The following is a 72,089-nucleotide window of genomic DNA, read 5'->3' on the forward strand; positions in this document are numbered from 1 at the left end:
TTGCCAGTAGACAAATGGCAAGAAAGGAGACGGGACCTACTCAAGATGACCCACCAGGTCAGTGGCAGTACAGGACTCTGAGCTGTCAGCACTAAGCTGGTGGCAGTGGGGCCCATCCACCCACCTTGCATGGAAGCAGCCCAGGGAATTAGCGCTGATGCCAACGCCCCATTCTGGAGCTCCTGACACTTCTTGGACCTAGGCCCTTTCGAAAGGAGCATTTCAAATAGGAGCCATCAACACTTACAGAGGGTGGGTCTTAATCCATAGAGGATCACTAGCTTCACCCAAGTGATGGGATATCCATCGGCACCTCCCATTCTTCTACCAATTATCTATCTGCTAATTATCTGGGATTAAGACTTGACACGGAGCAACATGGTCATTAAACACATATTTGCACGGCTTATTCATGTTAGTGGGGCTGCTCAGTCTAACTGGACACGCCCACAATGCTGCACAACACATTTACATTTGGTTGGCTGTCAACAGCCAATAAAGGACTGCAGGATGTGTTTCCTTCCAAAGTGACTTGGCTCTCAGCAAAAGCTTTCTGCAGGCAAGCTGGGTGTCTTGGCTTTTTGGCAGTACTGACTGAGGCTTAACTCAGAGCATGCATTCAATCACTTGTCAGATATTCATTAGCTCTCGAGCACTATAGCAGCCACAACACTGGCTCCAGGAGATTTTACAAAGGTGAATGAGACACTGTTCCTGCCACCGCAGAGTTTACCACCAATCAAGGAAACACGTGTAAGCAGAGAGAGCTAAGGGCCCTGAGAGAGGGGAAAACAGCATGCCATGTGAACACAGCCCAGGAGAGATCTGTTTGGCCTAAAAAATAAAGGGAGGCTTCATAGAGGAGGTGGCATTTTCAGCACAGAAACAGATTGAGAGAGGAACTAGAAAAGCAAGGGCCCAGAGATGTGCCAGCAGAACAGGTGTGACTCAGTGTGGATGGCACATGTGCCATAGGTGGGAGGGAGATGCCCTGGGTCGTATCACAGAGGGCACTGAGTGTACTGCTAGGGTTTGGAAATGTTTCTGCTGGTTATGAGGAACATGGAAGGAATTTTGCTTTGGTGTGTGGGTGGGTGTTGGTAAACTTTTAATTGAAGTATAGCACACATACAGAGAAGTGCAAACATTTTCACCAACTGACCACACCTCTGTAAACAGCATCCAGCTAAAGAAAGAAATCATTACTAAAAACCCAATAGCACTCTTTCAGGAACTACCCAATCACAAGAGAAAACAGTATCCTGATCTTAACACCATAAAATAGTTTTCCGTATTTTATTGTATTTGGCTTCTTTCACCGAACACAATGTTTTCAAGACTCATCCATGTTGCCATATATAAAAGTAGTTTGTTTTTCATCTTTATGTTAATATCCCATTGTATGAAGATATGACAATTACTAATATTAATGAGCATCACCTGGTTTCCAGTTTGGGGCTATAAAACTTCTTGCATCTGACTTCTGGTACTTTCATGGATGTCCATCTGTTTGGTACATATCTAGGAGTGGAATTGCTGGGTCATGGGGTATGCATGGGCTTCCCAGGTAGCTCAGCTGGAAAAGAATCCGCCTGCAATGCAGGAGGTCCCAGTTTGATCCCTGGGTTGGGAAGATCCCCTGGAGGAGGGCATGGCAACCCACTCCAGTATTCTTGCCTGGAGAATCCCCATGGACAGAGGAGCCTGGCAGGGTAGACAGTCCATAGGGTCACAAAGAGTCGGACAGGACTGAAGTAACTAAGCACGGAACAGGGTATACATATGTCTACTTGAATAGATACTACTAGTCTTCTACAGTTGTTTTGTCCATTTACACACCCACCTAACACAGAGTGTAGTGCTTAGAAAAGGGGGAGCTGGCACACAGGAACCAGCCAGGAGGCCAAGCAATACAGCCCTGGGGAGGCATAATGAAATCAGTTGCAACAGAACTGGAATTTAAAAAGGCTGATAAAAAGGCACTATAGGGTGGAACACGTCGGATGAGGAGGCAAGGGAGAAGTGTACTTGAGAGAGAGAGAGAGAGAAAGGTTCCTGTATGGGGTGGCTGGTTGGGTGAGGGGTGTTAGGTTGAAGGCAGGAGAAAAACATCTTAGTTTGGGACACATTGTGTTGAGATGCAGGGCTGATGAGATGATGATGTCCAATAAACTGCTGGCTACCTGGTCTGTTTGCTAAAGGATGAGGTCAAGGCTGGAGACACAACGTTAGAATTTATCATCACAGAGACAGGAATTGAAGCCAGGGGTGTGGCTGAGGTTTCCCAGGAGGTGCTGTGTGGAATGCAGAGGAGGCTGAAGACCAGCCGCCCACCTTGAGGGGATGAGCGGAGGAAGAGGAACAAGAGACAACATCGCTTCCCTCTGAAACGCTGGCAGGGGCTGTGAGGCGTGAGTCAGGCCCTCCGAGCCCCAGCAGCATCCAGGGGTCCGACTCACCAGCCACAGTTTACTCCTGAATGAACTTGCATCACTAACCTCAAGGCTGAGTTGCGAAATCCGCATCAGATTGCGTACCTCTGGCGGCGTCATAGGGACAACGGGCACCAAAGACTCATAGCATCTCGGGGCAGCGAGTTCTCTTCCCACCACCACAACGGCTCCGCCAAGATGGTATCCAGCACCCCAGGCAGGAAACTCAAATTTCCCACGGCAGCCCATTCCACAGTTGAGCAAGTGAGACAAGAAAAACCTTCCCTTATAAATGCCATCTCATGACACTGGAAGTCAAAAGAAGAGAAAACAGCAACCCTTCAATGGTGAGGACCCTGGATAGAGTAAGATGCAAGGGGCTTTGTAGTCCGGAAAATCTACTAACGTGTCCCTGACCACCTTCCCGTTGGGGTCATGGAGCTCCACTCCTCACCGGAAGCTGCAGTGATTTCACTACCGCTCGCACCTGGGCTGGGTATGTGCTCATCCGCTGCAGGCATTCCTCTGGCTTCATCAAGCAGTGAGTCCTGTCCTGGATGGTGGCCAGGCTCTCAGGACTGAGGCGGTGCATGCCACGGCACAGATCCACCGGGCTGGACACGCGGAGAGAACGAGCGGCGGCTGGCAGAGAGCGAGCCCACTGCGAGCACAGCGGGCACCATGCCATGCGGTTCAACTTTTTTTTTTCTAAATATTTACCTGCACCCGCTCTGCGTGGGTCTCTGGAGAAGAAGGAAGTCAGATAGGATTAAGAAATGACTTCCCCCATTCCCCGTCTTGGGGAGAGCCGTACAAGAAATGGGTGTAAGAGACGAGACGGTGGCTGGAAAAAACAAAAAAAAAATTTTTTTTGGTCTTGCTTTTAGAAATTTTCAAACTACCCACCTAAGCAACCTCTGCTGCTGCTGCTAAGTCGCTTCAGTCGTGTCCAACTCTGTGCGACCCCATAGAGGGCAGCTCACTAGGCTCCTCTGTCCCTGGGATTCTCCAGGCAAGAACACTGGAGTGGGTTGCCATTTCCTTCTCCAATGCATGAAAGTGAAAAGTGAAAGTGAAGTTGCTCAGTCGTGCCCGACTCTTAGCGACCCCACGGACTGCAGCCTACCAGGCTTCTCCATCCATGGGATTTTCCAGGCAAGAGTAATGAAGTGGGGTGCCATTGCCTTCTCCAAGCAACCTCTGCATGATCTGAAATATGGAGATTTGGTTTCTGGAAAAGACATCAAAGGAAAACTGCCCTTGAGCCTTGAAAGAGAGGGTCTCATCAGCCACTTTAAACTGACAGCATGAACCTCCAATGTGTTATCCTTGGATACACGTCTGCCAGCTGAAAAGACGCCTTACTTTCTCCCGACTATCAACCATCCAGTCCTTCAGACCACAGACAAGATTCTTAGGAATTTTCCAAAACTGGCAGACTTTGAAAGTGGCTAGCTTCTATCCAAGTTGACAGAACAGGGTTAACTTTCTGGTTCTACAGAATCCTTTTTCCTTCCCTTCGCTTTATATAGATGCTCATCTTGCCTATTATTATACACGACACCCGCTGTTTTCTCAATACGCTTCCCATTATCTTCATCCTATTACTTTGAGCCCCTATGGGCATGCTGCTGCTGCTAAGTCGCTTCAGTCGTGTCCAACTCTGTGCGACCCCATAGACGGCAGCCCACCAGGCTCCCCCGTCCCTGGGATTCTCCAGGCAAGAACACTGGAGTGGGTTGCCATTTCCTTCTCCAATGCGTGAAAGTGAAAAGTGAAAGTGAAGTTGCTCAGTCGTGCCCGACTCTTAGCGACCCCACGGACTGCAGCCTACCAGGCTTCTCCATCCATGGGATTTTCCAGGCAAGAGTAAAGGAGTGGGGTGCCATTGCCTTCTCCACCTATGGGCATAAGAATTGCCTAATCCACAGGCATGGAATTCCACCCAGCATAGCATATGACCTGTGCTGGGCCATACGTGTAAAAGTGGTATGGGGATGGCCAGTGGTCATGGGATGAATAGCTTGATAATCACCTAATGAAGTTGGAGGCAGCCAGCCTCACAGAATACTGAAATGCCCTTCTAAAGGCACAACTGATATACCAGGCAACACACTGAAAGAACAGAGTGCCATTCTTCAGGATGCAGTGCATTTATTAAATCAGAGACCTCTATAGTGTGTGCACCCCAGCAGGAAGGACAGATGGCCTGGGAGGCAGCGGTGGCTCCACCATTAGTCCCAGTGTCCTACTATATGCATCTTTGTGCTTCCCAGCCCAACACCTCTGGGCTCTGCAGGGTCATGCCTGCTCAATCTCATATGAAGCTACCAGTATGGGAATATATATTACAGTTTATCAGTTGGACTTCTTGATAGGAACTTGTTTTACTAATTAGTTTTACTAATTATCTCATCTTCTTGATTGTGGTGGTGGTTTCACTGGTATATGCCTATGTCAAAACTCATCAAATTGTATATTTTAAACAATTGTGCCTCATAAATCTGTTAAAAAAGAAAATTTGACAATGTGAAATGCATGATCTCAAAAGAAAAAAATGTTGAGATTATTTCAATAGAGAAGGTGGTAAAAATATAAAAAATAGATGATAAAAATAAAGAAATCCTTCATGGAAGAAATAACCTTAGGCATGATTCAAAATGGAAAGAAAGTGGAAGTGCTCAGTTGTGTCCAACTCTTTGCAACCCCATGGACTACATAGTCCATGGAATTCTCTAGGCCAGAATACTGGAGTGGGCAGCCTTTCTCTTCTTCAGGGGATCTTCCCAACCCAGGAATCATACCCAGGTCTCCCGCATTACAGGCGAATTCTTTACCAGCTAAGCCACAAGGGAAGCCTGACTCAAAATTACTGAAGTATATTTTCATGTGTAACTCCAACTACTGCCTTTAAAAGTTGAAATGCTTAAAGAGAAGGCCTCACCTAGTCTTCAAATCAGGATGGGTTTGCATGTGCAGGTTTGGGCAGGGCTTTAGGAGAGGGGAACTGCTCTTTGTAGTAAGGGAGAAGCATTATAATGCTGGGAAAAGGGGAGGCACCTGGGAGAGAGGAGGGAGGGGCCAGCAAGGTGGACACTGCAGGGGTGAGGGAGGGAGAGCCGAGAGCCCTCGGAAGTACACTAACGCAAAGGGATTTTGAAAGAAAGGGAATTCATCAGAGAGGATTTTTAAGTTGTTTACTATGGTGTATGTTTATGGGCCTGTCTCCCTCTGGTCACTCCCACACCGTCTTTTAAAAAGGGCTGCATTGCTAATTCTTTTATGTGTAAGTGGATTTTTCTGAGAATAATGAAGGGAGCAAAGCATGAGTTGTGCGTCTGTGTTGATGCAAGGCAAAAACAGATTACGTGGAGATGCTGGAGTTAAAGACTTCAGTGTAAATCCCTGGAAATGAGCAAAAAATTCCAGAACTGAAAGAGCTTCAAAGTCTATGGAAGTGATGAAGTTCAAGTTGAGATTTCCCAGGGGTAAAGAAGGATCCGGTTAATATCTAGTTCTAGGTGGAAGAAATAGGAAATAGCATAAGATAAACGATATCATGAAAATATGGAGTGGAGAGTAAAAAAGACCCAGAGAAGAGTGGAAGAATTTAGAAAAGCTTGAGGGACTACTAGGCTGAGAGGCTATCCCCCACTCCCCAACCACCACCCTAGAGAAACTGAGAATGAGCCCCCAGCAGAAATCGAGGGTTTTTCTTTCCTGTCCCTCTTCCCAGTTTTCTAAATTAACTATGTTGGCCCAAAGAAACAACTGAGATGAGAACTCTCATGAAAGAAGACACTATCATCTTTGTGGGAGAGAGAGAGGCTAGAATAGAGACTAGTGGGGCCTTTGTCCAATACCCCAGACCATCTGTTTGGTGTTGTAACTGGCTCTGGGAAAAAACCCAACCATGCAATTCAGGGGCCATGGATTGGATTATTAAGAGAGTTCAGAAAAACTGAAGAACAGTCCTCAACACTGGTTCATCAGTCATATCCCACCCCAACCCTGCATCCAGGTGTCTGGGCCAAGCCTTTCCTTTGTGTTAGAGCTGATCTAAACAGCAATGCTGAGCCTCTAATCAGACGCTGGAGCCACAGTGCTGTCATGGCACAGAACCTCACCTTCTGGAGTAAATCCTGTCTGAGAGTTTGTCCCTTTGTTCAGGAGAGGTCTACCAATGGAAGAAAATCAACTGGGAACCCCACGCAGTCAACTTTTGAGATTTCAAAATATATATGTGTATATATATCCATTTTATAAATGAATGAAATAGAAACATAGAGCTCTGTTAATGCAATGTAGAAAGATTTATCTGTGAATAATAATTTGTCTAAAGAGGGGAGAATAAGAATTGAGTCCAAGCCCCTCATTCTCTTCTTGTTTTTCAGCATCAGTGTGGCGGGAGGAAGAGGAACAAAGAGGGAGCATGTGGTAGGTAAGGTTCTGACTACTCAGTCCATAGTACTCCAGGGTTAACCTTAATCTCTCCTTTTCCTGAGACCCAGGTAGACATCCACAGTCTGCTAGAGCTCACCCTCTTAGAAAGCAAAGCCCTCATCGGAGAGAGTCACAGGAAGGAGTTACAACCTACCGCACTTTGCTGGTTCCCTGCTAGGTCCGTCCTAGGCGTGGAAGAAAGGTGGAGCTGGCCGGTGGGTCTTGCCCAGCAGGTGGCAGTGTGAGACACAGTGTAATGGATATCCGGAGGCAGACCTTCGGGGTCCTGATTTGGAACAGATTGTTTTAACTTTTCTAAGGCTCAGATTCCTCCGAGATACACTTGGCCTTCATCCCTCACAGCTATCCCATACTTGAGCCTGTCTATTGTCACTGTTTGACCTTGCATGCTAATGCGTGGGGCTCTTGAAGTCTAGTCTCCCAAGAGCCTCCCTCAGAGGGCAGTTTCCCCCCCCCCCAATCATTTATTCATCTATTCTTTGTTCCTTTGTTCATTTACACAAAATTTTCCCTTTAACAAAAACACCGAGTATCTGCGATACATAAGCCACTGAGCACAGAGCTGTGCTAGATTCAAAGATGCATCAAAAGCTTCCCCAATTATCTAGAAGACTGGTTCATTTGGTTTTGCTCAGTCTCCTATAAGATTCTTTGCTCCTTCCTTCCCTACATGTGACCAAGTCTTCTGATTTCCTAGGAGAATTTTCCAGAAAGGAGTGCGCATGACATGGGACCTGCTTGCTCTTTGGGAAAGCAGGTATTGACGAATCTCTTATCTTGTCCCCCTCTTCCTAGCATGGATTCTGTGATTGCAGGGCCCCCGTGCAACCATGGTTGACATGGGAGGGTAATTCTACAGGGAAGGGAATGTGAGAGGAACCCTCAAGGAATAAAAGTAGCATCTTCGAGTCAGTGATATGGAGAAGGTGGCTCCTGCCCAGCCTGCTGAGCCCTCACATCCCCGTCCTGCTCCCAGCCATAGTTTATACATCCTGTTTGTGCAGCCATCTGGGCAGGCTTCTTGATGAGGACAGTTTGTGGAAGATCCCTGCTGGGAGCATCATGATAGGGTGATTGTAGCAGTCACCTTCCAATGTCTGGGAGGTTGGGAAGTTGCAGTGGCCTCCACATTCCTTTGCCTTCCACAGTTCAGAGCCCTCCCCTCCCTCAGAGGTTCCTTGTCGCTGGGGAACTCAGCCAGCAGGTGTGCTGAGCTGGTAGCCTATCTTCCTCAGCCCTGACCTCCAGGGGCTCCTGGAGACACAAGTCACAAAAAGAGCTCATTTCCAAATTATGGAGGACAGAGAAAAGGAGGAAGCAACTTACCAAGCAACTGAGGCAGACTACCAAGGAAATCTTCCAGGACTACTTCAGAGTCTCTTGTGGACACACAGGACACCCACAGACTCCCAAGCCCTGTAGAGCATCATAGACAAACCACAGGGGCGGCAGGCCAGGGCAGTTCCCAAGTCCCGAAGTTCAAAGGGACTGTTTGCAGCAGAAATGGAGCCAGCTCTTTCAGGGTCTCCCCTCTCAGCACAGTGAGTCCCTGGGGCTACTGTCCTGGCCTTGGGTGGCTGGTCCCCACTAGGGTCTCCTTTTGTCTTATTCAGTACATTCCCAGTCCATATTCAGGCTAAAGAATCCCCACTGTAGCCCCAGTCCACTCTGATCTTGAATCCCACCCCTAACTCAGGCCTACATTCAACCTCTCTCCTACTCTGTCATCCCAGACAGGGCCTGCGTAGTGTCCTTCTCTGAACCCCGGGATGAAGTACAGTCTCTCAGGCCTAACTCCCAGAGCAGCACTTACAGCATAAGCAGCTGGAACTCTTGGTCCAAAGATCTCAGGAAAACTTTCATCCTCTCACTCCCAATATTCCTCAGTGTAACGTGGCCTCTTTGTCCCCAAGTACCAGGCTCCATACTGGCTGGAGAATCTCCTACTAGCATTGAGATCTGCTGGTAGCTTGAGCACCACCTTTCAAAGAGTTTCATCCAACACTGGGCCCGCCTGGTACAGAGACAGCCTTGGGGCAAACTGGCAGGGAATTACGAACCTTCAGAGCCCTCTGTGGGGGGCCAAAGCAGCAAGGGAGAATCTTGGCCACAGGACACTGAGGGAACCAGGGAATTTCCATGTGAAAGTGCTGGCAAAGTGACCCACAAGAACCCTGGCATGTTGCCTGAGAAAGAGCTCTCAAACAACCTAGGTTTTTAGAAAGCCACCCTGTGAGGAGTACGGGGTCTGACTCTGAGGAGACAGGAAGTGACTTTGTATGTCACCTGGGGATTCAAGGGAGAAATTAGATCAGAGGCAACTGGAAAACACCCTGAAGATTCACCTGGACAAGAAGTTGAGTAGATGACTCTGGCAGGAGCCCTATAGGTGAGTGTAGTTCATGGCGTGTGGCCACCCGTACACTGCCTCCTCCTGGGAGTCAGGAGCACCATCTGAATACCTCTTGGAAACTTAAAAAAAAAAATGATTTCTTTATTGTTGTTTGTGCTGGGTCTTCATTGTTGTGTGGGGGCTTTAGCTGTGGTGAGCAGGGGCTGCTCTTTGCTGCAGTGCATGGGCTTCTCATTGTGGTGGCTTCTCTTGTTGCAGAGCACAGGCTCTAGGCAGATGGGCTTCAGGAGTTGCAGCTTGAAGACTCTAAAGCTTGGCTCATTAGTTGTGCAGTACAGGCTTAGTTGCTCTGCAGCACATGGAATGTTTCTGGACCAGGGATCAAACCCATGTCCCCTGTATAGGCCGGTGGATTCTTATCCACTGTACCATCAGGGAATTACCCTCTTGGAAGTTTTCCTGCCTGATCCAGATGGTAGACAAGCACCAGAAGCCCAGATTATATGGTTTGGGGTACAGCAAAGTCAGGGCTTACCTCTCAAGCTCCTTGAATCCATAAACCATTTAGTTAATAGAGACTCAATCATGGCCTCTTCCTCAGCCCATCTTTCTCTCTCAGCCACCCATGGGATGAGGGATGGCTAAGCTGAGGGAGAAACCCTTGGCAGGTCAGGAGACAAGCTGATCACAAAAGTTCAGCCCCCATCTTGGACAGTCCTCTCCCAGTTGCTCAGCTGTGAACAAGGAAGCTCAGATGGTCCTGAGATGTTGGCCATGGTCCACACAGGACCTTAAGTCTGAGGAGAAGAGCAAACAAACTTTTTAGCTTCTCACACCCATCATCATGGACAAATTGTGGCAGAGTGGGAATGTACGGGGGATGGGAGAAGCAGTCTGGAGTCACTCCAAGTCAAATAATGGCAGGACATGACCCAGAAATGAGAGTGAAGTCATGTCCCAACAGATTCCAGTCACGGAGGAGCAGAGACCCAGAGGCAGAGAAAAGAGAGGAAGAGGTCTGGAGGGGAGCATCGTCTTCCTACTTTAGGAAAAGGATGCTGGAGATTAATTTAGGAATTCCTTTGAAGGCCAAAATGTCCAGGGAAGAAGTCCAAGAAGACTGCAGCTCCTGAGCCACAATTGAAGGATGTCCTGAGGGCCAGTGAGCTGGGAGGCGCACAGAAACTGAATGGACGTCTGAGTGGTCAGTGGGGTCCAGTGACCAGGGAACTGTCCTCCCCCTGAAGAGTGCTGGTTGCCCAAGATTGGGAACAGCCAAGCCTTAAAGAGTAGCTTGCTGATGGACTGAGGCTGATACTGGAGATAGAGATGCGAGCCAGTCTCAGGATTTTCCCATTGAAGTTCTCCTTGGCTCAGAGAGTCTGCCTGCTCCATTTCCTTCCATCCATAAATCAATTTGAGGAGAGCTGATATTTTATTTTAATGATACCATGTTCTCTAATTCACAAACACTGTAGATCTCTCAATGTATTTAGGCCTTCTTCAATTTCCCTTGGTAAAGTTCTGTAATTTTCTGTGTACAAATATTACACATATCTTGATAAATTTTATCTCTATTTCATATTTTTACATAAATGCTATTTTGAGTTTCCAATTGTTCACTGCTAATATAGAGAAATAAAATTGATTTTTGTTTGAAATTCCTGGTGGTCCAGTGGTTAGGACTTTCACTGCCATGGGCCTGAGTTCAATCCCTGCTTGGGGAACTAAGATCCTTGCAAGCCATGTGGTGCAGCAAAAAAAAAAATTTTTTTAATTTTTTAATTTAAAATTTTTTGGTTTTTTGACCTTATATTCCTTATAACTTTTGTTAAACTCACTTATTAGTCCTGTGGCTTTTTCTGTTGACTATTTAGGACTTTCTACATAGATGTATCACCTGTAAATAGGGAAAATTGTATTTCCCCCTTTCTAATCTGTGTGCTTTTTCTTTTTCTTGCCTTAACTGCATTAGCTAGTACCTGCAGTACAATACTGGATAGAAGTGGTATGTATAGACATCTTTGTCTTCTTGATCTTAGTCTGGAAAGCAATCAGTCTTTCACACTAAGTATGATGTTGGCTGTAGATTTTTTTGTAGATGCCCTTTATGAGACTGAGGAGTTCCATTCTATTCCTGGTTTTCTGACAGTTGTTACCAGATTGGCTATTTGGTCAAATGTTTTTTCAGCATCTATCAAAACGAGCATAGAGTTTTTCTTTTACAGATTGTAAATGTGGTGAATTATGTTGATTTATTTAATGTTAAAACCAACTAGACATTCCTGGGGTAAGCCCTACTTGGTCATGATATATTATTCTCTAATATGTTGTTGTATTAAATTTCCTAAAATTTTGTTTAGAATTTTTGCAAATGAGACATAGTGGTCTATAGTTTTCTTTCTTGTAATATTTTTGTCTGGTTTTGGCATCATGGTAATGTTGGGGTCATAGAATGAGTTGGAAAGTATTCCCTCATTTTCAGGATTTTAAGAGCTTATTTAGAATTTTTTTCTTCCTTAAATATTTGATAGAATTCACCAGGGAAGTCATCTGCACCTGAGGTTTTCTGTGAGGAAAGGTTTTTAACTACAATTTTGATTCCTTTAATAGATATAAAGGCGCTTCAAGTTATTTATTTCTTTAATCAGTGTTTGTAATTTGTATATTCATAGTTTTTATTCATTTCATCTATGTTTTTAAAATTGGCACAAAGTTGTTCATAACATTCCCTTTAAATATCAGCACGATCTATAGATGTGTCACCTCTAATTCCTAATACTGTTAATTGATGTTTTCTTTTTTTCTGATCAGTCTAGAAAGAAGTTTATCAAATTGACCCAAAATAACCAGCTTTTGGTTTTACTGGTTTCTACTTTTAATCTCCTGTTTCCTTGATTTCTGCTTTGGGTTTAGTTTTCCCTTTTTGCTGCAATTTACTGGGATTTTAGCAGGGAGCAGAAACAACTGCATGAGTTCACTAAATGTTTATCCAGAAATTAGAGATGTGATCTGAGGGAGACAGGTGGTGGACTTGGTTTTAGCTTCACTTTATGGCTCTCCCTCTGGAGTTTATGGAACCACCATTTATAGATTCCTCTAGGCTGGAAGGGCTTCCCAGGTGGCACAGTGGTAAAGAAACTGCCTATCAATTCAGGAGACACAAGTTTGATCCCTGAGTTGGGAAGATCTCCTGAAGAAGGAAATGGCAACCCACTCCAGCATTCTTGCCTGGGAAATCCCACAGACAGAGGAGCCTTGGGTGGGGGGGTTGGGGGGGGTGGGCGGGAGTGTGTGGCTACAGTCCATGGGGTCACAAAGAGTTGGATACAACTTAGTGACTAAACAACAATAAAAATGTTTCTGGGCTGGAAAGCTTGGAGTTATTAGTGTTTAAAATGTTGTTTGTGCAGTCTGATAGACTCAGGATTTCTGTCCTAAATTTTCCCGCTTTCTAACCATGAAACCTTGTAATTTAATGCTCTTGAGCCTCAGCTTCTCATCTGTACATCAGAAATAACAGTATTTTTCCTTATAATGAGATAATCCATACTGATACTCTTAACTCCAGTACCTAGCATGTTAGCTACTATTACTTTTTCATGACTTTCATCACAAAAATCTATCCTGCCTTAAAAACCCCTGTTTCATTTAAGCATTTTGTCATGTTAACCCTCCTGCTAAATAAATTCCCGTCTTCCACTGCTCCTCTCAAGGGTGTGGTAATTAAATGCATAAGCTAGCTTTTGTTTTATAGCAAATCATCCCAAAAACAGGGACATAAAAAAATGAACAAGTTTCCCCTTCATGATTCTGTGTGTTGGCTGGGCCATCTAGGCCAGCTCAAGAGTTGGATGATGTAGGATAGCTTCACTTATATGTCTGGTGACCAGTTTGGTGTCTGCTGAGACTCAGCCATGTATCCCTAACCATCTAGTAGGCTAACCCAGGCTTGTCTGTGTGGTAGGACGCCAAGAGGAAGAGAGGGCAAGCTCTGATGACCAAGCTCCTCCCACCATAGGACCCAGCACATAGTCTGTGCATGGCTTCACTAATCAGTCCACTTTATGTTGCTTGTTTTCCCCCTTGCCTGTTTCCAAGCACTTCTTACTCGTGTTGTCCTTCTATATGTAAGGTAACTTTGAATGTGATCTTTTATCTTGGCAAATATAGGATGCTGGGCAAAGAACTAAGGAATAAAAATCTCCAGCTCCGATATGAGGGGGTCCCTGACTTCCTGTCCCTGAAGTCCCTAGATAACCCACCTAATCCCTCTGGGACTCCGTCCTGCCTTGGCTCTGTCAGTTCTCTCAGACCTCGATTCCTTCCCAACCCAGGTAGAGCCTGAGCCTCCAATCTGTCAACAGCCCTACTCCACCACCACCAACAGACTCTGCCACCTGCCACTGTGCCAGCTTGCCCTTCCTCCTAGTCTGCCCCACTTCCATCTCCCCTTGACCTAAGGGAACAGCTAATTCCCAGTTCTTAGCCTCTCCTTTCCTGCTGACTGAGCTCAGAGTTCCCATTCCGACAGTGGGTAAGGGCTGGCCCTGGGGACCCAGGGAGAGCAACCCCCATCTGTCACATGGCCTGTGCTAAATGCAAGTAGACAGAGAGCTAGTGGGTGTAGCTAACACCCACTAATGCATCCTGCAAGCAGAGACCCATTCCTTCTTCCAGATTGGATGAACTGCACAGGTTTGGCAAGTATGGGTCTAAGGTGCTCTCAGCGGCTCAGCCCTCTGCCAGAAATACCATCCATATAGGCGCCTGTCTTCCGCCTGGAGGCACAATGCCTTATCCAAAACCTTGTCTCTGGGAGAAGAGAAAAGATCAGTGCATACTCGGGTGTGTGACCTGAGTGGTTTCTGGTTCTCTGATCCACACGTGATGCTCTAGGAGAAAAAAATGTCTCTAACTATATTTACCAGATCTTTTTGGGGAAGAGGACAAAGATACATAGTTTAATATTTATATAATTGAACTTATTTAAGTTAGGACATTTTATTCTCCTTATGCTCCACATATCGGAGAAGGCAATGGCACCCCACTCCAGTACTCTTGCCTGGAAAATCCCATGGATGGAGGAGCCTGGTAGGCTGCAGTCCATGGGGTCGCTAAGAGTCGGACATGACTGAGCGACTTCACTTTCACTTTTCATTTTCATGCATTGGAGAAGGAAATGGCAACCCACTCCAGTGTTCTTGCCTGGAGAATCCCAGGGACGGGGGAGCCTGGTGGGCTGCCGTCTATGGGGTCACAAAGAATCGGACACAACTGAAGCGACTTAGCAGCAGCAGCAGCATGCTCCACATATAAAAACAACACATGCAAGACTTCCCTAAGTGGTCCAGCAGTTGAGTCCACCCACCAATGCAGGGGACAGAGGCTTGATCCCTGGTCCAGGAAGACTGCACATGCCATGAAGCAACAAACCCGTGTGCCACAACTGCTAAGACCAAGTGCTGCAACTACTGAAGCCCACTCACCCCAGAGCCCATTTTCTGCACCGAGAAGCCACCACAGTGAGAAGCCCATGCACCACAAACAGAGAGCAGCCTATGCTCGCTGCAACTAGAGAAAGCCCATGTGCAGCAACAAAGACCCAGCGCAGCCAAAAAATAAATAAATAAAAAACTTAAAAATAAATAAAAATAACATTCTCATGATTAGAAAAAAATCTACAGTATACTGCAGAGAAGAAAGTGAAAAGTTCCCTTAGCTGCCAAAGAACATGCCTCCCCACCAAGCAACCATTGTTAGCATACCTGTATTTATCCTTCTAGAAGTTTCTACATATGTGTAAACATGGATTTGTTATAATCCTGTTTTACATGTATGAATAGAACACTGTAACAGTTTACTATTTATGTTGTATTGGTAAATTTTCTCATGTGGCTATATGACAAAATCTTTCCAAAATGTACAGTTCATGATTTAGAAGCACGTGATAACTCAAAAACCTACTTCATAAATAACTTTTCTAGAACTCAAAACACCCTCTCAGAGAAATAATGTTCTAAGTCGGGGTCCATAAACTTCTGTAAAGGGCCAGATGGCAAGTATTTTCAGCTTTGCAGGCCATAATCTCTGTCACTGGTTCTGTTTGGGGGGCTGTTTGTTTTTGTTCACAATCTTTTTAAAAAGTAAAGACCAATCTTGTCTCTTAAGCTGCACAAAAACAGGCTGTGGGCTAAATTGGGCCTTCAGAGTATAGTCTGCTGTGCCCTGTTTGAAATACCAGTTAGGCTCCCAGCTTAGCACCCAGAAGCAAAATCCACCCAAAATGCTAAGATACCAAATGAGTCAATATATTTTAAATGGCTTTGCAAACCATAACATCTACACCACTGTGAAGAATTATGACACTTCTTCAGTGTTTAGCATGTGGGTAATTTTTTAAAAAATAAAATTTGTTAACATTGAATTAAAAAGTTCTATATATCTTGAATTGCATGAAGAATTAGTGAAGAATCTGAATAGAATTTTCCAGTTATCTACAAGGTAGAAGAGGTGGGGAACTGTGTTATATCCAATCCTACTGTTTTTGTCAACACAATGTAAATATGCTGCTGCTGCTGAGTCACTTTAGTCGTGTCCGACTCTGTGCGACCCCATAGATGGCAGCCCACCAGGCTCCCCCGTCCCTGGGATTCTCCAGGCAAGAACACTGGAGTGGGTTGCCATTTCCTTCTCCAATGCATGAAAGTAAAAAGTGAAAGTGAAGTCGCTCAGTCGTGCCCAACCCTCAGCGACCCCATGGACTGCAGCCTACCAGGCTCCTCTGTCCATGGGATTTTCCAGGCAAGAGTACTGGAGTGGGGTGCCATTGCCTTCTCCTCAATGTAAATATACGTGGGCCCAAACTTGACTGGTTTGTGTGGCATAAGTTCATAGGCCAAGCAGCCCCCTCCATCAGTAGAGAGAGAGTGTACCACTGAGTTTCCGTCTCTCCCCCCAGCTCCTGTGGGCACTGAGAAAGGCTTCTCTTGTGCTTGTCACTTACATTCACATGCACTGACCTGAATCTTGAGTTCTCTGTGCGTTGCCCTTCTGGTAACTCACAAAGGCAAGAGAAGGGGCAGACAGCAGAATAACAAGGATGCTGGAGAGTCATTTGAGAACTCCTTAGATGAGGAACCTTATTTTTAACAATGGCCAAAAATCCTTATTGTATTTCATTGAGCTTTAATCCTTTCGACTCATCTCTTTTCTGTCAGAGGTAGAACTTACCTTAATAACTGCACTTTATGATTACAATTCTACTTTCATACAAAAGAAGTGCAGACTACCCTGAAATACTTGGGCTGGCATTAGGAAAGAAGGCGGGAGAGAAAGGGTGCTGAGAAGGATCATGAGTGAGGAAGGGCCTGAGCTGGGGGTGGTGTGCAGGCAGTGAAGGCAGCTCCTGGTACATATACAATTTCAGGAGGGAGAGCCAGGTGGGCAGGTGGCATAAAGTCACCTGGGTCCTTAAGATGGGGGCACTTTGTCAGTCCCCTTAGCAAAACATCCTATAACTGGCTAAAAGAAGTTCTTTAAAAGAAAATTCTGTAATGCTAATAATAATAATAAAATAAGGCCTTCCATACATTGGACTTGAAGCACCCCTTGATTCTCCTGAGTCTGCTTATCCAGTCACGTAAGCCAGAGCAGACTGTCAGAGAAAGCGTGTTGATGATGACAGGTACAATTTAAAAATGACCTAAGTTGGACTTCCCTGGTGGTCCAGTGGTTGGGGAGTCCACCTGCCAATGCAGGGGACACAGGTTTGATTCCAGGTCTGGAAGGATCCCACATGCCTCAGAGCAACTGGACCCGTGTGCCACAGCTACTGAGCCCTCGCACCCTAGAGCCTGTGCTCCGCAACAAGAGAAGCCACTGCAATGAGAGGACTCTTAGAGTAGTCCCTGTTCACCACAACTAGAGAAAAGCCCACGCAAAGCAACAAAGCCCCAGCACAGCAAAAATAAATAAATCTGTGAGTCTGTTTCTTAAAAGATAAAATTAAAATGACATAAGTTTACAGACCACAGAAGAGTTTAGAAAATACTTTCCCAAGCATTATCCTTGTGACAACAACTCCATAAGGTCAGGGAGGTGGAGATGGGCTCAGTGACTCGCCCAAGGTCACAGAGGTAGCACAGGGCTGAGTAGAAAGCAGGGTGTAAAGTTTCTGAGGCCAGTCACAGAGCTCCCCACATTTCCCACGCTGCGGAGGTGCCAGGCAGATCTAGTGGGAATGGGCATCCCTGCCCCTATTCTCCTTCCTCTTCATTTAGTGGTTAGATTCCCATGAACATCACTCTAGGTGAAGCATGCTGTGCTTATGAAGCATCTGTGTGTGTTAGTTGCTCAGTCCTGTCCAACTCTTTGCGACCCCATGGACTGTAGCGCGCTAGGCTCTTCTCTCCATGGAATTCTCCAGGCAAGAATACTGGAGTAGGCTGCTATTTCCTTCTCCAATGAAGCATATGAAACCTCAAATAAAGCATCTGGGTCAGCTGAGCATCTGCCCCTGCACAGGGGAAGGTATGAGAGCCACAGTGGGAAGGGAACCAACTCCAGGGCCAGGTCGGATGACAGGGATGACATCCTCAGTGCTTGGCCAACCAGCTGTGTGAGCCTGAGCACATCATTTAACCCCTGGTCAATGTAGAGAAAGCAAGCAGCCCAGTGCCAAGGACCCACTAAAAGTGTAGTAACTGATACAGATTTCATTATAATGGTGCCTTCATCCTTTGGGACCGTATCATAAAAAGAAAACTACCAACAAGAGCTTGATAAACAAACGGTTCATCAGTTCAGTTCAGTTCAGTCGCTCAGTCATGTACGACTGTGTGACCCCATGAATCGCAGCACCCCAGGCCTTCCTGTCCATCACCAACTCCTGGAGTCTACCCAAATTCATGTCCATCAAGTCGGTAATGCCATCCAACCATCTCATCCTCTGTCGTCCCCTTCTCCTCCTGCCCCCAATCCCTCCCAGCATCAGTCTTTTCCGATGAGTCAACTCTTCGCATCAGGTGGCCAAAGTATTGGAGTTTCAGCTTCAGCATCAGTCCTTCCAATGAATGGCCAGGACTGATCTTTAGGATGGACTGGTTGGATCTCCTTGCAGTCCAAGGGACTCTCAAGAGTTTTCTCCAACACCACAGTTCAAAAGCATCAATTCTTCAGCACTCAGCTTTCTTTACAGTCCAACTCTCACATCCATACATGACCACTGGAAAAACCATAGACAACAAAGGACTAGATGGCCTTTTGTTGGCAGAGTAATCTCTCTGCTTTTGAATATGCTATCTAGGTTGGTCATAACTTTCCTTCCAAGGAGTAAGTGTCTTTTAATGTCATGGCTGCAATCACCATCTGCAGTGATTCTGGAGCCCCCAAAAATAAAGTCTGACACTGTTTCCACTGTTTCCCCATCTATTTCCCATGAAGTGATGGGATCAGATGCCATGATCTTAGTTTTCTGAACATTGAGCTTTAAGCCAACTTTTTCACTCTCCTCTTTCACTTTCATCAAGAGGCTTTTTAGTTCCTTTTCATTTTCTGCTGTAAGGGTGGTGTCATCTGCATATCTGAGGTTATTGATATTTCTCCCGGCAATCTTGATTCCAGCTTGTGCTTCTTCCAGCCCAGCATTTCTCATAATGTACTCTGCATATAAGTTAAATAAGCAGGGTGACAATATACAGCCTTGACATTTCCTATTTGGAACCAGTCTGTTGTTCCATGTCCAGTTCTAACTGTTGCTTCCTGACCTGCATATAGGTTTCTCAAGAGGCAGGTCAGGTGATCTGGTATTCCCATCTCTTTCAGAATTTTCCACAGTTTATTGTGATCCACACAGTCAAAGGCTTATGGGTTTTGCTAATTCCAGCCTCCACACACTGGAATAATCCATCCCACACCTTAAGCCAACTACAATTTTAAAATGTAATAAGTGGCACTAATCCTTCTCCTCTCTCTCTATATATGTGATTGATAAATATCAGCATTCCCTGTGCTAGTTACTGTTTTGGAGAGCTGGAGCAGATGGGCGGAAAGCCAAAATTACCTGAACAGCTTGAGCTCCTGGAGTTACTCTCCAAACTAGTGAAAATTATCAGCTCTCAGGGCTCCCCCTACAGGCACCAGAAAGCCAAGGCTAACCTGGAAGGTGGATGTCATTTGTGTCCCTTTCTTTAGAAAAAGTTCCCGAGATGGAAAGGATTGGAAGGTTTACTTCCAATGACTTCTCTTGCTGAGGGATGGAAGTTCATAACCTAGAGATATGAACTTCCTCACAGCCGGACATTTTCTTGCCTAGAGACAAAAACTCACACAGGGGAGTCAAGGATTGAGGGTTGGTAGAGGCTATAGAACTTGTATGAGAAACAGCTAAAAAAAAAAAAACATGACAGGGTGATCAGCCTCACCCTCTATGGCCCTGCCAGAGAGTGTAGTTATCAGAGAACAGATCTGCTCTCATGTAAAGGAAGAACCCTTTAATAATGAGCTACACAGGGCAGGGGTGAAGGGTCGTCACTGAGGGGCTTATGCAGGGAAAAAAGGCCAAACATTGGAAATACTGAAGAGACTGATGAGCTGGCAGAAAACTAAGCTGGATTATATTTAGGGTTTTAGTTCTAAAACCCTGAGAATGTATGTTAAAACCGCAAACAACGGAAGAGTCCTCTTGCTAGAAAGTTGACTGGTATGGTCCTCAGAGTTATTTTCTCCATATTAAGTATCAACATTTTGTGTTTCAAGACCTGCAAGTGAAAGTGAAGTCACTCAGTTGTGTCTGACTCTGTGACCCCGTGGACTGTAGCCTACCAGGCTCCTCCATCCATGGGATTTTTCAGGCAAGAGTACTGGAGTGGGTTGCCATTTCCTTCTCCAGGGGATCTTCCCAACCCAGGGATGGAACCCAGGTCTCCCATATAGTAGGCAGACACTTTTACCGTCTGAGCCACCAGGGAAGTCACTCAGTCTCAAAGTGATTTTAAGAGATAAGAATTCAAAATCAAAATAAAGGATGGATTGTTACCAATGTCAGTTTCCTAGTTTTAACATTATACCATAGTTATGTAAGATGTTACCATGAGAAGAAGCTAGGTGAAGGGGTCACAGGCCTTCGGCACTATTTTTGCAATTTCCTATGAATTTATAGGGTTAGCAGTAAAGAATCCACCTGGAGATGGGGGGGTTTGATCCCTGGGTGGGGAAGATCCCCCGAAGGAAAGCATAGCAACCCACTCTAGTGTTCTTGCCTGGAGAATCCCCATGGACAGAGGAGCCTGGCAGGCTACAGTCCACAGGGTCACAAAGCATCGGACACATTGAAGCGACTTAGCACACACATGAACCTATAATTGTCTCGAAATAAAAAGCTTTTACAAATCAAATTAAAAATACTTCCCCAAGAGGTTCTAGGTAATCTCAAAGACAACCCAGTTTGTTTCCGGAATGCAGTGTCATGAGCCACAAATGACTCTGCAAGTATCTACAGGCAGCAGGGCTCATTTCAAAACCATGATCAATCAGCTATTAAGATTTATGGTTACAATTAGGAAAGCCTGTGTCATGCTGACAGGTGTCTAATTTGGTTATGCTGATCATAAATCTTCAGCTATCTGGGATCACATCGCTAAAATCATCTATGGGCAATACGTTCTTGAAGCTGCTTCCCGTGTGGTGTTCACACAGGAATCGTGCACAGACTTAATTACTCTCTTTATCTGACTGTAATCCAACAATGAGCCTGTGTCTTCTTCCTCCACAACTATGACTGGCAACAAGAACGGCATCCAGTTTAATCTCAGTCTACCACTGAAACCCACTCACGGTAGTTCTCAGTCAATGGTCATAGAGTAAATAAGAAATAAATAAGAAATAAATCAGTAATTAAGTTATTTTTCTTGGACTTCTCAGAATGACTTTCTTTTCTGATACAAAGGCATCCAAAGAAATCCTAAAGTCACCATTTTGGAATCAGGATTAAATATATACACATACGTGGGTGCGGGGAGCAAAGTCTCTAAAGATCTTTATAACAACTTTATTTTGATTTGTTAGTTTCTCAAGATATCATAACTCAGTTTGATTTAGAACAAAATAGAGAGATCAGGCTTTTTCAGACAAAAAAAACCCCAACATGAATGGCTGAACACATCCCCTAACTTCTGCCCAGTTTTACCAAGTACCAAGGACAACTGACTTCTTTCAGAAAACCCTGACATAGCATCGCCTTTGGATTCTGCAGTATTAACTGATCAAAAGCAATCATGATATAGTGATTTCTCCAAATTCTATATCTCTTAGTTTATTAAAATACATGTTTTTCAAATAAATATTATGAACAAGCCAAATCACCAAATGTGTGAGATCACAAAGTGCCATGTTGCTTCCTTTTGCAAAGAAGGCACATCATTAGCTTGTACTGATAACCCAACAGCCACACCCAAGTCAATCAGGCTGCCTTACAGGCTCCATGGAGGATCCTCACGACCCCAAAGACACCGGGGACTCCGCAGGCTTGCTCATCTGAACAGGCTCAGAAGCCGGCTTGATCCTTAGGACTTCCGCAAAACCATCACCAAACCAGCATGTAATGTGTGCCGTGTCTACTGTAAAGTAAAAAAGACGATCTTGGCAGAGCTTCCGTCGATATACAGACCGAGGATCAGCTGACAGCACAGCCTCGATGGCATGCCTTGCTTCCTCCGCTGACTGAAAATATTTAAATGAAGCCTGACCAACACCTGCAATAAGAAGAACACAGCTTGGGAATTCTCTGGTGGTCCAGTGGTGAGGACTCCATGCATTAACTGCCATGGGCCCAGGTTCAATTCCTGCTGGGGAAGTAAGATCCCACAAGGCACACCGCCCCCACCCCCACCCCAAAAAAGGACCCCATGACTTAATTATCAAAATCATGCAAGTCAAATTTCAGTACAGTGAGTTTCAATGTGGAGGCTGGTTGGAGCCTCATAAAGAATGTGGTACTGTCATTATATTAAAGTGGTACATATTCAAGTGGTACTGTCATTATATTAAATTTATGCACACTCAACCCAGATTTGAAATCTGCTGAGCAAAAAAAATCATGGCGATAATTTTCCTTAGTCTCCTAAGCAGGATAGCTGAGCTTTCACTTTTGTGCACCCAAAATGTCACTTTCTATGCTCAGTGTAGAAAGTGAAAGTCAGTCGCACAGTCCTATCCAACTCTTTGTGACCCCATGGACTGTAGCCTGCCTGGCTCCTCTGTCCATGAAATTCTCCAGGCAAGAATACTGGAGTGGGTTGCCATTTCCTTCTGCAGGGGATCTTCCCAACCCAGACATCGAACCTGGGTCTCCTGCACTACAGGCAGATTCTTTACCAACTGAGCCACTAGGGAAGCTCAACGTAGACTTGAATTCAATTCCTTGTCATTTTCCTCTCACAATGCAGGCATGGTCACTGAAAGGCATGACAGTTCCAGCATTCTCAGAAGCCACACGTAGCCAGAGCACTACCTAAAGGCAGGGGAGGGTGCCTCAGGCAGGGGCGGGTGTCACACACCCACAAGTAAAAGTAACGCTACTTTCTGTAGGAGAAATGGGAGAGCCCTTGTGAGAACAGTGAAGCAGGTAGACTAAGGTCAACACCATCACTGGGAAGAGGCTACCCCATTCCCCAGGTTTGTATGTCAATAAACACAGGAAGCGGAAAAATTTCCTATGTTTATAACACTATGGGTGTGTTATAATTTTTTTAAATATATTACATACAAAACTTAAATAAAAGATTAACTGTGACCTAATTTTTAATAGCTGCCACATAACATACATCCAAACAAAGACCAGGCTCTTCCAGGAAGGCAGGTGCTTTACAGAATGTTGTCCCTGTTCAAAATATCATCTGGAGTGGTAGTGGGGGGTGGAGGTGCTGTCTTTATCCTTCTGAAAACAAATTCAGATTTTAGAAAACAGCCAAATATCACTCTGGACTATGTCCAATTAAAAAGTTGGTAAGTAAAGTCATGAAATACAATCTCTGGTCAAAAACTGAGGACTAATTATGCAGTGCTAAGATTCCTTTCGTGTTTGGTACATGAAACGATTCTAAGGCCACTCTAAAAAGAAGAGTTCCCAAGACACCACACTCTTCAGTAACTGTTTCCCGTAGAAGCTCCAGGTCTTCGTTTGGCTGTTCATTTGGCGCAGGTGCCCTTCCCTCACTTCTCTGCCTACTTATGTTTCCAAGCTCAGCCCAAATACTTACCCTTTCCTCCAAGAAGCCTTCTCAGATTTCCTCCCCAAGAAGCTAGAAGCCTCCCCAGATTTTCTGCTCCCCAAGTCAGAATACACTCTCCTTTCTGTTCCCACAGCACTCTATTCCAGTGCCAATCCCACCTCTCCATTCCAACATCTTTTTATCCTTTCTACACTCTAAACTTTCTGAAGTCATTTCTTATTTCTGTCCTGGCTCAAAATTCTGCTGCTATAAATCAATCAGCCCCCATTTTATAGTTACAGTTCATTATTTCTCTTTTTAACCACTTTTTAAATCAGTAAGACATAATGTAGCCTCTCAATGAACTACAGTTTGAAAAACACAAAACTTTCCAAAGTAGGAAGCATTTCATGATAACCACCAGACAAGGGGCAAATATATGGTACCTTTTAGGCAGCACTGCTTTGTTCTACCACAAAATCCTTTTTTTTTGACTTTCCTTGGGAATTCCCTGGTGGTCTACTAGTTAGGACTCCAAGCTTTCACTGCTGAGGGTGTGGACTTAATCCTTGGTCAGGGAACTAAGACACTACAAGCCATGTGGGGCGTGACCCCTCTAAAGGAAAAAAAAAACACCCAAAACTGATTTCCTCTTCCCATGAACTGTGCTGCCGCTGTTTAGTCACCAAGTCACGTCCCACTCTTTTGCAACCCCATGGACTGTGGCCTGCCAGGCTTCTCTGTCCAAGGGATTTCCCAGGCAAGAATACTGCAGTGGGTTGCTGTTTTCTTCTCAGGGATCTTCCTGACCCAGGGATCGAACAGGTGTTCCTGCATTACAGGTGGATTCCTTTACCAATGAGCCATTAGGGAAGCCCCCCCACGAACTAGATGCAGTGATTAAACAACGTTCATAAAACTTTTAAAATAAAGAGATCAATTTAAAAATTAAATGTCCTGTTTAAACATAAGGCCTTAGGATAGAATGAGAAGCACAACCGCCCAGTGGCAGGTGAAATCTGACATCTCCTTGGCAACGATAAACTGGCCACTTCTTACTGGAACTACTGAACCCACTTCTTAATGGGCCCTTCCTTCATTCTAGACAGCTGCTTGGAATCTGCTTGTGGGCTTGAAAAACCAGATAACAATGTTTGTTAACATTATGTATTAAACAGGTGCCAAGTAAAAGACCTGTGGCGGCTCTTCTGCAGTGCTGGGACTTTACAGGGACAATTCCTGTGGTAAGACACTCTTTCCTTCTTACTACTGGGCTCGTGCCAAAGGCTGAGCTATTGACCACCTGACAGTTAAAATAAGATGAGACATTTCTCTAGTCAGCGAGTGAAACAGATGAAAGAAAATCTACCTAAGTATAGAACAAGCACAACTTAGCGTCTGAATGCCATTTGAGAACTCCAAGAACTACTGCTACGAGTTGACAAGAGGCCCTATTCCTGAGCAGCAGCTGTCCTCAGTAAACACGTGACTGAGTGGCTGGGACTCTGTGCTGAACAGTTGCTGACTGAAAGCCATCAGATGATGACATTGTCCAAGTTTGATTTTATACTCCTACGTTTCTTTACAAGTCATAATGACCAATACTCTATATACCTGCCCTCAGAAATAGCAATTTGGTCTATGGCCATACCACCCTGAACATGTCTAATGTCATCTTGGAAGCTAAGCAGGGTCGGGCCTGGTTAGTATTTGGATGGGAGAAACACCAAGTTTGCCAAATCTCCTAGCAAAGGCTCATCTCTTATTCACAAACAAGAAGTGGAAAGTACCTGGTTCACCTGAGCTGAGGTGCTCAAGGTCCATCTCTGCGTGAGGAGTAAACCGGACTTCCAAGGTGGCCACAGGGGCCTCTCTCACCCAGGCAGGGACCACGCTGCAGTGGGCTGCACCAGCCACCCTGGAAGGAGCCTTGGGGGACATCTCTGGGCCGTGTCCTTCTGGGGCCACTGCTTCTTCCCCTCTCTTCAGCCTGCTGTCTTCTTGTTCCTCTGAAGGGCTCTTCTGGATACGTGGGCCACTTTGCTCTTGTGCCACCCTGGGACTGGATTCTTCACCCAACTCTGCTGCTCTCTCCCTCGGCTCAGGTGAGCTTTGCTGGGTGTTTGCTGCGTCATCAGATCCCGCATTGTTTTCCCCTGAAGTTCTATCTTCAGGACATTTGGGTTTCTCCGTAGTGCAGCGGCAGGGCTGTGATTCCTTGTACTCTGAGAGCTGTTGCCAGTCACAGCTATCAGTCTTGCCTTCAGACTGGGACACGGTTTTCGGTTTATGTTGGTTATTCCGTAAGGTGAAGTCCCCTGAAGACTCAATCAAAGTTTGCGGTGAGTCATAATCAGCTATGTAGGGCTTTATGTCTAGTACAGGTGTGCCATGAATCATGTCAATTCCAGAAAGGTAGACAGCTCCACCTGTAATATGAAAAACATCTTAGAGATATTAACAATGAAGAACAGCACAAACGATTAGAGACTCAACACCATCTGCCTAAACCTCACCAGGCTTAGTCACAGTTCCTTCACGCACCAGGCTCTCTTACACTTGGTGCCAATACACACTTCTCTTTCTACCTAGAAACTCATTCTCTTTTTAACCTGTCAGACTGCTGCTTGCTCTTCAAGGCTCTCATGTAATACCAGACAGAAGTGTTCTTTCCTCTGGGTTCTGCAGAGGAACCTGTGCCCAAACTCCTCCTGAAGCCCTTGTCACGTGGTCTGGCAATGGCCTGCTTAGAGTCTCTCCCCCTAGACAGTGAGTAGGCCTTCGAGCACTAGGTGGGGCCAGCTCACCTTTGCATCACTGGAGGTTTCTAACTTTGTTCCAAGTACATCAGAAAGATAGTTGCTCAGTCGTATCTGACTCTTTGAGAGCCCATGGACTGTAACCCACCAGATTCCTCTGCCCATGGAATTTTCCAGGCAAGAATACTAGAGTGGGTTGCCATTTCCTTCTCCAGGGAATCTTCCTGATGCAGGGATTGAACCCAGGTCTCCCGCATTACAGGCAGATACTTTATCGTTTGAGCTACCAGGGAAGCCCAGGTACCTCAGAGTCTTCAGCATTACCTCTGTGGGACTGACGATGGTTTCTACTGTGGCAAACAGCATCTAAGGTGGCCCTGTGATGCTCATCACCTAGTGGTGTATGATCCCCTCCTCTTGAGTATGATTTGATATCACTCCAGTGACTATGTTATCTAAGACTCCTGCATTTGCTGCAGATTCACTTGACTCTTCTTGTGGGTTTGATGAAGCAAGCAGCCACGCTGGGAGAGTCCATATAACAAGGCACTGTGGGTGGTCCTTAGGTGCTATGGGCTGCCTCTAGGAGCTGGAGGCAGCCACCAGCCAAAACCCAGCAAGAGGTCAGGACCCTCAGGATCACAACTGTAAGGAAGTGAATTCTGCCAAGACCAGAGTGGGCTTGGAAGTGGATTCTTCCACAGTCAAACCTCCAGAAAAGAACTCATTCCACATGACACCTTCACTGAAACTTGGTGAAGCTCTAAGCAACGACCCAGCTAAGCTGTGTCCCAACTCCCTAACCCATAGAAACATCATAATGTCTTAAACATGTAATAAATGTGTGCTGTTTAAACTGATGGGGTGTGGTAATTTGTTACACAGCAAGAGAAATATAATATTCCGTCATATAATTAAGCAGAATATAAGTCAGATTGCCAAATACTAAGGAAAGGTCTCCTGCTATCCCACTTACACAGCTGTTGTCCAGTTAGTAGACTCTGCTGCAGAGTCTACTAACTTGACCCTTGGAAAACTGGTCCAGTGAGAATCAAAAAACCACATATGATCACACTTGATCCTATCTTCATTTAAGAAAAACATGACTAACAAAGGACTCTGATTTCTAAAACATGCTTATTGTGAATGAACCTGGAACTTTGGAAAGAAGATTTTGGACTTTCTAAGTGATAGATTGTGCCTAATGACATCTGCAAAAGACACGGGGTTACAAGTGAGAATTCAAGGGATTTGAAGTCAGACAAACTCTTGTCTGGATGCTGTTGGGTAAATTATCAAACATCCAAGACCTCAGTGTCCTCATCCACAATAGTCAGACTGCTACTCTATCAAGTCCATGAGCCACGATGAGATAACATACATGAACACGCTTTATAAACTGCAAAGCACCACAAAAACACTGGTTATCCTTATAATGCTTGCTTACAAGAGTGTCTGTAGTGTTGCTGTGTTTGTCTTGACCTCTTTGATTTGATCTTCCCCATTAGAATGCTAAGCTCTTCTGGAGGGCAGGGATTTTCATCTAAATTTGTTTGCCACTATATCCCCAGCACCTAGAATAATGCTTGACACATATTCAGTGCTCAGAAAATATGTGTGGGTTGTACAAACAATCATAAAATGTTCCAGTACTATTACCCAAGTTGGTTAGCCACCACAAACTGAGAAAACTCAAGTTGGATTGGCTCTAGAATTTTTCTGGAAAACCTAACCAAGGCCCTGTTGAATATAATCCAGTGAGGGAGTTCAAGCTCTCAGAAAGAACAAATGAAGTAATGGCTCTCATCTTTTTAGTCTGTAATGTACCGTTAGAGCCTTCGTAAGATCCTCAAAAAAATATCCCACAGTGAATCCTTCTCCTTTGGCCACTTTACAAACAAGCAAGCTGACGCCTGGAATGTCCCGATTTCCCATATAGCTGCCACTCCATCTTCTGCCTCTTTCACAAATGTGCTGATCAGGTTTGAGGGATTTGAGAACCAGAAGCTTTCAAAAATGAATAGCTCAGTAGCAACATTATATACAAGCATGCAGTTAAAACTAATCTAGTATTCCACACAGGTTCTCCCACAATCTGACAGATGTTCAGTCTATGGGGTCTTCATCCCAGCCCTCTGCCTCATGTCTCAGTGGACAGCAGCACTGCAGCTAGGATGCTTGTTCATTCCTCAGGGCTCCAAGGAAGAAATGACCGACCACCCCATGTGCTGACCATACATGCACGTGCAACCAGTTGCTGTGTTAAATTTTGAGTGTTTCCAGTTGTTTTTAGATCATTTTGTATTTACAGAATATTGAGTTAGAAAAAATTTGGTTGCTAATTTAATGACTGTGAAATCTTAAGAGTTATTTTGAAATAATAACTTCTGATAAGTGCAGTGACATAAACTAACTCTGAGCATCCTATGAGAGCTTATTGCAAAGTGTTTCAATGCTCACATTCCTTTAATCATTTCATTCTCTTCAATATCTGGTGGGTCTCAGGGGCTAACACCATTTGTATTTCTGTGAATAACAGCCAGTGCTGAGTACAATGTTGATTTTATAAGACTTCTTTTGGTTAAGGAAAAAAAGGTAAAAGTAGAAATTACCTTCTACCCTTTCCAGTTTGGCCAGGGTCAGTCCTATTGCATTGGGACGATGTGGGCTCCTTGTAGAGAAAACGCCAGTCTTTGCACCATTCAGCCTAGGAGGCTGTACTTTTGCCTTATAGCTCAAATGACCATTTTTGTGAAAAACAAACAAAATCCTATGGAAAATAAACCAAATTACTGAGTAAGAAAAGAAGACAAAGAAATTAATCTATCATAATGATATGGAGGAGGAAAAAACTATAACCCTCACAAACTAAAACAGAAAGAATGCCTTTAATGGTATTAAAATATGATCAGTGGGGGAAAAAATGTTGGGGTGAGGAAGAATGAACAGAGACAAAATTTAAGTGACAGCAAGTAACGCTAGTATAACATAGGCCTTAATATAGCTAACACTTTACTTAAAAGCATCAAGATTTCTAAGGTCTCTTTTGTCTTTTAGGAAGAGTAGACTTAATACTTCACAGGTCTAGAGCAAAGTCCATAAACTTTTTCTTTAAAGGAGCAGCTGGAAAATATTTTAAGGTTTGCAGGTCAACCAGTCTCTGCTATAAACATTCAACTCTGCTACTGTAGCACAAAAGCAGCCACAGCCAACACATAAATGAATGCTCGTGGCTGTGTTCCCATAAACTTACTTACAAAAACAGAAGATGAGATGGGTTTGCTCCATGGGCCATAGCTTGCTGAACCCTGGTCTAGAAGACAGAATAATGACCCATGGGCAGAACTTAGGTCTACTGATGGATTTCAGTCATCCATCACAATTAGAACAATTGCAAATGCAGTGTGCCCCCTCAGTGGATCCCACACTTCCCTGAGGGTGTCCAAGTTATGCCAACATTCACATTCATGCCTATAGTCCAAGAATCCCATGCAATAGATAAGGGAGGTCTGGATGGCAGTCTCCAAGGGTACTTCCAACTGGAGTACTCAGAGACAAGTTCTGGTTCAGAGTACCAATTCTAACTATAAAACAACTTACCAAACATGAGAAAACTGTTCTAAGCCCATCAAGGAATGTTCAGGATTATTAAAGATGCTTTTTCTAATCCTCAAACAAGCCCGTGAATGGCTACAAATGGATGGCTGCCTTGGAGTACCATTCTTGGCTGAGAAACAGGATTCCAAGTAACCAATTGGCTCAGTTAAAAGATTCCCTACAGAAGAAAATTAGGTAAGAAATCATTAATCAAAAGGTCAAGTAGAATGAAATAATGCCATTTGCAGTAACACAGACAGACGTAGGGGCGTCTCTGGTAGCTCAGCCGGTAAAGAATTCCCCCACAATGCAGGAGACCCTGGTTTGATTCCTGGGTTGGGAAGATTCCCAGAGAAGGGATAGGCTACCCATTCTAGTATTCTTGGGCTTCACCGGTGGCTAAGAAGGTGAAGAATCTACTTGCAATGAGGGAGATCTGGGTTCAATCCCTGGGTTGGGAAGATCCCCCAGAGGAGCCCATGGTAACCCACTCCAGTATTCTTGTCTGGAGAATCCCCATGGACAGAGGGCTTGGCCAGCTACAGTCCATGGGGTGTCAAAGAGTTGGACATGACTGAGCGACTAAGCACAGCACAGCACAGCACAGCCAGACCTAGAGATTATCATGCTAAGTAAGCCAGACTTCATGCTAAGTGAGAAAGCCAAATACATGATACTGCTTATAGGTGGAATCTAAAAAAATTATAGAAATGAACTTATTTACAAAACAAATGGACTCACAGACACAGAAAACAGATTTGCGGTTACCAAAAGGGGAAGAGGAGGATAAATAAGGAGTTTGGGCTTAACATATACACACTATTCTACATAAAACAGCCAAAAATGACCTACTGTACAGCATGGAGAACTATACTCAATATCTTATAATAACCTATAATGGAAGAGAATGAATAAAAAGAATACACACATACATATAACTGAATCAGTTTGCTGTACACCTGAAACTAATACATTATATATCTACTTTATTTCAATAAAAATTTTTAAAATAAAATATAAAAATTTTTAAAAGAGAAGGCACAATTTTCTACATAATAGTGTTAACACAATGTATTAAAACCCACCATCATTATTTTTCTTTTCCAAGCAAGCAAAAACAAAAAAAAAAGGTCAAGAAAAGACGTAGGAAAACATGTTTTCTTTAACAAATTGACTTCATAGTTTTAAAATCTACCAGATGTTTTCGTGCATGCGTGTATGCTCAGTCGTGTCCAACTTTATGACGCCCTGGACTATAGCTGGCCAGGCTTCTCTGTCCATGGAATTTTCCAGGCAAGCATACTGGAGTGAGTTGCCATTTCCTACTCCAGGGAATCTTCCTGACCCAGGGATCCAATCTGCGCTTCCTGCCTTGGCAGGTGTATTATTCTTTACCACTGAGCCACCAGGGAAGCCTCTACCAGATGTTCAGTCCAGTTTAGTTTAGTTCAGTCACTCAGTCATGTCTGACTCCTTGCAATCCCATGGACCACAGCACGCCACATGTTATTTAACTATAAAACAAGATTCTTAAAACATTCATAAGTACATATAAATATCCTCATCATTACATATGCATTGTTATATCCTTTTAGATAATAAACTGGAAAGAACATGGGTGAAAGGAAAAATTCATTTTTAGAAGGCTTACTATAATTCAAATTCTATGCTACCATAACTATGTATGTGACCTTGGTCAAGACTGTGGAGTATTTCAAATAGAGGGAATAAGGTGCACAAAGTTAAGTGACAAATTTTCTAGCATAAGAAGGGAACAAAACAGTTTGATTGACTGGAGTGTGAGATAGAAAACAAAGAATAATAAAAGATGAGGAAACGGGTTGCATATAAGATGCTTTCAATTGAAAACAACACAATACATGAAACGAACTAGTTTTAAGCAATAAAGGGAGTGCATGGGGTCAGAGTAGTTATTGGTGCACGTGGCTGTTCTGCCAAGACCTTGCCAACCTAGCCACCAAAGAGCAAGAGAGATGACATCATCCCGCTCGCCTCAGACACATCACGTGGTGGCCTGAGCACATGATCCGTAACTTCACAATAAACAGGAAAAACGACCCTTGTCCATTCAAGGTCTCGCATGTCCCGTCCCCCCTCTGCAGTGAAAGCGGTTCCCGGCTCTTGGAGGTCTTAACGCGTGCAGAACCGCCAGCCTCTTAGAAGTTACCTGTCTCCAAGGCCGGCTTCACACACCCGCACGGGGTCGCTGTGGCGCAAGGCCTGGACTCTTTCAAGTCGCGCATGGCTACGGGTCATAGGCGTCCTCCCAACGCGTTCAAACCTTCCGCTTCCGGTTTCCCTACCTGGCGCCTGCGTAGTAGCTGTGCCGGCGGATGGCGCCAAGATCGAGCATGCGCGGGGCGGGGGCGCTAGGGGAGTGAGGCGCCGGGCGGGGGATGTCAGAGGCTACCGCTAGGTGGCGATTAGAGGTTGGAGGCCTTATCCCGCTTCTGAATCTGTGTCTTGTGCTGTCTCGCGCGGACCCGCTTCAGTTTTAGGGTCCAAGTTACCGCCCTTCCCGTTGAGAACAAGTCGATAAAGATTTATGCATAAAGGTACTCGAAATGATAAGCAACCTACTCATCCAACGCATGGCGCTAATTTTAAAAAAAGAATATGTATATACAGTTATCACACAGCGAGATGACGGGATGTTAGAAAATGTTAATACTTCTTGAGTAGTGGGAATGCATAGATGGTCGTTTATACTTCTCTGTATGCTCCCAATTTTTCCATAATAAAAGGATGTTTCGTCAGAGAAGAAACCCAAATAAACCTCGTTTCAAATCTAATGGATGTGTAGCTCTACACCAGACTAGGTAGGGATAAGAAGTGGGGATTATTCCTTGTGCTCCGTACCTCACGAGAACTGAAGCGAGAATGAAACGAAGTCAACGGCCATATACATTGGGATTGTAGTGGTTGTTCGGGGGAAGCTCTAAAAAGTTGAGGGCCTACAAGAATCAGTTTTCAGCCACTGCAATGACCAGTTAACCCTGCAGCGCTAGCCTGGCCTCAACGTGTGTGTGTTAGTCGCTCAGTTGTGTCCGACTTTTTGTGACCTCATGGACTGTGGCCCGATAGGCTCTTCTGTCCATGGAATTCTCCAGGCAAGAATGCTGGAGTGGGTAGCCATTCCCTTCTCTAGGGCATCTTCCCCACCCAGGTACTGAACCCAGGTCTCCTGAATTGCAGGCAGGTTCTTAACTATCTAAGCCACCAAGGCCTCTTACCTACTTACTTATAACCTCATCTCTCACCTGTATATTTATAAATTTATATATATAAGTTATATTTATATATCTCTGTATACTTAATTCTACTTCTGAGTTTTTTATCCTGTTTTTTCTTGGGCGGGGAGGGAGAGAGACATATTGCCTGCAAAACAAATTATTCAAGGTCATAAAACTCCACAGATTTAAAAGTTTAACAACCATGAAAAGCTGTTCCTAAACATGTTCATTTGTCATGAACTAATAGACCACTCTCAGAAAATAACCATCAGAAGGAGTCAAAGATTTAAAGAGAGGATTGTGGGTTTTAAAACAAAAACTTTAAAAACTGATAAAATTCATACCCCTACATGTCCTCTGATAGGTTTTTTCCAGGTGAAATTGGAAAAGAATGCCTTTATTGTTTTCAGGAGGGAACAGTTCTGGGCAGCTATGAAACAAAAGTAAGTTGAGAACTGTTGAGCTTTTTGCACGATGTAAAACTCGAGCCGTAATGGCTGCAATTTTCCACTAGATGGGGGTGTTGCTAAAAGTGATAGTCGCTTTGTGGCCCAACAGAGGTATTTGCCTTCTTGGCCTTAGATATCATATACAATGATAGTGACGCCGAAAATACGATACCAAGTGTGACATGTTCTGAAATGCACAGCAGACTTGGAGACGTTGATGAAGTAGATTGTTACTTGATTTAAAGGAAAAAGTTCTCTTTATGGAAAGCAGGAACTTAAATATGTAGCGCTTTAATTATATGATTTGCAATTTTTATTATCTTGTCTAGAGGACATATGGTTATATAAATAACCATTATATGTGATTATTTGTAGTTTATGATACAGCCTTTTCTCTAGAGGTAGGATCTAGGGATCTGCCTTAAAAAAACCAAACCCTAAATGATTCAAAGTAGGTATCTGCCTACACTTTGAGAAACACTCCTCAGTATAATAATTCCTTTTTTTTTTTTTTTTTTTCAGTTGCAACCCAAAGGATCTTTGTTGTGGTGTTCAGACTTAGGTGCCCCGTGGCATATGGGATCTTAATTCCCTGACCAGGGATCAAACTGCATCCCCTACACTGGAAGGTGGATTCTTAACCACTGAACCACCAGGGGTGATCCAGTACAATGATTCTTAATCTTTCATTTGAGTGAAGGATCCTTCTGAAAATCAATTAAACCTTTGGATCTTATCACATATCATATTAGATTTAATATCATAAAATTCATGGATTTTAAAGAACAACCGTTGTACCCACAATGAGAGGAGGTTAGCCCAAGGTAGGACTAGATAGATTCTTGCCAAACTTTAATTCTGCTATTCCACATGGACCTTGCATTAACTGTAGTACATTGCATGCAGTTCTTGAACATATCTTGAATTCACTCTTCTCTGTGTCACATACAATAACGCTGCTATCCTCACCTATAATACAAATCTTCTCCAACTTTCAAGGGTCCACTCGTGTAATTTTTTCAGGTCACTCCGGCAAAAAAGTGAGTATTCCCTTGGTTGTATCTTCTATCCAAAGAGCATTAGCATTACTCTCTTCTTTGTAATTATTTGTTTTCTGTTTTATTCCTCCACGAGACTAGATTAAACTCCTAGTAGGTAAGGACTATGTGTTATAGGTCTTCTGACTGTCACAGTGCTTACCATGATGTCCACACAGTTAAACATGTACTAATGTTTAATGTACATTTTGCACAATTACAATATTTTAAAAGTAAAAATAGAAAATCAAAATTCAAATATGCAAGTACATACGTCACTCCAAAATATCTTTAAATAAGTCCTAGAATGATAAGAATTGTTAAAATTATTAAATTACTAAAAGCTAACTTAAGCCTACATAAAATTTTGATATTGTTACATTAATAACTGATCAAAGTTTACAAGAAAACTATATACTTCCCCAAATTTTCATTGTTCAGCCTTAAAAATGGAAAAAATGAGGGCTTGATAATTTCCCCCAAGAGCAAACATTTCTTTGATTAATTCTTAAGGGGAGTAAAGCTATTAAGTCTGTTCCCACCACTGTCCTCTCCCCAGATTACACATACATACACATATGTGCACACACACACGTGCACACACATACACACTAGCAGAATATTGTCTATGTGGTAGAGCCTGAGAAAAAACATTAATTCTCGCTTTCAGATATAATCTATATATCTATAGACTATATAAGCGGGGAGATACTGTTAAAATATTAATGAATATTGTAGAGATTTCTACCATATTTTGAGAAAATCACACATATGATGTACTAAGATGTGTATTTTGTTGGATGACTATGATGGTTGAACATTATTAAAATAAAACATAACTGTAGATGTCATTTTCTGGGTTACTTTCTTGAGGCACATTTGGAATTTCTATTATCTCTGGTTCTTCTGCTTTGGGATTTTCCTTCATTTCTGTAAAACAAAAAAAAATATGAAAATAGATTCAATGAACAGTATTGGGACAATTGGCTATCCATTTGGAGAAAAAAAAAAACTACCTCACTCTGCACAGAAATAAATCTCAGATGAATTAAAGATTTCAATATTAAGATACAATAAATGTTATAGAAACAATAGAATATTTCTTTAATCTTAAGATTTTAAAAGCCTTTCTAAGCAGACCACAGACTAAAAGCCATAAAGAAAAAGATTGACAGGTTTGAATCATTAAAAACTAAAATCATGACAAATTTGAGTAACTAAAAACTAACATTAAAATTTTGGTCATATAGATGTCCAAACCTCTATAAACAAAGTTAAACCACAAACAACAAGAATAAAAATGTTTATGACTCAACTTATATGTAGGCAAAGATTTAATAACTATTATTTAAAGAGATTTTTAATCAAAAAGATAGATATCCTAAATATAAAATGGAGCAAATAGTCAAACAGGTGATTCTCAAAAGGAAAAACTTAAATTCATAATAATCTTAAAAGCAAGCCTGGTAGCATAGGTCATCAAAAAAAGTGGAAATTAAAACAATTAGGTTGGTTGGTCTTTAAAAACTAGCAGACAGGCGCAGATTTTTAAAACATAATCATGTGCAGTGTTGGCAAGGGCGTGGGGACTAGGCACTTACACAAAGTCTTGGATTCTGTGAATTGCTACATTTGGGCTAGTCTGACTGAATGTATCCAGACTTTAAATCCTCGTACCCTTTGGCCCAGCAATTCAGTTTCTAGGAATTTATCCAAGGAAGTAATCAGATCAACTTAAGCTTCCAGTGCCTTAGTTTCCTTATCTATAAAATAGGGACATATTATTCATCCACTCGGGTTTCTAACAATGAATAAAGTAATTCACAAAAAATGTTTAATAGAGAGTTTGGCAGATAGAAAGTGGTATATAAATTTTAGTTAAACAACCGTTACTTCCCATGATGTTCATTGAACATTGTTATAACTGTAAAACTTGTCAGTAACCTAGGTGTTCATCATTATAAGGACTGGTTGAATAAATTGCTGTATATATAACATAATACTGGACGACTGTTACAAAGATGTCATTAGGATGGCCACAATGTATATGGCATGTAAAAAAAACAGGTTATAAAATAGAATGTACTGTACCATTTCATTTGTTAAAACAAAAACTTAACATTGGGGATCAGAGATAGGAAGTGGTATCATAGGGCACTTTATAGTCACTTAGATATTGCTTTAATTTATTATAATGAACATTTATAACTATCATTATAGCAATTTTATAATCAGCAAAAAGGAAGACATTTCTACTTGTTTGGCAAGAAAAGAGAAAACAAGATAAGCATTAATTGCCAAAAAGCATAAAATAATTAATTAATTGCCTGTCTTAACCTCACTGGGTTTAGAACAAAACCCTGAGAATCTGGTGCTGTGTTGATTAGAGGCGCGTCTCCAGCAGGGGACTCCTGTCAATACAGGTAGTGTTTCATATGTCTGCTTTTACTGTAATTTTAAAAAGGTATTTCCTCAAAACCTATATTGCTTGGAACCCAACTTAAGCCCAGGTTTTTGTTGCACTCATATTTTAGGAGAAAGAGAAAATAAGCTACCAAAAGAATTTCTTTAGAAAACAGTTTCCTGGGGATAGGCTGCTAGGCTCAGCCCATTTTCTACACTGAGAACAGGACTGAACAAGGAGAGCCAAGGCTCTCAGTTATGTCCCTGAGACAAGTAAAATTGAATAAAGGTCACATTGTTTTTAAAATACTATGCTTTTCAGGGACAAATATTGAAATAGGTAAGCCTGTTAACTCCTATAACAAGGAGTTCCCTAGTATCAGGATCCTATTTTATGTCTTTGTATCTTTCTCAGTACCTTGAACCATGAATTTACTTGCCTTCAGTTTGCCATGAAATGTTATTTTTCTAGAAAAAAAAAACCTTTATTCACCAAGATTTTGTGTTAATATAAATGTAATTGTCCAAAATATTTTGCACATAATTGACTCTACATAGGGTTCATTTTTCTTCACCTACTAAAGCTTCCCAAAATGCATAGTATATACAGGTACCCACTATATACACTTATGGTTTCAATTATTTTCTTTAAATTACATGGAAATATACCAAATATCAAGTGAATGATAAACATTTTTCACTTAAAACTGGACAAAGACATCAAAGATACCTGTTGAGATAACTGGGATAACCCAGGATTGTCACAGAAGGCTATAAATCAATGGTCCAAGGGAGAGACGCCTATTTGGTGCTCTGATTATGAACAGGGAGCAGTTAAGAAATGGCAGTGTCACTAACTTGACCCCAGTAAGAAACCCATACCTTGAGGAAAAGTATAAACATCCTTAGCATCTTCCTGGTGTGCTTTAGAATCCTGGTCTTGGGGTCCACCTATTTCCTGGTATAGTTTGGGAAAGCATTCTTTAGGAACATCTTTGTCTTTATATGTCTTAGTAGAGAGGTCTTCAGGCCCAGGTGTTTCTTGGTAAATTTCAGGTGCATAGGCTTCAGGTCCTGGTGTTTCTTGGTATATTTCAAGTGAATATTCTTCAGACCCAGGTGTTTCTTGGTACATTTCTGGGGGATATTTATCAGGAACAGATGTTTCTTGGGTTGTTTTATGAGAGGGGTCTTTAGACATGGCAATTTCTTTATATATTTTATGAGAAAAGTGTTCAGGTTCAACTGTTTCCTGGTGTATTTCTGTAGCAAGCTCTTTAGGCACAGCCATTTCTTGCTGTGTGTTAGAAACAAAGCTTTCAGTCTCAACTATTCCTTGACCTGTTTCAGAATCGGGTTCCTCAGGCTCAGGTCTTTTCTGGTATGTTTCAAGAGTGGAGGCTTTGGGCATATCTGGTTTGGGATGTGCTTCAAGAGAGCATTCCTCCAGGTCAGTTGTATCTTCAGATGTTTTCGAAGAAAGGACTTTGGCTGCAATGTCTTCTTGGCATGTTTTAGGAGAGACGTCTTCAGGCTGAGCCATATTACGGAACATTTTGAAAGGCTGGTCTTGAAATATAGCTATTTCTCGGCACATTTTAGGAGAGAGGTCTTCAGATTCAGCCATATCTTGGCATATTTCAGAAGGTTGGTTTTGTACTGCTGTTTCTTGGTACTCAGAAGAATTTTCCTGAAGGGTAACACTTTCTTGACCTACTTCAGAAAGATGTTTCGCAGGCGCAACTCTTTGTGGGGACACTGCCGGAAGGAGAACTTCGGTCACACTCCCAGGTGGCTCGATTTCTTTCTCTCCAGGTGCTGGCGCTTTCTCCATCATTTCCTTTTCTAATTGTGATGGAAGCTCTACCTTCATTTCTGTATTTTGTTGTCTCTTTCTGCCTCTTTCGCTTCTTTTCCCTGTTCTTTGCCGCTTGTGTTTTTTCTCTCTATGGGGAAATCAGAATTACTATCAAAAATAGGCCTCCAGAATTCAAATAAATGTTTGGCAGTAACTGACCCAGGACTCCCACTGCCTTGTGGCATGACTTTGAACAAGCCACTTAATCTCTCCAGGCCTCAATCTCCTTGTGTGTACAATGAAGAAGCAGTGCTAAATGTTCTCAATTGTCCGGAGAGGAAATGACCCTTAGGACTTTTTTGTCTTTGATGACTCGTTCAACAAGCACCTTCTTAGTGAGCGGGGTATGTGTGTGTGTGTGTGTGTGTTTGAGAGCGTATACTTAAACTTTGGTTATAGAAAATGTATCACTGATGTTATAAATGAACAGATTGACATTCTGTTTTACGTAATAGTCTCTTTGGGTTTAGCCTGTGTGAATTCGTTTCTCTATGCCAGTGGGGAAAACTGGTATGATTGTGTTGCTAAATCTGCAATGCAGACCTGCTTCACATCTGTGAAGCCTGCAGGTGATGAGCCTGGCTTGCTCATTTAATACAGTGTCTTCTTGCCTGGAGAATCCCAGGGACGGGGGAGCCTGGTGGGCTGCCGTCTATGGGGTCACACAGAGTCGGACACGACTGAAGTGACTTAGCAGCAGCAGCAGCTTAAGTAAAATAGGCTAAGAGGCTGCAGTGTGAGTCGAATGAGATGTACTATAAGCCGGGTCCAAAGCTACAAAAACATGTTCTTGAGGTAAAGCAGCTTGGTGAAAAGGTGTGAGTGGTCATATTACACCTACTTTGAACTGATAGTTTAAGATCTAAAAGATGGAAAGATATGCATGAGAACTGCAGCCAATGACAAATTGTTAGGTATTGCAAATATAACCAAATACAGAAGGCTAATACAGATGGACTATGGCAGGGGCGGAGCGGGGGGGCGGTGTGGGGGTGGGGGGGTACTATAAATAAAGCATTTCATCACTTTCTAAACTTACTGAAACTCTCTGTTCCATGCTATCTGCCCCATAGAGCCTTCTCTAACAGGCCACAGGACTGAAATGCTCTCCATGCTTACCACTCCTATAGGATTTATTATGAGGATTATGCTTAATGGAGAAACCCAAATTCTTTTAGTAAACTGGACATTCATTCAAGATGAATGAAACCAGTGTTTTTTACACCTCTGCAGTTCTCATAGTTCACGCACACTCAAAAAATGTATACCCTATTCTTCTTTTGTTGTGTCTGAAAAATTCCCATAATTAATTTTTTTAAGACTGTCTCATCAAAACCAGTTTGAAGTCAATATTTTAAAGGTTTATATTTTAATAGTATAGTTTAAAAGAAATATTACAAATAATATAGAAGGTAGAAATAATATGATGATACGAAGGTAAAAATGATAGCTCAGCATTTTGAAGTTTAAGTCCAAGTAACCAAGGTAACAAGATAAATTTTAAAGTCCTTATTAGCAAATTTTTAAAAGATGATGTATAAATTTTTTTTAATTTGAGACGTTTTTAAAAACTGATGTACGTGAATTCTTCAGGAAACACTTATTATCTTAGAAATTAAATCCTAAATAATTTGTTATGTAGATCTCTATATGAGGGAGTCTGAGTAATACAATGTTTTATGTTCTTTCTGGTAGTTCCTCAAAAGATACAAATATATCTGTGTGGTCTAAAATTTAATCTGTACTCTTAATTATCAGCTATGTGATCATGGGCAAGTCAAACTCTCTATGCCTCAGTTTCTTCACAGGTAAAATGTAGTAAATAGTGTCTGCCCAGCCTCATGTAGTTGTTGTAAGAGCATGTAATAACTTACATGGATGAACTGTCCAAATAGAAATCTGTACTCATATTAATATAGAATGTACTATATATATATATATATATATATAGTGCTTCCTCATGTCAGGCACTGTTTTAAGTAATTTACTTATTCTGTTATCTCATGTAATCTTCACATAAACTTACAAGGCAGATACTATTATAATCTCCATTTTGCAGATGAGAAAACTGAAGCACAGTTTTCTGAGTAACTTGCCCAAGGTGAAATGGCTGGGACATGAGAGAGCTAGTCTTCATATCAAGTCATCTGACTTCAGCCACCGGGCTCTTAACCATTACACTCTGTCCTTTCTCTCTGGAACTGAGGTTTCACTGTAGTGAGAACAGCCCTCAGCAGTCTAGAAATGAGTCACAACAGCAAGACCAGCCCACTACCAAGAGGCTCACCAAGGTTCCACCTACTCCAGTGATTTCTTCAGCTTTGGACCCCTCCCCCAACCCAATGAGTACAGAAACCCAATTCTAAGAGCATAGTGAAACCAGCCTCATCCATTTCTCGAGTCAGGGCTCAGCAACCAGCTCAAAGGGATTGATATATAAACCTAAAGACCAATTTTTAAATAAACTGTGAGAAAAGCAAAGTGACAATGCACTCTTTCTCTGTAGCAGGTACTTGCTGCTGCTGCTGCTGCTGCTGCGTCACTTCAGTCGTGTCCAACTCTGCAACCCCATAGATGGCAGCCCACCAGGCTCCCCCATCCCTGGGATTCTCCAGCCAAGAATACTGGAGTTGGTTGCCATTTCCTTCTCCAGTGCATGAAAGTGAAAAGTGAAAGTGAAGTCGCTCAGTCGTGTCCGACTCTTCGCGACCCCCTGGACTGCAGCCCACCAGGCTCCTCCATGCATGGGATTTTCCAGGCAAGAGTACTGGAGTGGGGTGCCATCGCCTTCTCCAGCAGGTACTTGGGAAGCCAATAATGACCAGAAGGTTGCTTGGTGAGTATGGAATTCAGGGAGCCAACTGGTATTCTTCAACAGAGTCACCTGTCAGAGGACCTGAGTACAGAAGTTTCCGCTACAACATATATGCATTCCTGAAAAACCCCACTTTCTGCAAAATCATGCACTAAAAGTGACAGCGCTTATGGGAAGAAAAAAATTTAGTTGGGGCAAATGAGTCAAATCCTATGCAACTTTATAACACTAGGATAAACAATAGTTGGTACAGGGGAGATAACTGGGATAGTCCAGACAGGCAGCTTTTTCTGTGGGGAAGCTGTCTTGGGGATGGTAAAAAATGCACAAAAGCACCAGTGTGAATGCAGGCTTTCAGTGCTGAGATCATTTAAATGAGGATGATGCTCTGAGCTAGCAGGGCTGCCGCAGAGTTGAGCACAGGAGGAAGTGCAACCTGCTATATGAGGAGATCTCTGCAGAGCTAGTGATGTCCTTCTCTGTGGAAGGAGCCCGGATGCAGGCTGAAAAGATTCCTATCTACACAGCAGCCAAGTTGAAGGCTTTTTCCTTTCCTGCTGAAGTTTTTAATTCTATTCCCACTATTCTGGCTTCTTTTGACTAGGAAAAATTACATATTAACACAACTTCCACGTTAAACTGACACCACTCTCCTATTTACCAATTATATGTGAGCTAACTGGTGTTATAGAAACACACCTTGTGGCAGAACAGACAATATTCCGTCCACAGTGAGAATAGGAACTTAAAACACCTGCATTGTATGCTTTTTTAAAGATGATGCTTAGAAAAATGTATACCTATGTTATTTTTGCCACCAAAGGACACATTTTTCCAAAAAAGAAGCAATGCATAGCTAAATCTTAATCAAAATTCTGTAAAGGGACTTCCCTGGTGATACTGGATAAAAATCCAACTGCCAATACAGGGGACATGGGCTCAATCCTTGGTCTGAAAAGATTCCATATACAGACGAGCAACTAAGCCTATGCACCACAACTGTTCAGCCCTTGCTTCAGAGGTCATGAGCCACAACTACTGAGCCCATATGTTGAAACTACTGAAGCCCGTGCACTTAGAGCCCATGCTCTGTAACAAAAGATATCACCTCAATGTGAAGCCCGTGCAGCACAATGAAGAGAGGCCCCTGCAACTACAGAAAGCCCACATGCCGCAACGAAGACCCAGCACAACAACAACAAAAAAAAATTTTTTTTTTTAAAGAAGAAGAGAACTTAGATCAGTGGCACTCAACTGGGAGCAATTTTACCTCCTCTTCCCCACTCCATGAGGCATTTGACAATGTCTGCCAGCATTTTTGGTTGTCATAACTGGGGAGGGAAAGTTCTATGGGTTTCTACCAATACAGTATACTAATGCATATATATGGAATTTAGAAAGATGCTAACAATAACCCTGTGTACGAGACAGCAAGAGAGACACTGATGTATATAGATCAGTCTTGTGGACTCTGTGGGACAGGGAGAGGGTGGGGAGATTTGGGAGAATGGCATTGAAACATGTGTAATATCATGTATGAGACGAGTCGCCAGTCCAGGTTTGATGCATGATGCTGGATGCTTGGGGCTGGTGCACTGGGACGGCCCAGAGGGAGGGTATGGGGAGGGAGGAGGGAGGAGGGTTCAGGATGGGGAGCACGGGTATACCTGTGGTGGATTCATTTCGATGTTGGGCAAAACTAATACAATATTGTAAAGTTTAAAAATAAAATAAAAAGAAAGTTCTATGGGTTTCTAGAGGCCAGTGATCCTACTATGCACAGCTTTAGTGACATCAGCGTTGAGAAACCCTGGCTTAGATGGATGTTGTACTGTGGCTCTTTGGGTTCCCCTTTTCTACCTCCAAGCAAGCAATGCCTCTGCTTTCACAGTTATAGTCTACACGGGGCCGTTAGATGCTGCCTACTGTATAGTCATGCTCATGTCTTCCCTCCCTGAGATTCCATACAGCTGACTTTGGACACAGGAACTCTCAGACTCTTCCATCACTCATTTACAGACGTTACTTTGGTTTACTCCATGGAGAGTTAACTACACTCATTAAAGAAGAATTTTACTAATAGAAAGCTTAGAGAACAAGCTTGGGGGTCTTCTCAATGGTGTCTCCTACTCCCAACAATGGTTATATTACTAAAGTGGTTGAACAGCAGGCCTCTCTACAATATACATAATTTGATCACCTGGTAAAAGAGAGCAGCAATAAGATTCTGTTCCCATCACTTTACTATCTGTGTGACTTTAGGCAAGAGATTTAACCTTCAGAGACTTGGTTTCTTTCTTTTTTTTGTGGAGGCGGGGGGAGATGAATATGGATAACAGCTCCTGATTTGTGGGATTGATGGAAAGATAAACTAGAGTGTATAAAAGTTCTCAGCACCTCTTAACAAGTAACATATGCTAAGTAAATATCAGTCCCTTCTCCCTTGCAGTGATACTATACCGATATTGCCATTGTGAAGTTTGCTTTTCTTGTGCTTCAGCTTTTCTTTTTCTGAGTTGCTCTCTGTTTCGCAGACTCCAAGTTCCAATGACTTCTGTAGGATCAAAATGAAAGTTATGAGAGAGAGTGATGAATTATGGCGTTAACAGCAAGGAGTCCTATAGCAAAATGATAGAATCCCCTTGAGTGTCCAAGTTTTTCTCCTACCCTTTTGAGGACAAGGACTATCTCTTATTTATCCTTGTGCCTCCTGAAGCATGCCTGGGAGCAAACATTCAGTCAACATTTTTTAAATGAAAAGATCAGTATTTGTACATAAATGTGCTATTAATTTCTTCAAAATAGTGTGCATATTGTACAAACATAAAAGTAAAGAAAAAACCAGCCATGTTCTGCCATCCTTAACATTATAACCTGTTTTCATTTCATTCCTCGTATTCATTCATCTGGTGTGGTTTAGTCGCTAAGTCATGTCCGACTCTTGCGACCCCATGGACTATAGCCCGCCAGGCCCCTCTGTCCATGGGATTTTCCATGTATTCATCTAGCCCCTATATTAAAGTTGCAATGATTACATACCACAGTTTTACCATTTATTAACCATCAGAAATAAATTCCATCATCTAGTCCTCATAATTGTAACTTTAGTGACTACATGATATTTAATCAAGTTGATGCATTCTCATTTATCCACTCATTCCCCTTATATTGAACATTTAGGTTGTTGCCAGTTTGTTTGGTTTTGTTTTTGTTGTTGTTGTTGTTTTTGCCACTGTAGATCAACTATAATAAGCAATTCACACACAGATTTTTTTTTCTTTTGTATTTTTTTCCTTTGGATGATGTTTCTCCAAGTTCTTTGGAATATTAAAGTTACTATCAACAACAGTACTGCTGCCATCCAAGACTGTGAAAAGTTAATGGGTCTTTGATGTAGAACTTCTTAGAGCCAGTGGAATGATTTCAAATTTGCACTGGGACCTCCCAAAGCGAACATACCTCATGGACCATGACATCTTTTGATTTTAGAACAGCAGTCCTTAATGGTGAACTTGGATGGGGAAAATTATACCTTTATTTTTACCAATCTAAATGCCCATTTCCTTATGACTTTGTCACAAAAAGAAATTATGGATTTTTTTCCATATCATATTACAGTTATTACAGATACCTTAGAATATCATTTATTTGAGATGAAATATTTGATTTGATACAGTGGTAATGAGATCCATCACTGGATCTTATTATTTAATGCACCTGTAAATAAGCACATATATTATTATATCAGTTTTTTATTTTGATACTTTTCTTAATATAATTGCTTCCTTTGTAATCATATGTAATTAACTTTATGTATTTAAAAAATTTAGTCTAAGAAGGTGTCTAGAGTTTCATCAGAAAGCCAAAGGGATCCATGGTGTACAAAATGTTTAAATCACTGTCTCAAGGCCTAGGGTTCTGCAAAAGCAGCCAAAATGCTGCTTTAGGATATATCCAAAGACTAAGATTAGTCAGTCAACAGAATAAACACTCTTATAGTTCTTGCTACTTATTGCCAGATACCTTTCCAAAAGTTACACTATATTTGTGCTACATATATGGCTGTACTTGTTTTACCACACCATCCATTATTGGGTATTTTCATGACTATATATATAATTATTTATTATTTCCTTGTGTTTCTCCTGCTTACTAGAATCTTAGTGCTAGAAGTCAGCTCAGAAAGTTATATAGCCCCTATTCTTCCTTTCTAATACATGAATGTACCCACCCAATGATGCCCCTTTTTTGCCAGACCCATACAAAGAGGAAAATAATCATAGCCCAATCCTTCCCAACAGCCACTGTCTCTTAAGGTTTCTTTCATTACCTGGAACATGGGTCTCTTCTTGATGATGATCAGGTGTCTGATGGAGCTTTGAGAGAGACTGGTCTTTTCCCAAATCCATCTTGCTGCAGTATCTTCCTGCTTTTGGTCTGACTTCCACAAGAAGCCTTTTTAAAAATGTCAAAAGTAACTAACAGTTAAAAAACACACACATAGACAAGTTCACTTGTCACTTGACTTCCCGCCTTAAAGTTTTATCTAGTTGGACCACAGCTGTTGGTTACTTCTACTTTCTTTATCATCCTGCACAGGTGTGAGCAGGGTCATGGCTGATGCTATGTCCTCGTCCGTCAGCACAGTGGCTAGTTACGCAGGCAGCCCCGCAGCCACAGGCTAGTATATCCCAGCCTCTGGTATGGCAGCCATTTGTCTCTGCATGCTCAGAAGTGCTCGAGTCTGATGTTCCTTTTCACACACAGAGGTGGCATAGCATAGGAAGGACATGAAGTTAGCACTTAACCAGCTCAATATCCTTGGACAAATCACTTCCCCTTTTTGTGACTCTCTTTCTTCATTTTCAAAGCAGGTAAATAATTCCTGACTTGCCCACCTCACATAGTTCTTGTGAACGTGAATATAATGAATGTGAAAATTATAAAGATGTGAAGTTAATCTTGTAATGTTTTCCTGCATGTGGCATTTTTCACCTTAACTGTATGCAAAATAATGGGAAGTCTTGCTGTTAGACTTAGATAATAGACAAAAAGATATGAATCAGGAATTCAAAACAAATTTGAACCCTCTTCTGCTCACCAGATCATTCATAAGTGACTCAAGACAACTAGTGAAATGCTCTGTATTAATCCAGGGAAGGTCAAAAAGCATTTCTTAATGAAAGTATCAGCACATTATGTCACAGAAATTGAAACCAAAGTTGAAACCAAAGGAATCACCTGTCTTCAATTGGTCACCCCATTTGTGAAGGCATAGGGGCACAGAGCACCAGGATTGTTCACCTAGGAAAGGAACACTGACTACCTCCTGATATGGGCAACTAGTCTGTGAGACGAAGGGTTAACAATGTGTCTGGAGTCAGATGTTGAGTTGAAGAATGTTTGAATTCCAGTGTTGCCACATTCCCTGATTCAGTTACCTTAGGCAACTTAGAAGGCAATGGCACCCCACTCCAGTACTCTTGCCTGGAAAATCGCATGGGTGGAGGAGCCTGGTAGGCTGCAGTCCATGGTGTCGCACAGAGTCGGACACGACTGAAGTGACTTAGCAGTAGCAGCAGTAGCAGTAGGCAACTTAGTTTTGGAGCCAGTACACTCCCTACAATATGGGAAAATATTGGTATGCATCTCATGAGGTTATTGAGATGATTGAATCAAACAATGTACTGGACCTTCCCTGGTGGTCCAGCAGATAAGAATCCCCTCCCAGTGCAGGGGCCATGGGGTCCATCCCTGATCTGGGAGGATTCTGCATACCAAGGAGCAACTAAGCATGCGCACGACAAACTAAGTCTGCACCCTAGAGCCCACCAGCCTCAACTACGGGAGCCCTCATGCTGCAACTACGGAAGCCCATACACCTAGAGCTTGTGCTGCAATAAGAGAAGCCACAGTAATGAGACACTCGTGCACCCCAACAAAGAGTAGCTCCTGCTCACCGCAACTATTGAAAGCCTGCACGCAGCAGTGAAGATCCAGGGCAACCAAAAATAATAAATAATAAAATTTTAAAATAATAAAAATAAAAACAAAAACTGGAAGTGTTCATTAAATTTAAAACAAAAACAAAAAAACAATGTACATAAAGCATTTTATAGGTGCCTGGCATATTGAATACATGGTGCCTAGAATATCTAGCCTGCTTAATAAATGTTTACTTTTCAGGCAAGAATACTGGAGTGGGTTGTCATTTCCTCCTCCAGGGGGATCTTCCCGACCCAGGGATCAAACCCCCGTCTCCTGTATCTCCTGAACTGCCAGTGTATTCTTTACCTGCTGAGCAATTAGGGAAGCCCTTTAATAAGTGTTAGCTGCTATTATTAGTAATAAAAATATAGTGGCAAGATTTTGGTAAGTCAAGTTACAGTTTAAATGTTTTAAAGAAACTCAGAGAAAATCTGAAGGAAATTCTTTATGAAGAGAAAACCTTTATCATGTAAATAGATGCCCTCCACATCCATAGACTCATAAGGCTTTAGCATCCCTTCCTAAACCATCTAGTCCCTCCTCCTATTTTATATACAGAGAAATTGAGAACCAAGGAAGGGAAGGATTCACCTGTCCTAAATTTTCTTACTTATTGCTATCAGCACATCTTACTGATTATAAGGTGGGTCATCTTGTCATGCTTGATCTTACCTGGGTAGGAAAATGTATGTGTGATATGAACATATGAGAGAAGCAAGCTTCTTAAACACACTGAGAATTCTATAACAAGCACTCCAGGACTTACCACCAAAACTTAATGTGGAATTTAGTGGCCAGATTCTAAGCTCTAGCTTTAAGTTTCTCTGTTCTGCAGACTTTCTCATAACTAAATCTCTATCTAAAAACTCAGACAGCTTTAGGGAGTCCCTATTTCAAGAAGTCCTAAAGGAAATGCAAAGTGTGATTTGTAATTTATCTCATGGTAATTTTTAAATTTTCTGATACAGGGTTTTAAAAACTCAAATACAGGTTTAAATAACTTTGAAAATTATAAGAGTGTTTTATAATTTAAACAGGCATTTTAAATACTAGTGGCCTTATTTGAGATGTTTTAAATCTGACTGACTAGGTTATTTCTTATGATAAATAAGATAAGCTTTTAGAATACTTCTGGGGCACCTTACAGAAGATGCAAAATTACTTCTTAAATACAGTTATCCTTAAAGCTTCTAAGACCCAGTTCAGTGATTCAGCAAACCTTACTGAATGTCTCCTCTGTGCCATGTACTAAGCAAGCTGTCAGGCTGCAGAGGTGAACAGATGTTTGTCTCTGGGTCCTGTGTACTGTGGGCCCATGGAGATATGCACATCTTTATTGGAGGGAAATAACATTTAGACTCTCTACACCCTGCTGCAGCCTCCCCAGGCTGATTCCACCCCTGCTTCATGTTCTGATATCTCGAAGCAGAATGTGGAGGGACTATGTGAAGGTGGGGTCTCAAGTTAACAGTAAAATTAGGCAGCAGTATTGGGTGGAGGGAGCTGGTGGAGGGAGTTTGGAGCAAACAGATTGGAAGTCAGGCAAGGTGTCTCTGGTGTGATAAGCAGGCCACAGCATGAACTTGTCTGGAACAGAAATAGCCATATAGTAAGTTCACAAGCCATAGTTCATTGTCCTTTCCCTCTGCAGTGAAGTCTAGAGTAGTTAGCAGAATGTATCACAGAATGTTAGGCATTAAAGACTGAATATTTTTAACAAATGCTGCCTCTTTCTAGGGTTATTTATATATCTACAAGATACCTCTCTCTAGGCCACAAATTCTCTGAGGATGGAGACCACTCCCGATTCACCTTTCTATCCCCAAGGTATAATCTAGTAGGAGACTTGGCCCAGAGCAGTCCCCATAAACACCCTCACTCCTGTATGCAGTGCCAGCCTCACGGGCGTGCAGCCTGTGCAAGTACTTTACACACTCAGGGGGGTTGACGCTGCTGTGACTTAATTATAGTAACACCATCATTTGTTCCAGAGTTCTTTCTACTGTCATTCACTGGCCCTGACCCATGTGCTGAAGACATAGCAGTTAAAAGATGTCTCTGCCCTTACAGAGCCTGCATGCTAATGGGAAGAAATCAACAATATGCGTATAAACAAAAAAGATGTATTAATATCAGATGGTGGTGAGAGCTTTGGAGAAAAGTAAGCAGGGAATAGGAATGAGGGTAGGATGAGGATAGGATAAGGAATGAGGGGGAAAAGCTGCTGGTAGTTGCTGTTTTAAACAAGGTGACAGTTGAGCAGAACTGGAGGAGACTGAGGGGCCAGCTAGGCAGCCCTCTTGGAGGACGTTGACAGAGAGGCACTGGTGAATGGCCCGAGGTGAGGGAGTGGCAGGAGGTAGGTTCTGAGAGGGAGCTTATTGCCCTTGTAGGGATTTCTACTCTGAGAGATGGATGATCATGGGATGGTTCTGAACAGAGGACTGACGCCATCTGATTTTTTTTTTTTTTTGGCTGTGCCACGCGGCATGTGGGATCTTAGTTCTCTGACCAGGGACGAAACCCAGGCCCCCTGCAGTGGAGGTGTGGAGTTTTAACCAGGGAAGTCCCTGACATATTTTTAAAGGATTATTCTGTCTACTGTGTGAAGAACAGACCACGGGGACAGGGTGAGGAGGTGGAAGCAGGGAGACCAATTATAAGGATCACACATAATCTAGACGACTAAGGCTTGGACTGTAATGGGAGTGGTGAAGAAGAGGTCAGACTCTGGAGTAGCTTACAAATTGGATAGGGAATGAGCAATAAAGAGGCAAAGACAAGGTTTTGGTCTGATTGACCGGAAGGATGGAGTTACCATTAACAGATGAGGAAGACTGGGAGGAACAGGCTTGCAGGAGATGATCAGGAGTTTAGTCTGGGACATGCTGATAGACTAAGGAGAAAACAGCAAAGGAGCAGCCAGTGTGGGTGAGAATAACCAGGGCAGTGCAGGGTTCTGGAAGTCAAATGGAAAAACTGTTTCAAGGAGGGGGTGATCAACCATATCAAATTGTGCTAATAGGAAGGTAGAAGAAAGATTGAGAAGTGTCCTAAGAATTTAATTAATTATGGACTGGAGCCCAGAAAAGTTAAGTGACTTGGCCAATGACACACAGGCAGGACCAGTGACATAATTTACAGGGCCCAGTCCAAAATGAAGATGCAGACCTCCTCCTTCAAAAAGTGTTAAAAATGTCAAGACAGCTACAGCAGAATCTCGAATGCATCACAGGGTCCTACTTCCACATGCGCTTGCCTGAATCTTTGCAGCAAACTTATAAAAGAGCTGTTAGTAGCCTCGTTTTCCAGAGCATGGCACTGGTGCTCAGAGTGTTGAGGGGCAGTCTCCATGTGAAACCTGAGCCTGCAGCCTCCAAGTCTGGCCTTCTTCCTACTCAGACACTAGATATTGAGGGAAAGAACTGCCTTCCTGTCTCCTGACCCACGCGCAGCAGGCTTAAGTATTGAAGCCCTGTTCACGCACATCAGAGGTCTGGTTGAACTGGGCCGATGTGGGAAGAGGGAAACATGCGGCTAAGAACTTCTGCCCTGGGACTCTTTATGACAGGGGTGAAATGGGAGCATTGGCTACTATTCAGTGAGAAACATGACTTGATAAAAAAAGTGCCCCCAAACTCATGTAGCTTTAGGTCACATTGATAGAAATGAGGATGGTCACTTCACTACACATTGGCTTGTCATCCCATACGTGGAGGGTTATACTGTGAAGACCACGTGAACGGGATTTGAGAGCATGAAGGAAAAAAGAGCAAGGGATTTGGGGCTCTACCATTTCCTGACTGTGTAACTTGAGGGGAAATTGCTCGATTCTTTCTGGTCCTCAATTTCTTCCCTTATAAAGCAGAGAAAAAGTAATACCTCCCAGGGATTCTGGGAGGATAAAAGAAATCGTGAGAGCTTTCTATAAAATGAAAAGCACTGCACAGACAGACATGCCATAAACGCGGGCAGCATTAATAGTATTATTAGAGAGTTCTTATGATGCACCTGGGCATTTTCCTGAAGTGCTTTTGGGTGGAAAAAGTAAAGAAAGGGAAGCTATCATATGCCTTTTTTTCCCTTAGTGTTCTTTCCTTGCTAAAATACCTTTTCAAAGCTTTTAAATTCTTTTCTAAGAGTTGATCAAGCTTTGTTTTCCTGAGTGGAGAGGGAGAGTTTCTCAGTTTCCTCTTGTTTCATAGCCTGTTGATATGTGATAAATAAGTCCCCTGTCTCTGCTGAAACAGATGCTGCCGTACACATACAGATAACATGGTCTCAGACTTTAGAATGGCTGTAACCTGACTTTCAATCTAGTTTGTTTTGAATTCCCTCCTCCGGCCTCCTCCACCAATATTGCTTTCTACGTCTTAATGTATAGACGGTAAGCATCTCTGGATAAACACTGATGTGTGGTCATTTAACTGAGGAAGAACAATACTGCTCCCACCTTGATCCCCCATCACATCACTGTCCTTACATTCCTGAACTTTCAGAACAGTATACACTCACGTCTACCGCTTCCTTTTCCCCACATCACTTCTTCTTTCCTTTGCATCTCCAATCTAGTTTTCTCTTCCACACATTGTTCGCTCATAAGTCAGCAATGACTTCCTAATGGCCAACTCTGGGGATCCCTTCTCAATTCTCTCTATGACCTCACTGTAACTCACAATTCCTCTGAACACTTCTGTCACTCTCTTCTTGGTTTTGGTGGTAATGTTCTTCATCCCTCCCTCCTCCCCGTCATCTTCCTCCACACACTTCTTTTTCACTCTTCTGGCTGTGAGAAGTACTACTCAAGGATGACTCCTTGAGTCTCTTCTCTCTCACACTTAGGCAGTCAAGCCAACTGTATACCTTTAGCTATTCTCCCTATGCAGATATCTTCTAAATAATTATCGGTCTGAGTTCTAAGATCACATTTTCAAGTGTCTCTTGAATATTATTCTTCACCTGAATATCTCACTGCACCTTAAAATTAGCATATCAAAAAGCAAATATATTTTTCCCCTAAAGCCAGGCTCTCCTGTGCTTTATTTCTGCCATTCTTAACTATTCTGCTGTAGAAGAGCAAAGAGCAGCACCATGTTCCTGGCTGTCCAGTTCTAACTGGCGATCCAGTTCAGAACTCTCTTTGCCTCTGCCCCTTCACTTGGCTTTTCACATCCAGCTGGACACAGTTCTGTGAGTTCATTCTTCCCAGTGTCCCACATACCCGTTGCTTTTTACCAATGGTAAAATACCATTGCTTTTCCCCAAGCCATCATCCCAGTGGGGGAATCTCAACTTTTCCTTGAAAGTATTGGAGAAGCTTCTTAAGTAGTTAATTTCCTTCTATCTCCCTCACCTTCCCCAGATTGTCCTGCACACACAGCCAAAACATTCCCCATAAAATAAAGCTGGCTCTGAGGGCTTCCTGGGTGGCTCAGTAGTGAAGAATCCACCTGCCAATGCAGGAGACATGGGTTTTATCCCTGATCCAGGAAGATCCCACATGCCAGGAAGCAATGAAACCCGTGTGCCATAACTATTGAGCCTGTGCTGCAGAGTCCCAGAACTGCAACTACTGAGCCCATGTGCTGCAACTACTGAAGGCTGAGCACCCTAAAACCCATGCTCTGCAACAAGAGAAGCCAGTGCAATGAGAAGCCTGTGTATGACGATGAAGAGTAGCCCCTGATCACCACAACTACAGAAAAGCCCAAGAGCTATGAAGACCCAGCACAGTCAAAAATAAATAAAATTAAAAAAAAAAAAAGAAACTTTGGCTCTGAACTGGTCACTACCCTGCTTAGAAGCCTGAAAAGTCTCAGTATTTCATGTAAAATAAAGACTAAATTTGTCAGCCTTGTATTTAAAGTCAATTTCCCAATCCTCTCCCCCATGACTTCCTGACAATACCCAATGATCCAGTCAAATAGTGGCACTTGCCCCCCCATTTTGGCCTTGACTCTGTCTAACACCCACAGTACCTCTACTCACACCTCCTGGCTGTTCAGTGCTCCTCCCCTGTGTCTGCCCATCCATATAGTGAGTGCCTCTATCACAAAGCCTTTGATGATGATCATGATGATGGTATGCTGGTTACTCTACAAACCATAATAGGCAGTGACATGTTACAACATGTTACAAACGCTTGAGATCACTTAATTCTTATAAGGAGTATTATCCCCATTTCTCTGATGAGGAAATTATGGTTTAAAGAATTTAGATTACATGCCAAGGTCACATAAGCTCATAAATGCTGTAGTTAGGCCTCAAGACCAAAGCAGTCTGACTCCAAAGTTCACTGATTTAACCATTCATTCTTTTCTACTACCTTTCCTATATAGGGGTGATTTCTCCTTTCTGAGCTGAAGTGTCACTCGATCTGAGCCTCTTTATGATAAATATCATGTAATGTTTTTCATCTTACTGTTCACATACACATATCTTTTCTATAATATTCATTCAGTAAACATTTATTGAACACTTACTTCATGCCATCCCCTTTACTAAGAACTGGAGAAGAGACAAACAGGAGTCCTTTCCTCCAAGGAACTTAGTCTAGTTGAGGGTGGTAGACAGCAAGTAACTAAATTTAGAATATAATTCAGTGTGATAATTTCAATATCAGTATTTCAGTATGTTCCAAGAGTAGAGATAGAGTCTTTAATTTTGCTGTCATAGAAGTGGAAAGATAAAGATATTGAATAGTGCATCCTCTAGCCGTATTTCTCTTTAATTGTACCTGCTTTGGAATGACTCTACATCGGTCAACAAGTAGAATTGGGAAAATGATGAGGTTCTATGTGTGTAATAGTACTACATGTTTTCTTCACTTTACAATAAATAGTATGAACCCTTTCCCCTTTTATTATGGAAATAATAATAGCCAATACTTATTGAGTACCTGCTTGTCTTATTCCAGGCAGTCTTCTAGGTATCTTTACATATGATAATTCGTTTAGTCTTTACAACAGCTTTTAAGGCAGGTACTATTGATAACTCTGTTCTGTAGATGAAGAAACCGAAGCACAGGTATTGAACCTGTGCCCTAAGTCACACATCTAGTAAGTGGCAAAATTGGGTGGTTTGGATCTAGGAGGCCATTTGCTTAACCACCTTACTGTCCTGCCTCTCAATTCTACTCCTTTGATATTTAATAGAATAAGGCAGAAACATATTTTCTTTTTCAGTCCCTTCTCTCTTTCTTTCCCTTTTCCCTCTCCCTCATTCTCTCCCTCTTTCTGCAATTTGTTGCCTATGTAATCTGTGCCCCCAAAGTATGTACAGTGCTGAGAATACAAATGCAAATAGAAACCTCCATAGAAAATTAAGAGGACACAGAGGTGGGACATACAACCAAGATGAAGAGATGAGGTCAAAGGAGTCTTCCCGGAATATGTGATCTCGAGCTTAGCTTTGAGAGTGAATAGGAATTTGCTACTATGACACAGTCAGGCTCAGAGGAACAAACACAGGCTCCAGAGTCAGATCTAAGTTCATTCAAATCAGATTCTGTGTGGCCAAGATCTTCCAGCATCGATTCCCTTATATATGAAATGGGTATTACTACACTTACCTTCCATGATTATTATGAGAATTAAGAATGATGACTCTTGAGGACTTCCCCGGCCATTCAGTGGTTAAGACTCCACCTTCCAATACAGGGGTGCAGATTCAATTCCTGCTTGCGGAATTATGATCTCACATGCCAAGCAGTGTGGCCAAAAACAAACAAATAAATAATTTTATAAAAAGAATGATGACTGTTGGAAAGCATCTGGCACATAGCAGACTTTCCTGTTCTGGCTGTCATTATGATTGTTCATAATCTCAATAACAGTAAGTGAAATAGAACCACTAAATAATAAAGCTAAGTGAGGCATGAGAGTTATTTTATAGAGGGAGTCAATGTTACACAGGCCTAGTGGCAGCTGGAACCGGAATCCAGATCCTCTGAGAATTCTACCATTTTCCCTTTACCTGACTGCTATTCCGAACCCTTCTGTCTACAAGTCAATCTACCTTGTCCCCTGGTTTGATGAAGTATTTCCCAAACTTTCCAATTGTTACATTCTCTCTTCATGATTTTTGCCATATTCTTGTCATAACATCTTCTGTATTATTATTTATTTAATGATTTCTTAAAATAAACTTATTTTTACTGAAAGTGTTTAAAATGAAAATTTTATATCACCAATGTCAATGGAAAACCAACAATATCACCTGTGAAGTCACAGGTTTGTGGTATATAACAAATTCTTCTAAGGCATATTTAAATACACACCAAACTATTAAAGTAAAAGATATTTCATCTGAAATTTTCTATACTACCCCAAGCGGAATGAATGCATACCACCTCTTGAGAAATGCTAACCTATGCAATTAATCACTGAATTCTTTTTATTTCACAGAATTTCTAGATCATGTCCAAATTATCCTAAAACCAAACTGCCCTTTACAGTACCTCATTTATAATTCAAAAGGGACAGAACAAAAGACTCAAAATCATTCCCTGTCCTGCCACTGACCCAGTATTATTCATATCAGCTACTCCCCACAGGGTCTCTAGTTGAACATTAACCTCTCCCATTTTTGCTTTCTTCATCCCTTGGAATTTTAGCTACTCTGGCATAGAATATGTACTAGTACCTAACATGATGGTTTCATCTTTTAAAAAATATTTTTTCATAATTAAAAAAAATTAACTTGGCTGTGCTGGGTCTCCCTTGAGGCGAGCGGGGGCTGTTCTCGAGTTGCAGTGCATGGGCTTCTCTTGTGGAGTACGAGCTCTAGGTGCTCCACTTCAGCAGTTGCAGCATGCAGTCTCAGTAGCTATGGTACGTGGCCTTAGTTGTCCCGCCTGAGACATGTGGGATCAAACCCATGTCCCCTGCATTAGCAGGCAGATTCCTAACCACTAGACCACCAGGGAAGCCCCACTTAGTCTTCTTTATTGGGAAACTTCACCTCCCTGCTTCCAGTAGATTACATCCCCTGGGCTTGATGTTTAGAGTTAGAGTAACCTAGACGAGTCCTTGAACTTGGCTGATGAATCGCAACCTTCCAAATGGTTCAGACCCAGTGCCCGCTGAGGGCCCAGCACAAGGTATACATTCAAGTAAACGGTCATCACCTGAACCAGTTGAGGTAGAGGGGACTCTAGCTAGAACTGCTGCCACTAGATGGACATAAAAGGCAATTGCACCATTCTCACCTGTCAACCAGGCTCTGGCATTTCCCCTTGGAGGCAGCCGACCTTGCTCCCTTATTCTCTTGACGCTCTCTGTTCCCCCTCCCTACAAGTCCTCCTCTGAATGAATTAGCATCAAGGATGTTTGCATACCGAACACTAAGCTAACTGATATTCTGCCACAATCTGTTCAACAAATGTTAGGCTTTTTTGTATTTTGTGTGTGTGTGTGTGTGTGTGTGCGTGTGTGTGTTTTAGTGACACTTTGGTTGTATTTTTAGCCAGGTTGGAGAGGGAAGAGAGGGAATTACTTGGGCAGGCAGAAAACATATTTCCAGGTCTTTCCTCGTTGGTATTCTCCTAAGCGGCTGTGAACACTCTTAACAGATGGAGCTCAAGATGTGATCAGATCTGATTTTATCAGCATGTATCCTGGGCAAGTTCAATGTGAGGATGAAGACTTCCTTTGTGCTTCTTTGTGTTCTGTATTGTCACCCTCTATTGTTAATACTCTCATCTCATTTTAGGAAAGCCAGCCTTTCTCAGCTGTGATAGACACCAGTGTGGGAGTCGTGTAGCAAAGTCTGATATTCCACTGGAAGAAAAAAGCAAGCAGTTGTGGCCCAGTGTTTTGTAAAGATTTTTTTACTATTATTAATTTTAAGTTTTCATATTTATTTTTTATATATGGTTGCACTGGGTCTTTGTTACTGTGAGCAGGCTTTCTCTAGTTGTGGTGAGAGGGGGCTAGTCTTTGCTGTGGTGCAAGGGCCTTTCACTGAGGTGGCTTCTCTTGCTACGAAGCATGGACTCTAGGTGCCCGGGCTTCAGTGGTTGCGGCACAAGAGCTCAGTAGTTGTGGCGCGTGGGCTTAGTTGCTCCAAGGCATGTGGAATCTTTCCGAATGGAACCCATCTCCCCTACGTTGGCAGGCAGATTCTTATCCATTGTGCCACCAGGGAAGTCCTGGCCCAGTGCTTTGTGATGAGCTCTCCCCTCCCCATCAGCAACAAGAACATCTTATTTTTAAGTGTCAGAATGTTCTTGGTAGTCAAGAGATAAATTAAAACAAACCCCTACAGGATAACCATCTTCAGAGATATCCAGCAATATACCCAGAATTACCCATAGTTCTTCTATCTGATGGACTTGGTCTTCTTGATGAAAATAAAATAGGCTGTTACATGTTATTATTGCTATAGCCTTCATTATTGAAATTGGATACCATACTTCACTTCTCAGGAAACACTAACTAATGGGAGTAATTATCACCCTGAAGAGTATGTGGTGCAGCAGATAGAGCCTGGACTCTTGGATTAGAAGATAAGCAGGGTATCTATTTCCACAGAGCTGCTATTAACTTCTGTTTTTATCCAGTTCAGATGGGTGTACAATACTTTGTTCTCAAGCAAGGAGACTGGACAGAATTATCAGGCAGAATTTAAATAACTTGGTTCATCCAACCAAGACAGACTTTCCTTTCTAGAAAAAGCCTACTCCTACCCTGATCTATGTAAAACTCCAATCCTGTATCCCACTACCAAATATGGCACGCACAAGGATTCAGACACCTCTCTGAGGAGGAATGAGTACCACAGAAAGTGAAAGAAAGTGAAGTCGCCCAGTCATGTCCGACTCTTGGCGACCCCATGGACTGTAGCCTACCAGGCTCCTCTGTCCATGGGATTTTCCAGACAAGGGTACTGGAGTGGGGTGCCATTTCCTTCTTCAGGGGATCTTCCCAACCCAGGGGTCGAACCCGGGTTTCCTGCATTGCAGGCAGATGCTTTACCATCTGAGCCACCAGGGAAGCCAATGAGTACCATGAACCTTCACTAATCCAGTCAATTCAATTCCCCTTTAGTGGAAATTAAGATCTCAAAAACACATGGTGACAGTTCTGCTTTCTAGTCTTTCATAGAAATTATACCTTTAGCTCTATATTCTAGTTATCTCTGACAGAGGAAGTGAACAACTGGTCAAGTACTAGAGTTGCCACAGAGCAGGGAGTTAGAGTGGAAAGAATAGATTGATGACTAGGTGATACACTAAGTAAGAAATGGGCTTGAGACTTTTTGGTAAGTCAGACAGGGATGCTTAAATGGGCAGGAGAGCTATTTGTTTTGGAAATTACTTGCAAACTTCTAATTGTACTATATGGAGTTATGTGAACCTGGGACAGAGTGAAAAACAGTTCATAGAATTTCAGAGCTGGAAGAAATCTTTCATGTCATCTAGCCAAATTTCCCAAGAGATGCCTGAAAACCCTGTACAGACTCAATTTACTAGAAAATGTTTCTCATTTCAAAAGTTTTCTCAAAGAAAACTCCACAGAGACATTTACAAATAACCCCATGAATTATAGTTCTGATTATTACTTCACAACCAACCCTGGGAAAGTCGCTTCATTTTTGCTGGTCTTTGCTCAAAACATGCCCTTGGGCAAGTCACTTCACCTCTCTGGATATTAGTTTCCTTATCTATAAACAACAACCCAGTTCTGTCTTGCCTGCCCCTCAGGGTGGATAACGGGCTCAAGAAGATGATAGAAGTGCAAAGTCTTGGTAACCACTGGATAGGCTGTATTTTCTAAAACATAAGAAGCCTTGCTACCAACACCTTCATTCCCCTGCCTGTGACCTCCCCTTGCTAAGCAAGAGTAGCAATGTGTCATCCCTCTCCATTCTATTAAGATGTTTCTCCCCCTTGCCCATAATTCTTCCCCATAGAGTTTACCCACAGATGTGTCCCTTCACAAACATTCTCCAAGGGGCCCTGTGTCTTTTTCGTGAAAGACAATGATTGGATTTGTGCAAGTCACAGAGTCTGCGAGGGAACAAGTCGCATGCGTACAGGGAGGCTTTCAGTGGGAGCAACTGCAGGCCTCCTGCTTTTCCATCCATCCTCTGACCAGTGCCTCTTGGCCCTCAGCCTCTGTGAGTGTGGGTGAACCCTGAGGAGCGAGGCAGCAACCACACAGAGGACCCTCCTAGCAGAACCTCATAATGGCACAGATGGGTGTTCTTTCTAACAGGCATTTAGTAAGTGTTTGTTATGAGTCAGGTCCTGTGCTTGCCGCCAGGGGTAAAAGATGAGTCAGACATGCTGCCCGCCCTTGAGACCTCACAGTTTAGTGGGAGAAACCAACTCAGGAGTGCTATGTACAGGCTATGTTATGACCAATGCCCCCACAGTGTTTGGGAACAACTGATGGATCCCTTGAGTCTGTCTGAGGGCAGGGTGGGCTTCTCAGAGGCTGTAAGATTAAAATCTAAATAAGGGTGTAGACATTCTCCAGGGGGATTAAAGGTGGTGGGGGTAGGGGAGCATTTCAGACAGGAAGAGCTGCGAGGATACAAAGGCAGAGGGATGTGAGAGGGCAACTTGGTTCTGGGTGCAGTAACAGAGGAGCCGACATGTGAGCTACACATCAGAGATTGAAAGGACCTGAATCCCAAGGGCTAGCTGGGGGCCCAAGGAGGAGCCTTTATGACACTGTGGGGTTCCAGGAAGTAGAATGTCATGGTCAGCTTAAGTTCTTAGAGCATTATGGGGGCTGGGTGAGAAAAGACAGAGAAGGTAAATTTACTGAGGGTGTTAGAGGAAAGGACAGATTCTAGACAGATTTAGAAGGTAGAATTGATAGATCTTATGAGAAATTCCAAGAGCAACAGCACAGGAAATTAAAAGAGAAAGAAGGCAGACTGAAAATTTTGTGAGGGCCCACGGGTAAGATAACAACATATCTTGGATCAAGCAAATAACACTCCCTGATTTCCATTTCTTGACTGCCTGGCTGAGATGGCCTATGTAATGTTTATGGACAGGAGGTCAAAAGCTTTCATCACAAATTATTTTTAAAGCTACAGTGGTGGAGTCAGCAGTCCTGGCTGGCTAGGCCAGAGTTCCTCATCCTTCCCTTCCTGTCCCATGAGTCTTAGCCCCAAAGCTAATTGTTTCATCCAGGAGGATGCCCTCCCCTGATAGAGAAAGGCCACATTTTGTTTGTGCTGTGCTGTGCTTAGTCACTTCAGTCACGTTCGACTCTTTGCAACCCCATGGACTGTAGCCCACCAGGCTCCTTTGTCCATGGGGATTTTCCAAGCAAGAACACTGGAGTGGGTTGCCATGCCCTCCTCCAGGGGATCTTCCCAACCCAGGGATTGAATCCAGGTCTCCCGCATTGCAGGCGGATTCTTTACCATCTGAGCCACCAGAGAAGCCCATGAATACTGGAGTGGGTAGCCTATCCCTTCTCCAGGGAATCTTCCCAACCCAGGAATCAAACCAAGGTCTCCTGCATGTCAGGTGGATTCTTTGCCAGCTGAGCTACCAGGGAAGCCACACATTTTGGTTAAGGATTGACAAATAACTGTGCCAGGATTGCCATACTAAGTACTGCCTAGACCCATGCATGACCACTAACTGTGTAACTCAGAATGTTTGGCAGTCTATAGCATACACTCACAGATCATACATGTGGTGAATTCCCAGAAGAAGTGATGTTTGCGCTGGGTCATAAAGGGGAAAACAAAGAGAATATAAGTACATTACAATGATATCCTACCTGTCCTGGCCCTTATTTATTTATTTATTGGCCACATCATGAAGCATGTGGGATCTTTGTTCTCCAGTCAGGGATTGAACCAGCACCATCTGCATTAGAAGCACAGAGTCTTAACCTCTGAACTACCAGGAAGTCCCTAGCCCTTTTTAAGAAGTACATCTAGAATGTTCTAGACCAGAACTGTCCAATAGGAATTTCTACAATGTTGGGAATATTCTTCTGTATGATCCAATATGGTAGCCATGAGTCACATGTGGCTTTTGAACACTCTAAATATGGCTAATGTGACTAAAGAACTGATATTTTGAATTTAATTTTTATGAAATTTAATTTAAATAGCTACCTGTAGCTAGTGGCTATCAAGTTGGACGGCACAGCTCTGGAGCCCACTTAGCAAGCTGAGATTCTGTTTCACGTGGTCTTTCTTTGCTTCACTCCTTATGCCCATCTCTGTTCTCTTCTGCCTAGCCCCTCCAGTTTGATGTACTAATTGACTAACTCCTAACTTCCAACATTGGTCCTGTTTCCTGGTTATTGATTTCCTCTGTGTCTCTCATCAGAGCAGAGCCCTGGACTATCTTCCATGTGACTCATACCTTAATACCCCCCCAGCCTGTGTTGGTGTGTTGGCCCAGAGAAAATAGCTTCAGAGAACCTGTTTTCCCACGCTGGGCCCTTCACCAGGCCTATCCACTCCCTCCCATCTTTTTCTGTTTCTTTTCTAGGTCGCTTTAATCGGCCAGCTAGTAACCTGGAATATCCTTCGGTGTTTTCCCTCCCTGCCAGCTTGAGTTAGAGTTGAATTGAGGTGTGCATATTTGGATGGGGAAGGAGAGAGACATAACTGGTTGAATAAATACTTTGATTTCAGGTCTCTGAAAATAGGTGAAGAGCTCCATCCTGAGACCTCTCCTGTCAGGCATTTCAAGCTTTGATTTATAAACAGATAGCAATATCGATAGGTTGATTACTACACCTGTTGATGGAAAGGATTGATTCAGGACACAAAAAAGGTTCTTGATAGACCAAAGCACTGGGCCAAATTTAACAAGATGTAATGTAATGGTGATAAATCTCAGGTCCTGTTTTGGGGTCTAAATGGCTAATTGCCTAAGTACCAATATATGGCTTAAAAGATTTGGTAGTTTTAGCTAATCAGGAATCAGTGATGGATAATGAGAGAGACAATATACTCTGGGAAAGCACGAATGGAATCACATCCAACAGAGACCTACTGATTTCCACCCTGACCAGACCACACCGGGATCGTTGCTTCAGGTTCTGAACGCCTCACTGTTTTTATTTCAAGAGGGGACACTGACAAGTTGAATCACCACAGTGGTAAAGGGACTGGTAACCTGTCCCATAAGGACCTGGGACAATTGAGCCTTACAAGAGCAGACCGTGGGGACAATGTCACTGTCCTAAATCTCTACAGGATAGTCACAGGACAGAAAGCAGACATGTTTTACATGGCTCCAGAGGGCAGAGCAAAAACAGACAAGTGAAAACTCGAGCAGATTCTAGCTCAGAATGAGGAAAATGTTTCCAATTGACAAAACTGTGATTCGGGTGGTTTATCCTCTGCAGAGGCGAAGTTTGTTAGAGACCCTGGAGAAATGATGTTAAACAGGCCCCAGAGCCAGTCTGCTCGGATATTGATTGTCTCCGCAGTGATGGATAACTAATTCAAAATGTGTAGGCTGTGTATGTGCTAACCCATTTAGCTTTCAGGTTCTATATTAAGTGTCACTCCTCTCATTCTAGCTCAGCATTCTCAGTAAATAACCTTCGTTCCTTGTATGTGGGAAACAGGTTTCAAGCATGGAGTCTCTAGCACCAAGCAAATTGGCAACATAATTTTAGCTCCTGAGCAAAATGGGTCTCACAATAGCATCAGTTTGGTGTGCACATTAACATTTGAATATGCTGTATAATAAGCGTGCTAATTACTCTGAGAAGAATACTTGAAGAATAAAATAAGCTTTGATCATTAGAGGAGAAAGGGGCTAGCAATTTACGGCATGGCTGCTGCTTGATATTCAAAAGTACATGACAGCTCTCATCGCAGGTAACAGGTAATTACTGTGATTATAAAATGTAATGACAGCTGCAAGAAGTGATCAGAAGTTTATTGGAAATCAGTTTGTGGTACAGTTGGTTTTTAATCACATTTAGATTTATTACTCATAAAAATGTGTCCTCATTTGATGGTTTGGTTCCTTCAAGCAGTTCGAACATAAATCCACTGCTATTACTAATCTCAGCTTTGTAGGAAGTAGCCAAGTTTTCATCGTGAAGCTGAGGTGGGGAGGCCTCAGGTTGGATATGGGAACATGATCATCACTTTGTGCTGGGACAGAAACTGTCATGGGGAGCTGGCTGACACCCCACACCCTGAATGACCTAGACCAGCGGTTTTGAGAGTCTGCTCTGCAGACCTCTGGGGAATCGTGATACTCTTTCAGGGGGTCCATAAGGTCAAAATTATTTTCATAATAATATTAAGATGTTAGTTGGCTTTTTCACTGTATTGAAAGACTTCAAATTATATGACTCAACTTATATAAAATCTGTGTGTGTGTGTGTGTGTGTTAGTCGCTCAGTTGTGTCCGACTGTCTTTACAATCCCATGGACTGTAGCCCTCCAGGCTCCCATGGGACACGCCCATGGGATTGTCCATGGGATTCTCCAGGAGAGAAAACTGGAGTGGGTTGCCATTTCCTGAGAGGCATTTATAGAGACTGCTCTGTTACTAATCTCAGCTTTGTAGGAAGTGGCCGAGTTTTCATTGAAAATGAGAAGCTGAGGCGGGGAGGCCTCAGGTTGGATATGGAGACATGACCATCACTTTGTGCTGGTAAGGAGTTTCCAGGGGCTAGGGGAGGCCAGAAGGGGGAGTGACTGCTTAATGGGTATGGGGTTTCCTTCAGCAGGGAATGAAAATGTTTTGGAACTAGGTAGTGGTGGTGGTTGCACAACTAAATGCTACTAAATTGTCTCTTTTTATATGGTTAAAATGGTGAATTTTGTTATATTTTACAACAATTAAAAAAATAAAAAAGGAAAGGTTGCATATTAAAGGAAGCGAAAGGGGAGTTCCCTGGCAGTCCAGTGGAAGCTCCTGGCCTCTGGAGCTTCCACTGCAGGAGGAATGGGTTTGATCCCTGGTCAGGGAACTAAAATCCCACATGCCACAAGGCACAGCCCCCCCAAAATAAAATAAAAAATAAAAGAAGCATTAGAGCTTCTTTCCATCCAGAATATTAAAGCTGCTGGAGGGTTTTCTAACCCTGAAAGTTCTCTTTGCTAGGTCTTTCAATAGCTGTAACTCTGAAAGTATGAAACATTTGTCCTTATTCCCCTAACATGCTAAGCCCTTCAAAACTACTTCTTTGAACTTTGCCTAATGCTAGTCTATACTTGAAATATCCTTTCTCTCAACCTGGAAGGCTACTACCTGTTGTTTGAAGTCCATTTAAAAAGACATTCCCTTCAACTGCTGAAGCCTGCATGCCCTAAAGCCCATGTTCCACAACGAGAGAATCCACTGCAGGGACAAGCCTTCAGAGCGCAGCAGAGTAACTACCCCCAAACCCCACGCAGCAGCAAAGACCCAGCAAAGCCATAAATAAATAAAATTCTTATTTTTTAAATGACATTCCCTTGATGAAATCTTCCTGGGCCTCCACCCCCAACCCCACCCCAGAAAATTTGGTTCCTTCCCTCAGTCTAGGTTCTTACAGAGCTTTGGTTGTGTTCCTTATGTGGTATTCCTGACATAAGATCTTGTCACCTTGTATCACAGTTACAATACATAACACCACTTTTTGTCTCTCTTAAAAGGTATTTCTTGACAGTATCTTCTTCTTATCTCTGAAGCCCAGTACACACACACACAGAGCGCTCTCCAAATGTACTAATTAATAACTTTATGTTAAGTACTTTTCAAAAGGCTTTATAAACCTTGACTACTTTAATCCTTATAACTTTATATACATTTTATAGATGGTTAAACTGAGGAAAGAAATACTTTAGGACATGAAAAGATGTTAAAACAGCAAAACAGTGTGACAGCAAAACCACATGACGGCATTTGGTGTCACACATGGGTCCTGGTTGGTGCTCAGTAAATGGCTGTTTATCTGACTGAGTAAAAAATGTTGCCTGCCACATCAGTAAACACGGATGTTGCAGCCATCAAACTAGCACCTTATAGCACCCCAATGGTGAGCCCTGAGGGAACTCAGGATACAAACCAGATGCCAGCTATCAAGCCAGCAGCCTCTGCAGCCACTTGCAATGGTGTGCCCTGAGGAGACTCAGGATAGGAAAACCCAGGGCACTGGTCACAGGAAAGTTGGGGTGCCTATCAAAGGAATTATTTCACTGAGCCCAGACTTCTGCATCTTCCCACACACAGAGAAGTATTAAATTCATTAACTTGAGTTGTCTGGTTTTCTTTCATTAATAATAATATTTTGGACTTCCCTGGCAGTCCAGTGGTTAAGACTCTGTGATTCCAATGCAGAGGGCATGGGTTCCATCCCTGAACATGAGTTTGAGCAAACTCTGGGAGATAGTGAAGGACAGGGAACCCTGGCATGCTGCAGTTCATGGGGTTGTAAAGAGTTGATCATGACTTAGTGACTGCACAACAAATCTTTAGAAGTTCCGACTATCTGCTCTTTGTTGCAAATACTCCTGTATATCCTAGCTCCTCCTCCCTTACCTCCTCAGAGCAATCTCACTGATATCTGAGAGGCTCTGTCCTGGGCTTAAAGCTCTGTTTTGTCTGCCAAATAAAACATAATTCTTTCTTTCTTTTTTTTTTTTTAGTCGCTCAGTTGTGTTCAACTCTTTTGTGACCCCCCTGGACTGTAGCCCCCCAGGCTCCTCTGTTCATGGGATTTCCCAGGCAAGAATACTGGAGTGGGTTGCCATTTCCTTCTCCATAAAACATAATTCTTGACTTTTAGGTTGTGTATATTTTTCAGTTGACATGATAAAAGAAAAAATGGCTAATATATTAAGTAAATGAAAGGATTCATTCTCGTGACTTGTTAAATATTTCCATATATTTTTTAGACCTCATAGCATGTGAGACCTTGGAGAGACCTTGGTTGTCTCCTCATGCAAGTTGGAGATTGGGCAGGGGGAACTCCAAGGTGACCCGGTGGAAGAAATATGGATCTGGAGCCTAAGAGGTGAGATTAGGAGTAGTAGAGCAGAGTGCTTAAAATAATAAAGAGAGAAAGGGCAGCTTTAAATCATTATCAACCAGCATTTAAGAAACCCCCTACCCAGAAGAAAGAGAAAGGCCAGAGAACTAGGAGATGGGAGAGTCCCAGAGTAGTGCAAGCTGCCCCAAGACATGCATTATCAACGGGTGATACAAAGAGTTTCAAATTAAAGAGCACTTCAAGGCTTCCCAACAAAACCAGCTGCCTTGACTTGTCCAATCCCACCCTGATGGGTCTCCCCAGAGGCAACTACTGCCAACGTTTTCAGCTATTTCTTCTGATGTTTACCTCGTATTTATAGACACATGCTTCTGTTCTATGCTTTCGTTTTTTCCACTTTAGATATTATCTATTGACTATTATTAGAAGATTAGGATTTAGTTCTCTTCTAGCACCTCTAAAAGCTGAGTGGGCACTAGTAAGCTGAAAACCAAGTGACCCATCTTAACGAGAGGCAACTGCTACTCAGCACGTTATTGCTAGAGAATGCAGCTCCCCATTGGCAGAATGTACCAAAGTAACACTGACACTTATGTTCATATCAGATCAGATCAGTAGCTCAGTTGTGTCCGACTCTTTGCAACCCCATGAATCGCAGCACACCAGGCCTCCCTGTCCAAAACTAACTCCCCAAGTTCACTGAGACTCAGGTCCATCGAGTCAGTGATGCCATCCAGCCATCTCATCCTCTGTCATCCCCTTCTCCTCCTGCCCCCAATCCCTCCCAGCATCAGAGTGTTTTCCAATGAGTCAAATCTTCACATGAGGTGGCCAAAGTACTGGAGTTTCAGCTTTAGCATCATTCCTTCCAAAGAAATCCCAGGGCTGATGTCCTTCAGAATGGACTGGTTGGATCTCCTTGCTGTCCTAGCGACTCTCGAGTCTTCTCCAACACCACAGTTCAAAAGCATCAATTCTTCGGTGCTCATCCTTCTTCACAGTCCAACTCTCACATCCATACACGACCACAGGAAAAACCATAGCCTTGACTAGACGGACCTTTGTTGGCAAAGTAATGTCTCTGCTCTTGAATATACTGTCTAGGTTGGTCATAACTTTCCTTCCAAGGAGTAAGCGTCTTTTAATTTCATGGCTGCAGTCATCATCTGTAGTGATTTTGGAGGCCAGAAAAATAAAGTCTGACATTGTTTCCACTGTTTCCCCATCTATTTCCCATGAAGTGGTGGGACTGGATGCCATGATCTTCGTTTTCTGAATGTTGAGCTTTAAGCCAACCTTTTCAGTCTCCACTTTCACTTTCATCAAGAGGCTTTTTAGTTCCTCTTCACTTTCTGCCATAAGGGTGGTGTTATCTGCATATCTGAGGTTATTTATATTTCTCCCGCCAATCTTGATTCCAGCTTGTGTTTCTTCCAGTCCAGCGTTTCTCATGATGTACTCTGCATATAAGTTAAACAAGGTGACAACATACAGCCTTGACGAACTCCTTTTCCTATTTGGAACCAGTCTGTTGTTTCATGTCCAGTTCTGACTGTTGCTTCCTGACCTGCATACAAATTTCTCAAGAGGCAGATCAGGTGTTCTGGTATTCCCATCTCTTTCAGAATTGTCCACAGTTTATTGTGATCCACACAGTCAAAGGCTTTGGCATAGTCAACAAAGCAGAAATAGATGTTTTTCTGGAATTCTCTTGCTTTTTCCATGATCCAGCAGATGTTGGCAATTTGATCTCTGGTTCCTTTGCCTTTTCTAAAACCAGCTTGAACATCAGGAAGTTCACGGTTCACATATTGCTGAAGCCTGGCTTGGAGAATTTTGAGCATTACTTTTCTAGCGTGTGAGATGAGTGCAATTGTGCAGTAGTTTGAGCATTCTTTGGCATTGCCTTTCTTTGGGATTGGAATGAAAACTGACCGTTTCCAGTCCTGTGGCCACTGCTGAGTTTTCCAAATTTGCTGGCATATTGAGTGCGGCACTTTCACAGCATCATCTTTCAAGATTTGGAATAGCTCAACTGGAATGCCATAACCTCCACTAGCTTTGTTCGTAGTGATGCTTTCTAAGGCCCACTTGACTTCACATTCCGGGATGTCTGGCTCTAGTCAGTGATCACACCATCGTGATTATCTGGGTCATGAAGATGTTTTTTGTACAGTTCTTCTGTGTATTCTTGCCACCTCTTCTTAATATCTTCTGCTTCTGTTAGGTCCATACCATTTCTGTCCTTTATCAAGCTCATCTTTGCATGAAATGTTCCTTTGGTATCTCTGATTTTTTTGAAGAGATCCCTAGTCTTTCCCATTCTGTTGTTTTCCTCTATTTCTTTGCATTGATCACTGAAGAAGGCTTTCTTATCTCTTCTTGCTATTCTTTGGAACTCTGCATTCAGATGCTTATATCTTTCCTTTTCTCCTTTGCTTTTTGCTTCTCTTCTTTTCACAGCTATTTGTAAGGCCTCCCCAGACAGCCATTTTGCTTTTTTGCATTTCTTTTCTATGCGAATGGTCTTGATCCCTGTCTCCTGTACAATGTCACGAACCTCATTCCATAGTTCATCAGGCACTCTATCTATCAGATCTAGGCCCTTAAATCTATTTCTCACTTCCACTGTATAATCATAAGGGATTTGATTTAGGTCATACCTGAATGGTCTAGTGGTTTTCCCTACTTTCTTCAATTTAAGTCTGAATTTGGCAATAAGGAGTTCATGGTCTGAGCCACAGTCAGCTCCTGGTCTTGTTTTTGCTGACTGTATAGAGCTTCTCTATCTTTGGCTGCAAAAAATATAATCAGTCTGATTTTGGTGTTGACCATCTGGTGATGTCCATGTGTAGAGTCTTCTCTTGTGTTGTTGGAAGAGGGTGTTTGCTATGACCAGTGCATTTTCTTGGCAAAACTCTATCAGTCTTTGCCCTGCTTCATTCCGTATTCCAAGGCCAAATTTGCCTGTTATTCCGGGTGTTTCTTGACTTCCTACTTTTGCATTCCAGTCCCCTATAATGAAAAGGACATCTTTTTTGGGTGTTAGTTCTAAAAGGTCTTGTAGGTCTTCATAGAACCGTTCAACTTCAGCTTCTTCAGCATTACTGGTTGGGGCATAGACTTGGATTACTGTGATATTGAATGGTTTGCCTTGGAAACGAACAGAGATCATTCTGTCGTTTTTGAGACTGCATCCAAGTACTGCATTTCAGACTCTTTTGTTGACCATGATGGCCACTCCATTTCTTCTGAGGGATTCCTGCCCACAGTAGTAGATATAATGGTCATCTGAGTCAAATTCACCCATTCCAGTCCATTTCAGTTCGCTGATTCCTAGAATGTTGACATTCACTCTTGCCATCTCTTGTTTGACCACTTCCAATTTGCCTTGATTCATGGACCTGACATTCCAGGTTCCTATGCAATATTTCTCTTTACAGCATCGGACCTTGCTTCTATCACCAGTCACATCCATAGCTGGGTATTGTTTTTGCTTTGGCTCCATCCCTTCATTCTTTCTGGCGTTATTTCTCCACTGATCTCCAGTAGCATGCTGGGCACCTATTGACCTGGGAAGTTTCTCTTTCAATATCCTATCATTTTGCCTTTTCATACTGTTCATGGGGTTCTCAAGGCAAGAATACTGAAGTGGTTTGCCATTCCCTTCTCCAGTGCACCACATTCTGTCAAATCTCTCCACCATGACCCGCCCGTCTTGGGTTGCCCCACGGGCATGGCTTAGTTTCATTGAGTTAGACAAGGCTGTGGTCCTAGTGTGATTAGATTGACTAGTTTTCTGTGAGTATGGTTTCAGTGTGTCTGCCCTCTGATGCCCTCTTGCAATACCTACCGTCTTACTTGGGTTTCTCTTACCTTGGACGTGGGATATCTCTTCACGGCTGCTCCAGCAAAGCGCAGCCATTGCTCCTTACCTTGGACGAGGGTTATCTCCTCACTGCCGCGCTTCCTGACCTTCAACGTGGGATATATATGTTCATATACACATAATTAAAACACAGCCAGAAAACTGACTTAACGAAGTTCACATCAAAGTACCACATCCAAGTGTGTGGTGTTAGTCACTCAGTCATGTCCAACTGTTTGCAACCCCACGGACTGTAGCCCGCCAGTCTTCTCTGTCCATGGAATTCTCAGGCAAGAATACTGGAGTGGGTTGCCATTCCCTTCTCCAGGGGATCTTCCTGACCCAGGGATAAAACCCAGGTCTCCCACACTGCAGGAAGATTCTTTACTGTCTGAGCCACCAAGGAAGCCCATAGTGTTGTTTTGACTCAGCCCAGCACCCACGTCATCAAAGCTGACCTCGATGTGAGATGGTTCCAGACAAGCCCCAGCGCTGCTCAACCATATCCAGATAGATACAGGTCACTTCTGGGAGCCTTTCTCTCAGTGGTCCTAGCAAATCTCTGTGGACTTGTACCTGTAGGAGATATTATGGGGGTTTGCCCTGATCCCCTCTTCAGGGGAACACATCTGTCCCTTAGCTGCTGGGAATAGTCTTGCTCTCAGCCTCAGGAAACCATGCCCCCAAAGTTTTATAACCCCTCCCAGGGTGCAGCCTAAGGCCCATGACTGTCTGATGTGGGAACTCAAACATCTGGCCCCCTTACTTCAATCTGTGACAACTCTGAAGGGTCACCCGCATCCTTGAGTTCTCGGGGTCAGCTGAGACTTTGGTTGTAACTGCCACTGCACCTACTTTGCTGGTCAGTTTCTCTCCACACCCACCTCTGTCTTCTTCACATCCCGATCGGTAACCTTCTGTCTCAGTAAACCTTCAGCATCTAAGTCTCATCTCAGATTCTGTTCCCAAGGAACCCAATCTTACAACAGTGCTTGTTTCTGAATCAGTAAAGATGACAAAAGGTAGGATTATGCTGATGAATTCAGATAAGTTTGCATGCCATGTTCTAGAACCAGGGATGGGATCCACCTCTCCAACACACATAAGCTGAACAAGAGGGGATAGGGACTTTACTAAAGGGGGAAACTTTTGTTTACTTTACTAAAGGGGGAAACTTTTGTTTACTAAGGGAAGAATCATTGGTGAGGCAGCTACACAGATCTTTGGATCTATCAAGAGAAGTCAGAAACAGTTTATGTTAAAAAACAAAACAAAACATGCCTTTCTTTAAAGTTTGTTTTTTTAAAATGTGGACTATTCAAAAAGTCTTTATTGAATTTGATCCAATATTGTTTCTGTTTTTATGTTTTGGTTTTTGGGCCAAGAGGCATGTGGGATCCTAGTTCCCTGACTAAGGATTGAACTTGCACCCCTTCCATTGGAAATTGAAATCTTAACTACTCGACCGCCAGGAAAGTTCCCCTCATGATGTTTTGATGTTGAAATCTAATTGAAATATTTTGAAACATGGTCTAATACTGGCCCACATTTCAGAAGTTTGTAATCTTGGCCAGAGAGAACACAGGTGTATTTTGCAGCCCAGAGAGCTAAGTTGACACTAACGGTGATCATGAAGTCAAGATTTCAGCTCAACCCAAAAGGTTTCT

The 72,089-nt window shown here is 42.8% G+C and overlaps 2 protein-coding genes across 3 annotated transcripts; both read right to left on the reverse strand.

Annotated features, from left to right (window-relative positions):
• Window positions 1–21,267: 21,267 nt before the first annotated feature.
• On the reverse strand, window positions 21,268–32,142 carry TRMO (tRNA methyltransferase O). 2 transcript variants are annotated; one of them, XM_005905977.2, is made up of 5 exons: window positions 32,004–32,142; window positions 29,819–29,993; window positions 28,831–28,988; window positions 25,250–25,888; window positions 21,268–22,001 (listed from the first exon to the last, which is right to left on the reverse strand). In XM_005905977.2, the coding sequence occupies exons 1-5, from the start codon at window positions 32,077–32,079 to the stop codon at window positions 21,742–21,744; spliced, it is 1,308 nt and encodes a 435-aa protein (XP_005906039.1). In that variant the 5' UTR covers window positions 32,080–32,142; the 3' UTR covers window positions 21,268–21,741. The 2 variants fall into 2 exon arrangements, with proteins under 2 accessions (XP_005906039.1, XP_070231704.1); XM_070375603.1 differs by lacking the exon at window positions 21,268–22,001 and adding an exon at window positions 22,060–23,185.
• Window positions 32,143–34,832: 2,690 nt separating this feature from the next.
• On the reverse strand, window positions 34,833–46,080 carry HEMGN (hemogen). Its single transcript, XM_014481516.2, has 4 exons — window positions 45,962–46,080; window positions 44,092–44,185; window positions 37,841–38,904; window positions 34,833–35,485 (listed from the first exon to the last, which is right to left on the reverse strand). The coding sequence occupies exons 1-4, from the start codon at window positions 46,038–46,040 to the stop codon at window positions 35,379–35,381; spliced, it is 1,344 nt and encodes a 447-aa protein (XP_014337002.2). The 5' UTR covers window positions 46,041–46,080; the 3' UTR covers window positions 34,833–35,378.
• Window positions 46,081–72,089: the final 26,009 nt, after the last annotated feature.

This window comes from Bos mutus, chromosome 8 (assembly GCF_027580195.1).
Source record: "Bos mutus isolate GX-2022 chromosome 8, NWIPB_WYAK_1.1, whole genome shotgun sequence".
Taxonomy (NCBI): domain Eukaryota; kingdom Metazoa; phylum Chordata; class Mammalia; order Artiodactyla; family Bovidae; genus Bos; species Bos mutus.

Excerpts from the sequence above, each read along its gene's own strand:
- TRMO (XM_005905977.2), bottom strand. The coding sequence starts at position 32,079 with ATGCGCGACTTGAAAGAGTCCAGGCCTTGCGCCACAGCGACCCCGTGC. Across the intron at positions 28,989-29,818 it reads GAACAGTTTTCTCATGTTTG|GATTTTGTTTGTTTTTCACA; the intron begins GTAAGTTGTTTT and ends TATTTTCCATAG. Across the intron at positions 25,889-28,830 it reads CAAACTGGAAAGGGTAGAAG|GTGGAGCTGTCTACCTTTCT; the intron begins GTAATTTCTACT and ends TTCATATTACAG.
- HEMGN (XM_014481516.2), bottom strand. The coding sequence starts at position 46,040 with ATGGATTTGGGAAAAGACCAGTCTCTCTCAAAGCTCCATCAGACACCT. Across the intron at positions 38,905-44,091 it reads ACTTCACAATGGCAATATCG|AGAGAAAAAACACAAGCGGC; the intron begins GTATAGTATCAC and ends ATTTCCCCATAG. Across the intron at positions 35,486-37,840 it reads TGTTTATACTTTTCCTCAAG|AAATGAAGGAAAATCCCAAA; the intron begins GTATGGGTTTCT and ends TTTGTTTTACAG.